At 32.5% G+C, this 60,948-nt stretch overlaps 3 protein-coding genes across 3 annotated transcripts; all 3 read left to right on the forward strand.

Annotated features, from left to right (window-relative positions):
• Positions 1–3,683: 3,683 nt before the first annotated feature.
• On the forward strand, positions 3,684–10,077 carry LOC127739128 (uncharacterized). Its single transcript, XM_052250714.1, has 4 exons — positions 3,684–4,052; positions 5,897–6,112; positions 7,110–7,316; positions 8,376–10,077. The coding sequence occupies exons 1-4, from the start codon at positions 3,771–3,773 to the stop codon at positions 8,565–8,567; spliced, it is 897 nt and encodes a 298-aa protein (XP_052106674.1). The 5' UTR covers positions 3,684–3,770; the 3' UTR covers positions 8,568–10,077.
• Positions 10,078–15,959: 5,882 nt separating this feature from the next.
• On the forward strand, positions 15,960–22,109 carry LOC127739129 (potassium channel subfamily K member 2-like). Its single transcript, XM_052250716.1, has 6 exons — positions 15,960–16,100; positions 17,070–17,218; positions 17,962–18,126; positions 18,500–18,829; positions 20,567–20,715; positions 21,501–22,109. The coding sequence occupies exons 2-6, from the start codon at positions 17,077–17,079 to the stop codon at positions 21,564–21,566; spliced, it is 852 nt and encodes a 283-aa protein (XP_052106676.1). The 5' UTR covers positions 15,960–16,100; positions 17,070–17,076; the 3' UTR covers positions 21,567–22,109.
• Positions 22,110–40,184: 18,075 nt separating this feature from the next.
• On the forward strand, positions 40,185–60,697 carry LOC127737184 (integrin alpha-4-like). The gene is made up of 4 exons (XM_052247716.1): positions 40,185–40,506; positions 52,254–52,387; positions 56,776–56,864; positions 60,485–60,697. Exons 1-4 carry the CDS (start codon positions 40,361–40,363, stop codon positions 60,695–60,697), a joined length of 582 nt encoding a protein of 193 aa, XP_052103676.1. The 5' UTR covers positions 40,185–40,360.
• Positions 60,698–60,948: the final 251 nt, after the last annotated feature.

Consider the following 60,948-nt stretch of genomic DNA (forward strand, 5'->3'; position numbering starts at 1 on the left):
AGGAGTGAACATTACAAAATAAATTTGGTATCGTTTGGACCACCATGAAATAACTTTGGTACATAATGAAATAGCTTGTGTACCTTTAGCACATCATGAAATGATAATGGTACAGCGTAAAGTAAATTTATAAAAACAGGAAGATGTGGTATGATTTCCAATGAGTCAATTCTCCACCAGAGATCAAATGACGTAGAAGTTCCATTATGAAGAAATTTTGGTACACTGTGAAGTAACTTATATCATGAAGTACTTTTGGTACACCATGAATAAATTGTGTTACATAATGAAAAAATGTCGGAAGATTTATTTATGTGAACCGATGCGATTTTTTCTCAAGGTGTGGCAACATTGTTAAAAAGGCAAACTATGGATTAAAGATTGACAATTTTTTATTCAATTCTTTCAAAAGTTCTTGCACTTTTCGACATTTAAATTTTCCAGGAGGGGATGCGAACTACAATGAGACGATTCTAAATGGTTTCACTTTTGATCATAGACATTTCATAATTATTCTATTTTATTCAAAACTGAAGCGTTTAATAAAAAATTGTGGGAGATTTATAAATCCTGGTTTGATTGAACATCTTAAATCTAGCTAGAGTTTCAAAAATAAACTATGATTGAATTTTAAATGTAATATGTTTTTGAAAGGGAAGGCTGTACCATTAACATAAGTTGATCTAACTCAGACCGACGTTATAAGTACTCTATAATAATAACGTGTGGGGCATTCATCACAAAACCGTTTAAGTTTAATTGAAAAATCCACTGAAAAACACATATAAAATTTAACAAAAACCCTGTCGCGTCACCTGTGTATTCAAGACATCTTAAATTATGCTTGACCACGCTAGTCTAGAGTGTATGATTAGTTATCGATTAAAGATGTCGTGGCCTTCATAGTTTCTATAACATTTGAACTCCATTTGACCTGAATTTGTTATCTACAAACGCAGAAGCGGTTTGCCAAAATAAAAAGAAAAGGAAAGGAAAATGACAAATTTATTGATTCCGACATTTCATCTCAGACTATATACTGTAGAACATACTCGAGAGAACATACTTTTAATTTGGCAGTATTCCAACCATACACATCAGTTGATTTTAAGTATAACTTACGTCGTTAACTTACATAAAAAAAAGCACAGAGTTTCGCCCGCTTCCTCATTTCGAAGAGTCACAAAGTGGGAGAGGATGTGGTTTGTTCCTCATTTAATAACCGGAGTGACACAGCAAGCATTTCGTACAACCGTTAATTGTGGAACCCCCCTTTTTTGACGATTAATGCATTTGAACCCCCACCCCCCCCCCCCCCTTTATCCTGGGTTAGGAACCCCCCCTGGATCTGTTTGGTCTCATTCCAGAAATTATACACAAAAAAAATTGAATCTTAACTCAAGGTATGGGACAATGCTTACTCTGTTGTTCCTCATAACATGACCCAAAAAACATATATTGGCAAGTTTTTGTGAAAATCTCATGATAAGTGGCACATTAAATGACCATTGACTGTCCTGATGGTTAGAAACCTGTAATTCAGTGGTTGTAGTTTTTTGCTGTTTATGATACATGTTTTTCGTTTATGGTTTTGTACATAGTCAGATTGTTAGTTTTTTGTTTGGATTGCTTTATATTAACATGTCATGGCCTCATTTTATAGCTTGCTAAGCAGTCACGGTGTGTTTATTGTTGATGGACATACGGTGGCTATAGTTACTAACTTCTTTGTAATATGGTCTCTGCCAGTATACAGTTATAACACATTAAACTGCTATACTTGTTGCAGGCACTTTAGAAAGAAAGCGCTGGTTGAAATAGGTTTTACAGGGCCAAAACTACTTATTGAATTACCGTAATGTCAGATTTATATCTTCGATTTAAACGTGGCTGTATAAATACCTCTCAAACTGCCAACATGCATGGCAATAGCTCTTGCTAGAGTTTTTGTGTGTCAGTTAGAGAGATTATCATACTCCTGCACGTGTATTTAATTTAACTTTCTGATTCAGACCGGACATGACTGCGCATTTATATCCCGTACACATGGTACAGCCATTGTCTCCCCTAGGCAAGCATAGTTTAAATTTATTGTTTTTTTTTAGATAAAATTAATTAACAAGCCAAAATAACTAGATTTGGCTAAATAACTTGACTATCATTTACCTATCTACTAACTTTTACCCAATAATGTATCGAATAATCAACTAACTTATAAACCCGAGACTCATGCCTAACTCGTTGTTAAAATATATAGTGTGTTATATTCCCACAAAGAAGCATTATAATTAGAAATCCGATCAGAGACGGATCCAGTGTATTTTAAAAGTTGCCGGGGCGTTATTCCAAAAAAAATTTCGTATACCAATTTTTTGGATCGATTTTATGCATAAAATGATATAATTTCCAATCAATGGGGGCGTATGCCCACTATGTCCCTCCTGAACCACCCACTGTCCACCCATTGAGAGCGCAGTATTGGGCCCTTTGCAATTTTAGATGTTAAATGCCCAAATACTTTAGTTTTGGTACCATATACCATTGGCTTCGAACGAATACAGTGGCGTATCTCTCTCAACACCACGGGTGCCACATGAGGAGCAGGGTCTGGTTACCCTTCCGGAACACCTGCAGTGGCGGATCCGAAAGGGGGGGGGGGTGTTCCTGGGGTTGGAACACCCCCCCCCCCCCTTTATCCTGGGTTGGGAACCCCCTTTTAAAAATGGCTGGATCCGCCCCTGACCTGAGATCACTCCCGGTTTTTGGTGGGGTACGTGATGCTCAGTCTTTAGTTTTCTATGTTGTGTTCTTTATACTGTTGATTGTCTTTTGGTCCTTTTCTTCTTTTGCCATGGCATTGTCAGTTTATATTCAACCTACGATTTGCGGAATTCCCGTTGGTATATTTTGCCTCTCTTTTATAAACTTCACTTTTTGATATAGATAAAAATGCGGATCCAGGATTTTGATGGGGGCAAACTAGACAACGTCGTTAGAAGATTGACAAGTAAAAAGTCTATGTATGTCGCTCCATAATTACTGAGGGGCCGGACCCCTGCCCCCTCTCCTAAATTCGCCTCTTTAGATTTTTGTTTCAATGTGCTGACCACTAGGCGTTAAGCAAACAAGCAATCATTGTTTCTGTCGACTGCACCAGTTTAGAATTACATGCACAGAATATTGCCAAGGTATCTGATATATCTATATTTTGTCTCATTTTGTCTCATCCGGGTATTTGAACAATTCAATTCACATGCTTATTGGCATATTACTTCAAACAGCAAGTTTTTGACAAGTACAAAATAATTACACAATATAAATAAAAATTCACACATATATACAGTAAATAGTCTGGAGTCCTCTGTTCTCAGGACTAATTACTTTTTAATGAGTTTAACACACACTGACGCACAAACCATGATTGGGTTTTCTATTTTAAGAAAATCGTTATCATTCTTTACCAAATATCCGAACTCTCAATTAAAACATAACAATTTTAAAGTTTAAAGAAAATTAAAGAAAATTAGAAACGCGGACCTGAAAGAGAACGTCCAAGGTGATGCGGCATGCTTTCTAAGACGGCCGCTTCAAATTAATGTGATAAATTCACTGTTATAGCGTGTTTCATTTTAATCTGGTACCAATGAACTATCAGAAAGAGAGAGCTAGAGGGCTGTTTCGTAAACCAGTCATAACAAACCGGTATCATTACACATGTGTACATGTATGTCCTGATTCTTGATTCTTGATTTTCCAACTCATACAACAGGATGCCGTTTACCATTTGTCCATTTGACCACAGAGTTATAGCTGCAGGGTCATTGTCTATTACTACTGGAATCGCAGTATTTACGACTTATAAATGGTTATCGGAAAGAAGACGGAGAGCTCAAAGTAACGTTTATGAATCGGAAAAATTAGTGAACGAATACCTTGCTTTTCATTTTGCAAATGAGAAGAACATTCGCCTAGATCTTATTCCTGCAAGTGCTCTCGACTTTCCTAAACGATGTGCAGATTTGTGTCTAAAACACTCAGAGACTCTTTTGAAGGTATGTATAGTTTGATGATCTTGTAAGCAGGCAAGATGATTATGTCCACAGGTTTGATGAAAGGGAGATTACTCAAAAATTTCAAAATCATCTTAGCCATCATATGTGCAATTTTCTCAAGTACATTGCAAGTAATAACATTTCAATTAAATTGGTTATTCTAAGGGTCTAGTTGGGGGACCTTAATTTCTGTATTCTTTAAATTTTTAAGGTATTTTTCTCTATATTTAATAATAACACTTATTCTTTAAAATTCTCTAATTATATGATTTCCTTATTCTGTACAACATACATTTCTGTAATCAGTATTTTATTGGCTAATTCTTTTACTTTTCACAGTTATTCTTTGAACTTTTGCACCCCTTATTCTCTATTCTTTAATTTTTGGCTCATTTTTTTCTATTCATTATTTTTTGGCTATGATTCTCTATTTTGTAAACTCCATCTAGAGGCTCTATTATGTGTTGAGTGAAGAAACAAATCTATATAATAAACTTTTCAAAATAAAAAAAAAACAAGACAAACAAATTATTAAAAACTGATTTTTTTTTTATCCTGAGGAAAAAGTTTTTAATTTATAACAAATAGTGGTAATTATCATGATTATAGGTAAAAAAGAATCTTGGTTATAAATATATATTTATATATTTTTAAGATTTAAAAAATATCTCTTATAGGAAATTGATATTTACTAATTTTTGGGATCAAGCAGAAAGTTGTGGCCATTTCCTAACAGCAAAATTGGCCATTGGTTTTATCAATGTTTTTGTTGCTAAATCCAAAACGAAACTGCATTTATTTAGAAGTAGAAAAGGATTTTTGTATTAGTTTAAAATGCAAAAAAATAAGCATGATAAGATTGTTATAAAATAACAAACAAAAAAATCAGGGGACCTAAGTGGACAAGTAGTATTAGAAGTTTATCTACAGTTATCACTAACCTACAATCAACATTAAAATTGTGTATTCAAACCCTGCCCATGGATAGATGTGTTCAATTCCTACATTATCTTAGTTGCCAGTTTTCCTTCCAAATTTATGAAATTAAAATTGACTTTACATTACAAAGAAGTTGAAAAATTGAATATCTTTTCTTTTAAAGAAAGAAAAAAAAAGCATTAATTATCCTCCATGTTGAGGACTGAGGACATTTGACTCATATAAATAGACTTTTTGTTTTCTTTGTGCCATGATGTTTTAATTTGCTGTAATTGCCACAAATCGCCAGCACAAATTTGTATTTGAAAAAAAAAATATCTGTTGTGTCGTCTACTGGTCGGAGGACACAGTTATCGTCCTTAGATTTTCGTTGTCTACAATTATAGTCCCTAGTGTGGACAGTGTATAACTTGCAAATTTTTTTCATACACATTCTAAATTTATTTCTTTATATTTTATGCATGAAATATTAAGTAAGGGGATGAAATTACATGTTAAAAAAATTTGGTTGCTGAATCTTTATGTTAAGTAGTGATTTGGTCCAGTTAAAAAAAGGTCAAAAACTAGTATGTCTGAAGCTGTCAAACTGAATTTTAGACCCCCTTAACATATAATTGTCAATATTTTGAGTTAGAGCTGGTAGACTTTTCTATAATTTTGATATTATTTGTCCCAATAGTAGTACACTACACTGTAAAAATCTTTTTGAGATAGAGCAGGCGTGAATTTTTTAAATTTACTTTATTGTCTAAAAGAAATGCACTACGGAATAACTGTGTTCTCGGGCCTACTATTGTGAGGTTTCTGTCAGTCACATTTATAAACATAACTAAGACAGTAACCCAATAACGCATTAAATAAAAAAAAGCAATTAGTTCTTATTTGTATCTTGTATTATTTTGCAGTTTAATTCTGTTTCACGAGCATTAGATATAGGTTGTGCAGTTGGTCGATCATCGTTTGAATTAGCCAGAAAGTTCCAGGAAGTGATCGGTATTGACTATAGTCAAGCTTTTGTTGATGCTTGTCAACAGTTAAAGGACCAAGATAGTAGAATTTACTTCATCACAGACGAGGGAGAGTTAACTACAGGCTGTTCTGCTAAAGTTTCAGAGGGCATTGTAAGTTTTAGTTTGATGACATTGGATGAAAAATCGTCAACTGAATTTTCATTCTTATTTGATTTACTGTAATTGTTTTAACGCAGAAAATTATTCTCACAATTTGAAAAAATTATCAGAAAATAAGTTATAAGAACTCTTTGTAAACATTGATATTATTCAAATTGTAGATATCAATTTTCAGTTCCAGTCATACACAAATAGAAAGACAATTCAATTGACACAGACGTAGCATAGCCTGACTTGGTACATACAATATGATATGAAAAGATTAATATTACTAAAAATGTCCTCCCTATCTTAAAATTATTTTGACAAATACAAATCAATTGCTGCTCTAACCTGGAACGGGCCAAAGGGAGATAGCTCTAATAACATTAGAACCACATTGATAGAAGTACCATTTTGTTAATTACTGTACTGTAAACCGACTAATTTTCGCAAGCCATTTATTTTCGTGACTTTCGCGAGTAGAAAAATATCTCGGAGATAAATCGTCACGAATATGTAAAACTTGGATTTTTCCCTATTTATCTCCATCAAGTAAATTTTAGAATCGTGAAATTAAACCACCCAGAATTGGGTTAGAAAGGGCTAAACGCGAAATAAAGTATCCACAAAAATAAGTTGGTTTACAGTATCAGTAATAATTGATAACACAGAATTAAAAGGGATCTAGAAAGGTGAAATTTAAGGACTATATAACTGTCTTATGTTTATGAGATATGAAATCAAAATCTATGTTTTGTCAATGTAACATGATGACTGCCAAAAGAATGAACTTATTTATTTTAGTACACCTAGAATAGATAATAAAGCAGCCATCAGAATAGAAGATTTGAGTCAACAAAAAAACATGACAAGTATTTTTTGAAAATTTTGTATTTATCATTTATTTTGAAAATTCTGCATTTATATTCAATATTTTTCATGACAATCAGATTTGATTTGTTAAAAATCTTCAGTTTTCTTTAAGTCAAGTTTTTATTTTTTCCAGGATAAAAGTAGATGTTCATTTCAACAAGGTGATGCTTGCGATCTTCCACATGACATTGGAAAGTTTGGATGTGTACTAGCAGCCAATCTAATTTGTAGACTCCATACTCCTTTAGACTTCCTCAATAGAATGGCTGATTTAGTTATTCCTGGTGGAATTCTAGTGATTACTTCTCCTTACACTTTCCTTGAAGAATTTACACCCAAGGTAACTACTTATTATTTTCATGCATGTACAAATAACAGATTTCTAATGTTTTTTATTTTGTGTATCTTTTTTTGTACATCTCATCTATTTGTTATTTCTTAATGAATTCTTCTGATTATATTCCTTTATATATAAGTTAAGGCCTAGGTGGTTGAATGGTCTAAGTTATAGAAAAGAAAAAAAATAGGGGTATCCATCCACGACACAATGTCAGTATGTGCACAACAAAAAACACAAAAAGCAGAGAAACAGCAACAAGTCCATATCTGTATAGCCTGTCAATAGTGAGGTTGTAAGTTCTAATCCTGCACGCCACAGGTGCATTCCATTCCAATCTTAATTGACTAATATTGTCAGTTTTCCTGCCGAAAGTCATGGTTCTCTCCACTAATAAAAACTGACTGCCATTATATAGCCGATAGTGCTGAAAATGGCATTAAACACCAACAATCAATCCTGTATGTTCCTATCAAGGTAACTTTACTATTACAATTCTAATGATTATAGAAATGGATCAGTGGAAAGTGGTACCATGGTTGTCTGTGGTGCAACAGGTAGTGGTTTTAATATGTGCTTTGGTAAACAAAGAATTAAGAATTTGTATTTGCTGCTACTTTGTAAAGCATGCAGTATTTACGAGTATGAATAAAAATTGGTTGGCTTTGAGTCAGAATCATGTGTCAGGGTACAGTGACATATCTTCACATGTACTGTTACTTTCTGAGTTAGCTTAATAAAAATATGACTCAGTCAATCTCGAACATAGATTTGTATATCCACCTCTTGTTTACATGTTGTTGTATTGAATGTACCTGTAATATATACACTTGAATGTAAAACAGTCATCAATCAATAAATGAATCTAGTGATTACCTCCCCTTACTGTTTACATGCAAAGTTTACTCCCATGGTCTCTTGATGAAGAGTTGTCTCATTGGCAGTTATACCACATCTTACTATTATTATATTAACTAACTCTTTCAGACTTTACTGATTTATCTTTAATCAGGGTATGTTTATTCCATTTATCATGTTTATATTGATTTGTTTAATTTTTAGAGTAATTGGTTGGGAGGATATATAGGTAAAGATAACAAGCCAGTGACAGGAAAGATGACCTTGAAAAAAGTTTTAGGACCATCATTTGACCTTGTAGATGAAGTAGATATGCCTTTCTCTATCAGAGAGACAGCAAGAAAAAATCAGTTAACTGTAGCTGAAGCCACTGTATGGAGGAGGAAAAATGTTTAATGTGGAAATAATATAGTCATTATTACTTTTTGAAGACTGATTAGAACAAAAATTCTTTCGAAAACTATCTTAACAGAAAAATTATCTTAATTGAGTAAAGGCATTGCAAACACTTCTTTAATTCATAGTATGCCTGCTAATAGTTCCTTCCTCAGATGATGTTTCTTTTTTGCAAGTTGCTGCTCAAAAGCCAAATATAATTTTTAAAATCAACTGAAAAATGAAAATCCTCTCATAAGAAAATTTATTTCTAAACTGTTAACATGTGACTGGTGATAACATTAGTTTTGTGCAATATGATTGGACAACTTACACAATTTTACAGGAGATATTTCAGAACATACCTATTTAAAAATTTTGTATAAAGGTAATGAGATGGAATGCAGCTGGTATGTGTCCTTTATAAAATGAGAAGAGTTATTGGTAGTTATCTCCCCCTGAACTACGATATTAAGGGGAGACAATAAGTAGCATCATGTAAGTCAAATTATCTCCCTGGATAGGGAAATAGCTTAATCATGTTTTTTTTGCCTTACACAAAGGAATATTTCCTTTGTATATTTTAGTTTGCAATGGATGAAAGTTCGATATTGAGACTTTGAAAATTTTGCTATCTTATGGTCAAAGTTGTGTAAAAATAAATTGGCTTGAATGTTTAATGTTCTATGTTTGTAATACATGTACATACATATATTCACTGTCAATTTTCATTGAGGACTTTTTACATTAAATCTGAACCAACCCAGGATAAAGGGAGGGTTCAACCATATGTCCCCATTCAAAAGCATTGATCATCAAAAAAAGGGGGGATTCCAACCCCAGGAAACCCCTCCCCCCTGGATCTGTGACTTATTGCAAAAACAATATTTGTGTACCTGCCAAACACTTTCCTTTTTCAAGATATAGTCTAACTTTTTTGTCAGAATTGATTTATTATTTTACTTGTCCTTGTCCTGAATAAACATGAAACATTTACTAGTACCAGGGCTTCCAAAATTATTTTTAGCCAGCCGGACATTTTATATATTATCCCGATTTTAATCCCTTAAGACTAAATAAACAAAAGGCAATTATGGTAATCAGTTGCCGAGTTGGCCATCCCAATGATTGACATTAAAAAAAAGATATCAAACTTTCTTTGATTCAAATTCGAAGTTCTGACGTAAACTGTTAAATTGGCAGTGCATCATTCGAAGTGTGCAACATCAGCGTACTTATATCTACTTAGGCTCTTTATTTGTGCAAAATAACGTTGTCAAAAACTACTTTCGTTTTTATACCGGATGTAATTTTGACAATGGTAAAACATGGACCAGAGACGGATAAATTACTACTTCTTGTTAAACAAACAAAAATTAATCAATCATATTTGTTGAAGATATTATATTGAAATATTTAATTGTTACTGTAGTTTTTATTTAAAACAGCAAAGCACAAACTATGTGAAATTACAAAGTATTTCTCTGAATTGTCGGTGTCAAATGGGACACATGATAAAAAATACTTTTAATTTTTCGTCTTTTATTTTATCTCAAATTTTGTGTTTTTCATCATTTTGGATAATTTTGTGTCAATGGTACTGATCTCTGTTATATGTATATAAACTTTTCTGTAGACTTGACATAGACAGTCTGTTGTTTAAGATTTTTGTTGACCTCCAGATGTCTTTTAAATGGAGAGGCAAAAGACAACAAAGGGACATTCAAATTCATAAATATGTTAAAGTTTGTTTCAATTATTGCAGTCCCATTGGCATATACCTTACATATCCTTTTCTTTGTATACTTGTATTGGATAAGAACAAGTGACACCATGATCAAATAGTCCTTCAAACTTACAATCTATCTATTAATACATAATATTACTTGAAAATAACATTGTGATAAATAATACATAATGTCACTTTAAAATAACATTGTCTTGAATAGTACATAATGTCACTTACATGAATAATACACAATAGAACTTAATGATAACATTGACATGTGGTTTGTTAATCCATGTGTTGTGTCAATTTTCATACATCTAACAAAGATGTCTGTTCAAATTAGTCAGTATGTTCAGTAAAAATTTGACATGTGTTAATATCACATCTACAGTCATTTGACACATGATATGATAATTCATCAAAAACAATTGGTAGGTGATGTGCCAATTATCCATATATCTAATAAATATGTCTTTCAAGTAAACATTTGACGTATGTTATGTCACTTCTTCAGTCATTTGACACATGGTATAACAATTCTTCTGATATTTGATATGTGGTGTGTCAATTCTCCATACATCTAGCAAATATGACTGTTCAGTAAACATTTGACATGTCCTAAGTCAGGAGCCTGATGTTCAGTGGTTGTCGTTTGTTGATGTGGTTCATATGTGTTTCTCGTTTCTCGTTTTTTATATAGATCAGACCGTTGGTTTTCCTGTTTGAATGGTTTTACACTAGTCATTTTTGGGGCCCTTTATAGATTGCTGTTCGGTGTGAGCCAAGGCTCCGTATTGAAGGCCGTACTTTGACCTATAATGGTTTACTTTTACAAATTGTGACTTGGATCGAGAGTTGTCTCATTGGCATTCATACCACATCTTCTTATATCTATGCGTTAACTTATGTCACATCTATAGTCATTTGACACATGATATTACAATCCATCGAACAATTGCTAGGTGATGTGCCAATTCTCGATATATCTAACAAATATGTCTCAGTAAACATTTGACATGTGTTATGTCACTTATAGTCATTTGACACATGGTATAATTATTCAACTGATATTTCATATGTTGTGTGTCAATTCTCCATATTCTACCAAATATGTGTGTTCAGTAAACAGTTTACATATGAAATGTCACTTTTACAGTCATTTAACACATGGTATAATAATCCATATGTCATATGACATGTGCTGTGTCAATTCTCGATATATCTAACAAAAAAATGTCTTTTCAACAAACAATTGACATGTGTATGTCTTCTACAGCTATTTACCACATGGTTCTATAATTCCACACCCATTTGACATGTGGAATGTCGATTCTCCTTATATCTTACAAAAATGTCATTTCAACAATCGACATGTTATGTCACTTGATAGGTCATTTGACACATGGTATAATAATTCATCTAACATTTGATGCTGTGTCAACTCTCGATATATCCAACAAAAATGTCTTTTCAACAAGCATTTGACCTGTTATGTCTTTTACAACAATTTACCACATGGTTTAATATTTTCACAGCCATTTGACATGTGGTATGTTGATTCTCGATATATCTTACAAAAATGTCTGTTCAACAATCTTTCGACATGTTATGTCACTTATGAGGTCATTTGACACATGGTTTAATAATTACACAGCCATTTGACATGTGATATGTCGATTCTCATTATATCTAACAAATTATCTGTTCAACAAGCGTTTGCCATGTTTTACTAGTATGTCACTTCTTCAGTCGTTTGACACTTGGTATAATAATTCATCGGACTTGGTCATAATCTATATCAGTTCCCACGAAATCTGATATGTTATGACCGTTCTTCAGACGTTTGATATGTCTAATATCAATTTTAAAGACTGGACACATGATACATGTATATGTCATTTGTATAAAAAAGATTACACGGTATGGGTTTTTCTCATCGGTGAAGTCCTTACGGTTGCCTATGATTGCTTACATCCACTTCATTTGAACTTTGGTGGATAGTTGTCTCATTGGCAATCATACCACATCTCCTTATTTTTGCCAATTCAATTAATATCTGGAGTCATATATAAATAAAGAGAAGCAATGGACTTACACCTGTGAGATAACAACCAAACAACACAGTTAAAATAAAAGGACGTTATTTGAACAAGTGGCATAACGTATAGCGTGTAATTTCTACAGACGTTTGACTTGTATATCGTTTTAGATAGTTCTGAAGGCATTCGAAGTGTGTTAAGTGAGATGTCATCAGTATTGCAGACATGTAAAGGATATATATATGTCAGTCATGAATATATGCAGGATGAAAACCAATAAATAAGTGATGTTAGGGTTACATTCCAAATGCAGCTGGTTACTTTTTTTGTCGAGATATCTGCTTGAAGAAAACAAGTCCTCGTTATATTAAGTTTTGCCGATATATATATCGGTTATTTGTTAGTCATTTCAAAGTAATCAGTTGCATGCATAAATATGATTAGGGAATAGTCAATGATATATTTAAAATAACGTCTTTTACAACGAGCCAAATCTCTTTCCTCGTTGACAGTCATGACACTATTGGAGTTTAAGGCCCGAACTCGGATGTAAGATAAGATAGATCAGAAAAAAATATTTTGATTCGGCATAAGTCAAATATACATCACAAGCTCTAAGGAGCTTTTGATCGAATATAAAATGTGACAGTGTATTTAAGCATCGCACACATCCATACATTATAAAACTATAGGCTCCCAAGAGCCTCCTGTGTCGCTCACCTGATTCTACTTTGGTTTTGGAAATCATGTAAAAATAGATTAAAATCATAACAGATACCCTAATAATGTTTGAGGCCAAATTTGGTTTAACATTGGCCCCGTAATTTAATCAAAAGCAGAAGACTTTTGTAAAGTTTACAGAAATTATCAATAAATTCATTAAAATTGTAGAAAATGACTTTATAAGGACAATGACAAATCAGTTACACAGTAACAACACTTGGTCAGCACCTCAAAAGAAACATTCATACCATGTCTGGTTTCAATCCATTAAACGGTTTTCTAGAAGAAGACATTTGTATATATTTCCCATAGGGTCCTTTGTTAAACTAAGTCCCCCGTTGGCAGCCATCTTTGTTGATGGATTTGCTACAAAGTAACAACACTTGGTCAGCCCCTCATTAGGAACATTCATGCCATGTTTGGTTTCATTCCATTCAGTGGTTTTTCAAAAGAAGACTTTTGTATGTATTTCACATAGGGTCCTTTGTTAAATTTAGTTCCCCGATTGGCAGCCATCTTGGATGATTGATTGACTACAAAGTAACCAAACTTGGCCAGCACCTCATTAGGAACATTTATGCCATGTTTAGTTTCATTCCATTCAGTGGTTCTCTAAAAGAAAACATTTGTATGTATTGTCCATAGGGTCCTATGTTAAACTAAATCCCCGCTGGCGGCCATCTTGGATGATTGATCGCCTACAAAGTTACAATACTTGGTCAGCACCTCATAAGGAATATTCATGCCATGTTTTATTTCATTCCATTTAGTGGTTCTCTAAAAGAAGACATTTGTATGTATTTCCCATAGGTTCCTATGTTAAACTAATTCCCTTTCTGGCGGCCATGTTGGATGATGTATCGGCTTCAGAGTAACAACAATTGGTCAGCACCTCATAAGAAACCTTCATGCCATGTTTGGTTTCATTCCATTCAGTGGTTCCCTTAAAGAAGACATTTGTATGTATTGTCCATAGGGTCCTATATTAAACGAAGTCCCCCGCTGGCGGCCATCTTGGATGATGGATCGCCTACAAAGTTACAACACTTGGTCAGCACCTCATAAGAAACATTAATGCCATGTTTTATTTCATTCCATTTAGTGGTTCTCTAAAAGAAGACATTTGTATGTATTTCCCATAGGGTCCTATATTAAACTAAGTCCTTCTCTGGCGGCCATCTTGGATGATGGATCGGCTTCAAAGTAACAACACTTGGTCAGCACCTCATAAGTAACATTCATGCCATGTTTGGTTTTATTCCATTCAGTGGTTCTCTAAAAGAAGACTTTTGTATGTATTGTCCATAGGGTCCTATGTTAAACGAAGTCCCCCGCTGGCGGCCATCTTGGATGATTGATCGCCTACAAAGTTACAACACTTGGTCAGCACCTCACAAAGAACATTCATGCCATGTTTTATTTCATTCCATTTAGTGGTAACATTTGTATGTATTTCCCATAGGGTCCTAAGTTAAACTAAGTCCCCCTCTGGTGGCCATCTTGGATGATGGATCGGCTTCAAAGTAACAACACTTGGTCAGCACCTCATAAGTAACATTCATGCTATGTTTGGTTTCATTCTATTCAGTGGTTCTCTGAAAGAAGACTTTTGTATGTATTGTCCATAGGGTCCTATGTTAAACGAAGTCCCCCGCTGGCGACCATCTTGGATGATGAATCGGATTCAAAGTAACAACACTTGGTCAGCACCTCATAAGTAACATTCATGCCATGTTTAGTTTCATTCCATTCAGTGGTTCTCTAAAAGAAGACATTTGTATGTATTGTCCATAGGGTCCTATGTTAAACGAAGTCCCCCGCTGGCGGCCATCTTGGATGATGAATCAGCTACAAAGTAACAACACTTGGTCAGCACCTCATAAGGAACATCCATGCCATGTTTGGTTTCATTCCATTCAGTGGTTCTCTAGAAGAATTTCAAAATGTAAAAAGGTAATGATGACGACGACGGACGACGGACGCCAAGTGATGAGAAAAGCTCCCTTGGCCCTTCGGGCCAGGTGAGCTAAAAAATAAAGAGATGTGGTATGATTGCCAATGAGACAACTATCCACCAAAGTTCAAATTAAGTGGATGTAAGCAATTATAGGCAACCGTAAGTCCTTCAACAATGATAAAAACCCAAACCGTACAATCGGCTTTAAAAGGCCCCGAAATGAAAAGTACGAAAAAATTCAATTGAAAAAAATAACGGCCTAATTTATAACAAAAACAATTTACGGAAAACAAATATGACAAACATCAACCATGACAACCACTGAACTACAGGCTCCTGACTTGGGACAGGCACATGATAAAGAATGTGACAGGGTTAAACTTGTTTGAAGGCGCCAACCCTCCCCCTAAGTTGGGACAATGGCATTTATACATCCCTAAAAAAGTCAGTTTGAAGATTTTGGATTAAAATCAATGTTAGTTTGTCCTGTTGCATTTCAAATGTTTTCCAATCATATTTCAATGTGTTGTGTTGGTCTTATTTGGAAAATAAATTAATTGTTATTCGAATAATCCTTCATGATTACGCTATTTGGATGAATGTGAAAGGTATTCTTATTGACTTTTTATGGCTAAGCTGTTTGGCTGCTTGTAATAAGTAGGAACGGCCTTTCATGGTTACGTTGTTTGACTGTTGGTGATGCATGGCTAATATGTTTGGCTGCTAGGGAAGAGTAGTGTATAAAGTAAAACATACAAGATTTGTTTGGTTTTGAAGAGTACTCCTAGTTTAAGGAAATGAAGGAGGAGTGGGCATTCATTTTAAATATTTTCCTATGCACTGAAGTTACTAATCGCAGTTCCCCATGGTTCAGTATGTAGAACTACAACATATTCTCATTATACAGTTATTCTTTACTACAATAACGAGAAAAAATAGTAATTTAAAAGGAAATGTATACGCTCGGTTAAACTTGAAGGAGTTGAATATAGAACTGTAAATATTTGTGTAGGTATATTTACAAACGGAAAACGGGTGTGACCTGCCATAAGACCATTTAATAGATCCATGGACAAACTTGGATCATTAAAGACATTAATGTAAAGGTAAGATACACTATTTGTATTTCTTTCTTGTTAAATGTCCCTAAGGTATGGGTTTGCTCATTGTTGAAGTCTGTACGGTGACCTGTATTTGCTACATTCTTGTCCTTTGGTCTTTGGTGGTTGATAGTTGTCTCGTTGGTAAACATACACCATCTTCTTAATTTCTATATATTATAGCATAGGCTGTACCTACATATATCTTAAATCTTTTTCCTAGATTAAAAGCATTGCCATCTAACGTAATGGAATACATGTTGCTTAAGGGTTTGAGAAAACGGGAAAACACCTATATAAATATAAATATTTATGTTTTTATTTATATACAAAAAACTTATTTTGAAACTTATTGTAATTATGTTCAGTTTTTATTTTCCCTGGCATGTACTTTCTTATACTCTTCAAACCGTTGATTATTTTGAAGTTATGTCTACGTTGCATACGACAAAATCTGCACAAGTTATGGATCAAAGGGAGATAACCAAAGTTTTTTTTCACAACTGTGAAAATTAAAATATATATTTGTTTCCATATTATCTACTGCATGCACTGTCATGTTCACTAATCTGTGTACTGTCATGTTCACTAATCTGTGTACTGTCATGTTCACTAATCTGTGTACTGTCATGTTCACTAATGAGTGTACTGTCATGTTCACTAATCTGTGTACTGTCATGTTCACTAATCGGTGTACGGTCATGTTCACTAATCGGTGTACGGCCATGTTCACCAATTGGTGTACTGCCATGTTCACCAATTGGTGTGCTGTCATGTTCACTAATGAGTGTACTGTCACGTTTGTAATCTTGCCCTCGATAGACCATTTATTAGTTTGATAACATTAGTGTATTAAACTTATTGATATACTACATCTCCTTATTAATTATTTGTCGATAGAAACTTGGATGTAGATTATTGATTGACACAGTATAGATACTAAATCCTGTACTATTGTCAATATATATAACGTAGGTAAGAAATGGAAAGAAGTACAGTTTGTTTGTTGATGGTTGTCAATCTGATGTATGTGTGTATTGGAGCTGCTATCTTTATGACATTAGAATCAGAAAATGAAACCACGACGTCATCAGAAATACTTTCCACTGTTAATACATTTCTTGGTAAGTGTAATTACCTAGCTTTACGTTATAATAAAGTGCAAACTAGCTTGAAATTCTGAACCCTGGAATTGCGTTTAGGTTTTTCATTTGTTTTGTCTTTTTGATATAGTATGATATAAGTATTATTAAAGCATCAGTTATTGGGCTCATCATTATATTTACATATATTTCCAAATAGCTCGTTATCTAGATGCCGTAAATCATTACAGAATCGAAGACTTAAGATTACCTTTCCGTCAGAATTAAGAATGTGTTATGTATTGATCAATCATAGTTATTAGATATGAATAACGTTTATCAAAGTGAAAAAAAAAATGATTGGGTTGATCTTCTGTAGTAAAATAACATGATGTCGGATTAAGTTGAACTTATCATTCATGCATACATTTACTGTGATTTTGTATTTTATTAATGAGAGATGAGACTTAAATCGAATATTAAATTGATAAAAAAAAACTAAAATTTGTATGTAAACACATTCATACGCTAAGTATACTTTTTGAACTCACTTTCCTGATGTTTGAGCAGTCGTAAGTTACTGATATTTTTATGTTCAGTAAACCATTTCTATCCATGAGCTACATATATACTAACAATTGATTATATTTAAGCCACGTATGATACACGTCGTTAAGTCTGTTTCAGACAACAAGTCATCTTGTTTGTAGAGTTGACATGAATAACTAAACAATTCATTTCATCTAAGTGCTCGTAACTCACAAATGCATGTGTTTGTTTTTCAGCTAATCATTCCACCTGTTTGAGTAACAAGGAGTTACAGAAATTTCTCCGTAAAGTGCTAACAGCGTATCAGAATGGAGTTTTTACAACAAACGAGACAAGAAGTGCAACACAGTGGGATTATCCCAGTTCTTGGTTTTTTGCCATGACCGTTACAACTACTATAGGTACTTACTGCAAAGGAAATAAAACCTTTCCCCAGAATCAGTTGGTGTTTACCGGGACATTTAATGTTTTGCATTTTTTGCATGAATTATTCTAAACGTACCAGTTAGAAAAATAACGAACACAGTCAAACGCAACATGAAAATGAAGTGAAGCAATATCTTAAGTAGTAAAATTTAGAAATTAGGCATTTATGTTAAACCAGTTATTGGCCCTTATCAGGCAAGCTATACAAAAACATTATTGTACAAGTGATTGCAAATAAATTTTATTATGAAGCATGCGTCAATAGAAAATTGAATTAGACTATTGGCAATATAGGACATTATGACAATATTACATGTATATATTTATATGATTTCTTGTATTTGACAGGATATGGGAACCAGTCTCCCGTCACAGATGGAGGAAGAACTTTCTGTATATTTTACGCATTGCTGGGGATTCCACTCACAGGGATAATGTTACTGGGTCTTGGAGAAAAACTGAAATTCATAGTTTATTCTATACAGAATAGGAAATGTACAAAATATGAGAAAACAGAAAGTTTCATAAAACATATAGTACTAAATGTATTTATAGTTGGATTGTTGACATTGTTACCGGCGCTGGTCTTCCATCTTATAGAAGACTGGACTTACGGGGAATCTGTATATTACTGTTTTATTACATTGTTTACCATAGGGTTTGGTGATTTTGTAGTAGGTAAGTGTTTGTGTTAGATGGGTTTTCAATGTATAAGAGCAATGATTTGTATAGTGCTCGTGTTAGAACAGGACCATACTTATACTTTGAAAGCTTAATGATATTGTTGTAAATGTAAGTATATAAATGTGTTAGGAGTTATTGTAGTTTTCTAGTAAGTATGCATGCATTTGTGTTGAAACAGTTCTATCGTATGAGGGAATAATCCGCGGTGGCTTTCTAATCACATACAAGCTCTCTTTTCTGGATATAAAAAAAATAAGGCGATGTGATATGATTACTATTGAGACAATTATCCACCAGACACAAAAATTTGCAACCATAGTGCACTGTTCAGCATTCAACAATTACTATATCGTAAAGAAAGGTATACATGTTTTCTTTCTCCTTTCTGTCCCCAGCTTTTCCTGGTCCCTCACTATCTTTTCCTCCATTCTATTCTATTTTTTTCTTCGTTTTTGAACTTTCAGTTTTCTTACATGTTCTCCCCATCGTCAGCGAGAACTTGGTTACAATAAGAACTAAAGATTTTCTCGTTTTATTATACCCCACGCAACGAGTTGCGGAGGGTATAATGTTTTTGACCCGTCCGTCCGTCTGTCCGTCTGTCCATCCGTCTGTCTGTCCGTCCGTCCGTCTGTCCGTCCGTCCGTCCGTCAGTCCGTCAGTCCTGTTTCTTGTCATCGCAACTCCTCTCAAACCACACAACAGAATTTCACGAAACCTTTTTAGATAATAAGGACATACTATGTAGTTGTGCATATCGACAGGAAATTACGATTCAATTCTTTTTCTAGGAGTTACGCCCCTTTGAACTTATTTGCCCAATATACTACTGCAACAGTTTGTCATCGCAACTCCTCTCAAACCACACAACAGAATTTCATGAAACTTTTTCAGATAATAAGGACATACTACGTAGATGTGCATATCGACAGGAAATTACGATTCAATTTTTTTCCAGGAGTTACGCCCCTTTGAACTTATTTGCCCAATATACTACTGCAACCTTTTGTCATCCCAACTCCTCTCAAACCATACAACAGAATTTCATGAAACTGTGTAGATAATAAGGACATACTATGTAGATGTGCATATTGACAGGAAATTATGATTCAATTTTTTTTTCTGATACAATTTTTTTTTCTTTTCTTACACTTATTTTATTTCTCCAATGACAATGTGGGGACGTGGGGTATGTGAGCGCGCTCACTAAGGTTCTTTCATTTGTTATAAATTTTGTCATGTAGGGTCTTTTGTAGATTGCTATGCGGCATGGGGTTTTCTCATTGTTGAAAACCGTACATGTAGTGACCTATAGTTGCTAACATCTACGTTATACGATCTCTGACGGATAGTTGTCTCATTGGCAATCATACAGCATCATACTGTTATATATTAGTTGATTCTAGTTGTACAGACAGAAGATGCATAAAACAAGGCGCATTTCATAAACGATGGAGTTAAAGACAGAGGAAAAACACTCACATTTCATAGCAGTTAAAATTAAGATGGCTCATCTGAAAGACATGTGGGCAGAGTATGATTACATTTTCTCAAAATAATGATATTTTTCTCTGTTGAGTATATAACTTAGAACTGAATATCTACTCTTCTTGTTGTTATTGGTAACATCAATGTACTAGTTATCTATTCTTTATATTTGATGTAGTTATTTCTTTCTGATGTCTGGTTTCATTATACTGAGAAAATATTCTTTTATTATTTTAATTGCAGCTTCAAACGCAGAACAAAATTACAAAACTTTATACAAGATTTTAGTAAATATTTGGATTTACATCGGTTTGGCGTGGTTCACCACAATCATCAGTTACATTAGTGACAAATATACTGAATCTATAACGGAAAGAGAAGATAAATATAAGGTAGGTCCAGATACAATCAGCTAGGGGATGGTGAGATGAAATATGATATATGGAAATTAATCATATTATTCTCTTTTCTTTATATTCCAGCACCCCATTATTCTATAATCTTTATTTTTTGTGCCTATTTGTCTGATATGAAAATGTGGATGGATTTAAGTGATACCTTTAATTGATTTTAGCTGACACATAAAATGGGCAAAACAATACAAGAAGAAAGAGCAAAACCAGACAAAATGTCGGATTTGGGACAGACACGTAAATATGTAGAAGCAATAAGCTTTTTGTGTTTCCTCTCTCTATTCAAAGTTAACATGTGCAATGAAAAATCAATCCACTAAAATCACATAATTTCACGGGGCTAGGAGGAAATTTGAAAAAAAAGCAGGACAGGATTTTTGAGTAAAAAAAAGGCAGGATGAGCAATTTGGCCACAAAAAAAAAGGCAGGATGACAATTTATGTAAAAAGTCAGGATAAACTAATAAAAAAAAAAAGGCAGGACCGAATAGAGTGAAAAATAAAAAGGCAGGACAGAATTACAACTAAAAAAAAAAAAAAATGCAGGACACAATTTTTCATCCTAGCCCCCCATAAAAATCAAATGGTAGCTCCCTTACTGAAAGCAAGCTCAGTGTATTTCAGATGTCATTGTGTTCTTTGTGTGTGAGTATGTGTTATTTACATATATCCAACATTTTCTTTTATTCATTTTTTTTAAAATGCTTTTATCAATAGTAAACTAAAACGTTTGACTGTAAAATAATATTTTTCAACATGTTGCAGATTTCCAATGATCTACCAATAGCTGAAAAGTCACAGAAAACTAGTATCAAACAGGCCGGAATGTGACTGTCAACTGTGACGTCATTGTAGACTATCAACTAGTAGATGGTTTAGTTCAAACAAATTAAGACGTGATTTGGACATTGAAGACAATTATACGGATATATTACAAAAAGAACCACATATGTTAAAATGTAAGGGAGCAACCATTTAACTTCAAGGGGGAGGGGGTTATGGTTTTTGCCTGAGTCAGATTTTTTTTCGCACTATAAGGTATGGGGAAAATCTGGATTCAGAATATTTTTTTTTGTCATCTGCTTAACCACAATATTTTTTTTCATCAAATTAGGGATCAGGATATTTGTTTTAGGAAAAAACCATACCCCTTCCCCCTTGAAGTTAAATGGTCGTTCCCTAACAGTTTAAGCACTCTTTCTTCAATTCTAAACACTGTTTGTTAAGGATATTTAATATCTCCGGGTGTTGATTGGTGCAGTCCTATAGATACCACGTGTATAAGAAGTACCAACGTTATGTAAAAGCTTTAAATGAACTAATGGATTATTGTTGGACATAAGAAATTAAAATAAAGATGGATAAAATCAATAATTTTTTAATAAATACATAATAAAATAATAAGGAGATGTGGTATGATTGCTAATGAGTTTACTATCCACCATAACAAAATTCAAATGAAGTGGGTGTAATCAATTTTAGGGAACATTACAGCCTTCAACAATGAGAAAAACCCATACCGTATATTCGGATATAAAGGCCCCGACATAAATAATGCAAAACAATTCAATTGAGAAAACTAAAGGCCTAGTATATAATAAAACAATTTACGAAAATCACAATTTGACAGACATGAACGACAACCATGCACTGTACTACTGGCACCTGACTTGGGGCAGGCACATTAATAATACCGCGGGTTAAACATGTTTGCTGGCGCCAAATCTCCCTCTAACCTGGGACAGTGATGTAACAGCACAACATAAGAACAAACAATTAAAATCACAGTTGAAAAGGGCTTAACTTATCAGATCGATACAAAACAGAAACACAACTAACAAATACACAGAACGAAAGTCGCAGGGAATTTATACATCCCCTAAAACAAACAAGACACAAAGTACTCGCAGTTACTGACAGCTAGTTCAAAGTTAAACAGATGTCGCTGATTTCATATAAAATTAGAAAACAAAATGGTTGTAAAATACTTACATCAGTATTAAATATATATCCATTTGAAGATGTATATACTTCTTAATCTATATACCTAGGATGTTATAAGAAAGAATATAATATATATCCCTTATAGTTAAATAAATGTCACCGCCCTTTCCTTGAAAAAAAACTTTAACCCCATAAAACAAGATATTTGACTAAAGTGATCTAAAACCTTAGTCAAATATCTTGTTTTAGAAAGTTATCTAAAGTCTTTGTCAAAGAACTTGTTTTAGAAAGGGAGTCCGTCATTTTTACATTAAACTGGTGGTATCATGGATTACATTGGAAGAATCATAAATTAAGGCATTCCACTAAAAAAACAATGTTTGGCAACCTCAGTGGCAAATATCCTAACGGAATAAAACATGATCACGAACAGAAACATATGTATAGCCATATTATATAGATATAAGAAGATGTGGTATGAGAGCCAATGAGACAACTCTCCATCCAAGTCACAATTTGTAAAAGCAAACCATTATAGGTCAAAGTACGGCCTTCAACACGGAGCCGTGGCTCACACCGAACACCAAGCTATAAAGGGCCTCAAAAATGACTAGTGTAAAACCATTCAAACAGGAAAACCAACGGTCTAATCTATATAAAAAACGAGAACGAGAAACACTTATGAACCACATCAACAAACGACAACCACTGAACATAAACTAAAACGGAAATTATCTCCAGTTTAATTACCCTTCTGAAAACACAACACTACGACAACTTAGGTCGGAATATATCTAAAGATTCAATAAACTTTGCTGAAAATTATCTGATTGATTGATTGTTGCTTACATAACACCTAGCAAACTGTTTACAATAATACAATAGGTAGTTTCTGCAAGGTAGAACGACAGGGATGAAAGGGGAATAATTTGGATTGATCGATCGATTGGTGATTGCTTTACACCTCATCAGCACAAAAAGGCTATATCGTGGCGAATGATAATTTTGACTGCCACTGTTGGAAAGGAGCAGACATTTTGCTTTGCAACAGGCCGCTAATAAGCTCCTAAAACTTGTTGTAAGGGTTATTTAAGGTCCACAGACCATGGAACTGTTTACATAAGGTTGAACATCATCTTTTAATGCCTTAGTCATACTGTTGACAAATATGAATTAATACAACCTTGGCAGAATCATTTGCAATACATTTTGTGTCATTGAAACAACATTAAACTAACTTGCTAATTTATGTGACATACAATTTGATCTCAAATGACCTTAGTTAAAGAATAACATATCACTTGTTTTTAATCAACTTCAACAATCTACAGCATTAGTCATCCTACTGTTAAACATTAATCTTAAACAACCTTGGTCAAATATATATATAAAGCCTCAGTTGTGATAAAGAAATTACACTGGCTGAATTTTGTTGTGCTTTGAGTTAATTTACCGTGACATACAACTTGGTCTTTATTTAAAAAGCTTGACAGGAAGTTTCTGAAACCTTAGTCATCAAACTTTCAAAAAAACGTAGTCATCAAACTCGCAAATCAGCCTTGCTTATCAAATTCATCATTGAACTCATCAAAAAGCCTTAGTCATCAAAAGTCACAAACACATCCTTAGTCACCAAACTCACCAAAAAGCCTTATTCATCATACTCACTAAAAAGCTTTAGTCAAATCGATCATAAAGACTTAGTCATCAATCTCATCAAAACTCACCAAAAAGCCTTAGTCACCAAACTCACCAAAAAGCCTTAAACACCAAACTAACCAAAAAGCCTGAAACATCAAACTCACCAAAAAGCCTTAGTAATCAAATTCATCAAAAAGACTGGGTCATCAATCTCATAGAAAAGTCTTGGTCATCAACACTCACCAAAAAGCATTGGTCATCAAATTATTAAAAATATTTGTCATCAAATTATTAAAAAAATTGGATCAAGATTTATGGACTGCTTCAGAAAATTTGCAAGAAACTAAGACACTTTTTGTATAAAACTATCTTAAACATTTAGAGACCCTAAGGTTCATGTGAAGGATTAAACATAATTCTTCTGCGATGTTTTGTAGATATTTGTTTTCCTACCATTTCAGTTACCCGTCCATGTACGTCCTTTACTTATGATTTTTACTTGTCACCTTGGTATCAACCAGATACCATACAAGAGGATAGGGGGGGGGTTGTCCTCCACGTCTGTATTCTTTCATTTTTTATGCCATTTTTCTCTATTCTCTATTTTTTACCCATAATTCTCTATTCTTTATTTGTTTTTGCTATTTTTGTACTATTATTAGTGGCCTCGGTGACCGATTGGTCTGAGTAGTCGAACTACTGTATCACTGAGGTTGTGAGTTCTAATCGCGCACGGGGCAGGTGCACTCGACTCCATTCTTAATTGACTAGGATTGTTAGTTTTCTTACCGAAGGTCGGTGGTTATCTCCGGGTACTTCGGCTTCCTCCACCAATAAAAACTGACCACCACGAAATAGCACAATAGTGTTGAAAGTGGCGTTAAACACCAATCAATCAAGCAATTTTTATTCTTTATATTTTTTGCTTTGATTCTGCACCTTTTGCTTATTCTTTATTCTGTAAACCCCATTCAGAAACTCATACCAAAGAAACTGTTCTAAGTTTCATTTTGGTGTGACCGCTATGATTTGTGCCATTTAAAAATGTTTTGATGCTTTTTAGTAAATAGATGCAGCTTAATCCTTGCTGTGTTCATTGTTTATTATTGCATTTTTGTTGCATAAAATTTAAGCAGAAAGTTAAATATTTGGCAAAAAGAAAATTTTAAGGTAAAATAACTACCATCTTCTTTGGTGTTAAACACCATCAATCAATCCTTTCAGTTATGTATAAACACATTTTAGTGTGGAGTTGTATCAAAGGATTTATAGAATAAGGCTATGGAAATGAACAAAACCACATTCCAAGGAGGGGTGGCTAAGTTTGTTTTTATTTCTGTGAACCGATTTTAAAAAGATCTTAAAAGATAAAATATGTATTGAGTTTAAAGGTAAAAAAACAATAATGTTATTCAAAATTCAAGATAATATTTGGTTGTTTAGTGCTGAGATTACTATAACACATTCGTTAAAGTAATCTCAGGTTTAATGCATCCCAAGAAGAGCTAATCTGACTTCTGTTTACTTTTGTTGTAAGTTTTTTTTCCTGACAAGTGATAAAGTTAAAAGTAAAATTGATTTTCAGTAAATCTTTTGTTAATCCTTGATATAGATTGCTGTACATGAAATATAATGTGTATATAAAAGAGTTTAAGAGAACTGAAGGGTACAGATTGCATTCATTTTTCAGTGGGAATTAAAAATTAAACACATTGCATTGTATAAAGTATCGGAAGGCAATACTATAAATTGGAGATATAATAACTATGATTATGGACAAAAGGAGGATAACTCAAATTTTAAATATTACTTGACACATTGACAGCATTGATATTTCTAGAACAGATATTAATTTCATGCACCATGTACAAGTTAAGTCAATGGTTAAGGGTTAAACACTTACAGATCATTTTGAAACTTGAATATCTGAGTACATATTTCATTGATTTCTTAAAATGTTCATTGATAGGATGTATAGACTTTTGTGCCTACTCAAATAATATAGTTGTTATATTTCGCTGATCTAGATATCTACATTAGCAATTAGGAGAGATCGATAATGGGGAGGGACTGAATTATTCGGGTAAGCTATATTCAAGATGTTGTGTGTATCTTAAAAGTAGTGATAAAGTCTGAAAAATTGATAACTATCAAGTCAGCCACATAAGGGGTTTGTATGCAATCTTTATCCCAACAAAAACAAAAGGGTCTGCATTTTGTATTGTATTTTGTGTAATGTAATTAAAAAACAAAAAAAAGCTGATTGTTAATTTAATAAAATCATAGATTCATTTGTACACAGTATAATATATGTACAACAATAAATTGCATTGCACTTTCATAATAAATAACACATTTAAATGTCTCACATTCTGCAGCCGGTTGTACGAACGTGTCATTAGTCTAATGAGTCATTAAGTCTTCATTAGCCTAATGCATCATAAAGGCTTAATGAGGATCTAATGACCAATTTGGCTAATGCCACGTTCGTCTAACCGGCTGCAGATCCTTAAAGGTTAAATACATATATGTAAAATATCTTTTAACTGCCCACAATTGGAAGATCGTTTTTCATTATTAACATGTTCAGAAAGGTGGAAATTACTCATTTTTCACATTCAAATGTTATACACATGTAATAGGATCATGAAAGGTTATAGAATTGATATATATACTGTATGAAATGTTTTTAAAATGTCTTTGACCATTACTGAACATGCTGAAGATGGTTTTTTGAAACTTATGACCTTTAAATATTATTTTCATCCTTGTATGCAGCCATATTTGGTTACACTGAACATGCTTCAAAAACATGTGACTTTAAGTTAGTTTTAAATTCTTAAAGAAGACAAATGAATAATTCATCAACCTCTTATTACTTAAAATCTCCCCTCCCCCCATAAAAAAAAAAATAAAAAAAAAATAAAAGTAAACCAAAAAATAGTTACCAAAAGGTTTCAATTTAAATTAAAAAAATGTAAATTTAAGGCCTATCACAATGAGGTTAAGTCATCTTCAAATTTATTTTCTGCCAACAAACAAAAACAAGGAAAATCATTTGTATAAATAGTGGTTTGCTTATGGTTAAACTGTAATTAAGTATAAGATAATAACATTAATTGTTACAAGTGATTAATAAATTGAGTTGTTACTCTTTTGTGTAATACTGTAGTTAATTTATTTCGCTTTTTAATACGACCGTTTACGGGACGAATTATGGTACACCGTCCGTCCGTCCGTCCGTCCGTCAGTCCGTCCGTCTGTCTGTCGTCAACATGTCGGACAATAACTAAAAAACGCTTTAACCAATCTGCATGAAACTTCGGTGAATTGTTTATATCTATTGACGTGAGCTCCCTTTCGTTTTTTTATAAATTTTAGATTTTAAGTTTCCGAGTTATGGGGTTTTATTCATTAAAAAAGGGGGATTTCCAGTTTTCAGATAATAACTCAAAAATTCTTTCAGCAGTTTTCATGAAAGTTTGGTGAATTGTTTATATCTATTGACATAAGCTCCCTTTCGATTTTTATAAATTTTAGATTTTACGTTTCCGATATATGGGATTTTATTCCTAAAAAGGGGGTGATTTTCCAGTTTTCGGACAATATCTTTAAAATGTTTTGAGCAGTTTTCCTGGTTTATATCTATTAAGCTAACCTCCCTTTAGTTTTTCATAAATTTCTGAAATTACATTTAGAAGTTATTGAACTTTATTTTTCAAAAAAGCGACGGGCTGTTTAATAACAGATATATTTGGCTAAAAATCTGGCCTTAAATCCTTAATTATCTTCTTAAAGCAAAAAGAAAATTAGTCAAACTTTTGAAAACTCTTTATCTTCTTTAAAAACTGAACAATATTTTAATATAATATAATAATGAAATAAAATATGATGACCTCCTTCTATATGGAAAAAGGGGCCTCGGTGGCCGAGTGGTCTAAGTAGTTACTACTGTAATCACTAGCCAGTCAACACTGAGGTTGTGAGTTCGAACGCCGCTCGTGCGGGTGCATTCGACTCCAATCTTAATTGACTAGGATTGTCAGTTTTCCTATCGAAGGTCGGTGGTTTTCTCCGGGCACTCCGGCTTCCTCCACCAATAAAAAGTGGCCGCCACGAAATAGCCCAAAAGCGGTGCTTAAAAGTGGCGTTAAAACACCAAAAATTAAAATCAAATCTATATGGAAAAATATAAATAGCCCCCCCAAAAAAAAATGGTTTAACAATTTATCAAGTACTATTTTCATCCTTTGCTTTAAAAAACTTCTGATAGTATTAAACTTGCACTCCATTAACCTTGAAGTGGCCATACATAATGTCATAGAAAGTCGAAATATTTATAACGCTGCAACTATATTTTTTTAATTAACCGTGTCTGAAGCTAATCTAAGTTAGCTTTGTCGGCCCAGACAATAAGTTTTGATAGAATAACTCTGCTGGCCTTGTGAGTTGCTGTGAAATTTTTTAGGAGTGAAACATTGCTAATTTGCTAACTGATATGAAACTCGATGTTGAAACAAATTGCCCTAATGTTTTCGAAAACTTTACTTATAAAACAAAGCATTGTAACTACTAATGAAAAGCACATTAAAATAAAAATTAAGCAAAAATTCGATTGTGTTCTGAATCACAAAGAAAGCCCTGTACGGACATTGGTTACTCATCAGATTATAGATAAACAATTTTCACATTGGTTAACAATAAAATCATTTTTCTTTTAAGATCCTTTAGTTTGTATTTTGTTAAATTCAAAATCGTTATTTAAAATTACTTCCTGAAGACTTTAAGTTCTTTAATGTCTTTCTGTGGGCAAAATTTGAGTTGTCTCCCATTTTAAGAGTTGTCATTCTTTGGTTGGTATCAATAAGGGTAGTGTTTTACAAAATTTTTGGTAAAATAGAAATCAGCAAAAGGTAAAAAAAACTTATATACAAGTCTTATTGTCATGAACTTCAGAGGTAACTATAATTGAAAACAAAGATTTTGGCTATTAGAAAATACCTTTCCACATGAGAGACATATCTTTAATTAGACTATTTACCGGATTTGTAATAACATGAGCAACACGACGGGTGCCACATGTGGAGCAGGATCTACTTACCCTTCCGGAGCACCTGAGATCACCCCCAGTTTTTGGTGGGGTTCGTGTTGCTTAGTCTTTAGTTTTCTATGTTGTGTCTTGTGTACTATTATTTATCTGTTTGTCTTTTTATTTTTTAGCCATGGCGTTGTCAGTTATTTTCGATCTATGAGTTTGACTGTCCCTCTGGTATCTTTGGCCCCTCCTTTAAAGAAATAACCTGTTCAAGGTGTACATTTATTAGCTGTTACGGCAGAAATTATTTAAATGCTAGCCAATTTGTTTTTACCAGAGGTCAATTCTATTTAGATTGTTGCTTGCCAGAGGTCAATTTCTATTCAGATTGTTGCTTGCTAGAGGTCAATTTTAATTCAGATTGTAGCGTCCTAGAGGTAAATTTTTATTAAGATTGTTGCTTGCCAGAGGTCAATTTCTGTTCAGATTGTTGCTTGCCAGAGGTCAATTTCTATTCAGATTGTTGCTTGCCAGAGGTAACTTTAATTCAGATTGTTGCTTCCCAGAGGTAAATATTCATTAAGATTCTTGTTGCCAGAGGTCAATTTCTATTCAGATTGTTGCTTGCCAGAGGTCAATTTCTATTCAGATTGTTGCGGGCAAGAGATCAATTTTAATTTAGATTGTTGCCTGCCAGTAGTAAATTCTATTCAGATTGTTACAAGAGCTATTTTATACAGAATAGCTGAAACAGTTAGGGCAATACCAATTTTGGGCTACCTTAATAAAATGATACAAAAAAAAACAATTACAGGTGTGCATTATACGCATCCTCTTTACCAACTTCAATTTTTGGGGTAAAAAGTGCGTATTATATATACAAAATACGGTAAGCATTTATGATCCTGAGTTACATCAGTGTCACTTTTTTCACACCTGACGCGACGCTACATTTATGGAAGTGCTGAATCGATCTTTTTAAAATAAAATCAGCATCAAACTTTTGCTTTATAATTACATAACAAACATTTAACACTTGAAAAACAAAAATACCCAAGTGTAAACGACTGGTGACGTGATAGATAGTACTTTGGTAGCAATGTCCTGTTAAAACTCCGTCAGCTAACGGCATTTAACTACAAAAAAATCAAATATCAACAGAGAAATGATTATCACTAGAAACAAGCGTTGACATTGTCAGCAATAATAATCTGAAGGTCACTGGGGGTTATGTCGAACTGTTTTTAAAATAAGTCAGTAAACAGGGGATGACTCAAGATTTATGAAAGGGGGCTTAATTTCAGAAAACTACGGGAGAATAATTTTAGACGATTTTATTCTAAAAAACATATAAATCATGAGAAAAATGAGATTTCATTTTTTTGGGGATCAAAACTGCTTTTCATTATTAAAACCTTGAATCTATATGAAAAAAAAAAATCAGAAGACATAAATATTAACATTTGGTTACTGATCATCTCTAAAGTAAAATAGAAATCAGCAATGAGAACAACACAAATATTGCACTAAAATATTTAAGACATCTTGGTTTCTGTAAACATTTACAACTGTAAACATGATAAACAAAAAGAAACAGAAGAAATAAAAAAAAAATTCAAACTAAAAAAATGGTCAATCAACTCATATCAATCTCTTGTATCCATAGGATCCATAGTGCAAATATATTGTACATTGTACAGTTATTAAATTCATTTTTTGTCAAAATATATTTTTCTCAAAAAACCTTTCTTTTGAAACTTCTTATTTGTATCAAAAAGTATATGTATATTCTTTCATATTAAATTATTATAAAAACTAGATTTGATTTTGCTTCTATAACAAATGTGTAATGTAAAAAAGTCAACACTAATTTTTAAAATCAACGGAGCACTATAACTAATCACAAGCATGGGGAAAGGACCTTTACATACATTAGTGTAAAATAAACTATTTCATAAAAATGTTACCATGCCTACAAATCAATTCTTTGATTGTTGAAATTTATCAATAAACTGTTTTACCCAACCTCTCATAACAATCAGATTATTTAAATCAATGTTCAGTTGGTCCAGGCTACTAGTAACACGGTCGTAGACATCTCATCACTGTAACGATTGACTGACGGAAGACGATATGTCGTATCCGACATCTCCCAACGTAGAAATAGTCGGTCAAATTCAGGCAATCGGGGAGTTTACTATTTAACAACACTAACACTTCTAGCTTGTCTTTCTTCACTTGAAGGACGACTAGATATTCGTAATTCTCTTTCAACACTTGAAGGTCTGCTATAGAATCTGAGTTCTCGTTCAACACTGGATGGACGACTTCTTGTCTTAAAACAATTTGTTTGCAGACTTAACAACATCTGATTCAAAAATTTAATAACACTTCTAGATATTTACATGATATATTGGCTCTAAATAATGACGACTTCAGTATGTACACTAAAGAGATTTATCCTGCCGAACTGATTTAAGATAAAGCTAATACTTACAATGAACACTGCCCTTTCCTGGGTCTTGATATCTTTATCTTTAACGGGAAACTTAATACCAAAATTTATGATAAAAGAGATGATTTTTCATTTCCTATTGTTAATTATCCATTTTTAGATGGTGACGTTCCCTTGTCGCCATCTTATGGTGCTTATATATCTCAACTTGTTCGATTCGCTCGTGTATGTAACAACGTATTTGATTTCAACGAAAGAAATCTCTGTATTAGTGAAAAATTATTACACCAGGGTTTTCGATATCACAAACTAGTCAAAACATTTACTAAATTTTATCATCGGTACAAGGACATCATTCGTAAATATAAATCAACATGCAGACATCTTATACGTTCAGGTATTTCACATCCAATATTTTCTGGTTATATTCTTTACAAAGCACAAAAATGTCGGCATTCACCTCAAAAGCTAACCGAACCTTTAAACAGACTTATTCGGAAAGGATATAGTTACGATACTGTTGTCAAGTCATTAAAGATTGCATATTTTGGTATTAATATTGATACACTCAAAGGGTCTTTGCATCGGAAATAAACACATTTATTCTAAAACCAGTTGTTGGCATGATACGGGTTATGTTCTTTTCATATATTTTATGATGGTATGATACTAAACCCCACGAGAGGGATTGTACTTGATTTTCCTATGATGAAGACATAATCTTTCAATCAGTTTAATTGAGATTTGGAGCTGGCATGTCAGTAACTGCTAGTAGTCCTTTGTTTATTTATGTATCATTGTCATTTTGCTTAGTTTCTTTTGTTACCTATTTTGACATCGGACTCGGACTTCTTTTAAACTGAGTTTTACTGTGCGTATTGCTATGTGTTTCTTTTTTCTACATTGGCTAGAGGTATAAGAGGGGGGTTGAGATCTCACAAAACATGTTTAACCCCGCCGCATTTTTGCGCCTGTCCCAAGTCAGGAGCCTCTGGCCTTTGTTAGTCTTGTATGTTTTTTAATATTAGTTCATTTATATGTTTTGGAGTTTAGTGTGACGTCCATTTTCACTGAACTAGTACACACTTTTATTTAGGGGCCAGCTGAGGACCACCTCAGAGTGCTGGATTTTCTCGCTGCATTGAAGACCCATTGGTGGCCTTCGGCTGTTGTCTGTTCTTTGGTCGGGTTGTTGTCTCTTTGAAATATTCCCAATTTCCATTCTCAATTTTATTTCCAGTCTTTTTTAATAATAGCACAACGTTCTCTCTGTTTAACCTTAGTTAAAGGAATCTGAATAGGTTGAGTTTTCTCCTCAATTTTTTGTACATATGATTTGATAGGAACACGAGCGGGCTATTTTAAGTCTGAATTTGTTGCATTTTGATCTGGGTCCATTTTACAATACACGGCAGAGTCACGGAAAGGTTCCCCGTCATCGAAAACAATAGAAAATTGTGTAAATACTGTCCGTTGACGACAATGATCCTACTCTTTTGATTTCAGATTCATCATTGCTACTCTGACTCCGAGGTGAGTCGTCAATATTATTGCCGAAAGCCATATCACCTTGTATGGAGAAGGTGGAGTCACAGTTTTGAAGATGCAAGTTTTCGGAAGCCTCAAAGTCTCCAATTTGAACAAAATGGCCAATGAAAAATAACAGCACCCAAGTTCATGCATTTATGGAACAATCATAAAAATTCAAATAGTGAAAATATAATTTAACTGGTTATTTCTTTTTTTTTTTAATACCAAAATTAGCTATGATCATCATGCTTATGAAATGATAATGTTTTGAAGGTAAAGTAAGCCACAAGCCTGTTGAAAAATATTATGATAGAAATGGACGGAATTAAACAACAGATAGGCCAACAGTGGATAAATCATTTTAACAATCATTACATTGAAGAAACTTTCATGTTAAATAATGCTGACTTGTTATCACCATCAATCAAACAACTGTAACAAGTCCGAGAACAAATCAATATCTGAAACCTTCAAAATTTTCATATCAGTATAGGGGAGATAACTCAAATAATTTTCTGACAAAATTTAGAATTATACAAATTGCTTTTTTAATGTTCTTGCAGTAAATAGTTCTTTATGAATCTGACAGCATATAATTTTTAGCACATGTATTGATAAAAATATTTAAATTGAGTGTAAAACCATAAAGTTGATAAAAACCACTGAAAACTATTTATAGATAATGTAAGAAGAAGAAATACTTAATCTAGTACTGGGCGTGGAAGGTGAGTGAGACAATGCTTTCCTTTCTAGTGGTGGACTCTGTAATGACAAAATGTATCTGTAAAATATGCCCAGGGACATTTAAAACTCATAACAACGACAAGGCAAAAAAACAAAAACGACTAAAAAGACGACCAAGTCCACACAACTCTTTATAGAAAACTTTAGATTGTCGACACATACTCAACCAAACACAAGGGTGAACACAGGTACTCCAGAAGGGTAAGCAGTTCCTGCTCCGCATGTGACACATGTCATGTTGCTTATTCATGTACAAACCTGGTGGAAAGACTCATTCGTTTATTTGCTAACTTTTGCAAATATCACTGTTATACTTGTGCAGGATTTAACTGAATTTATATTATATAATTTGGGAAGACCTGCGATTATTCTCCGAACAATTAGTTTGTTATCCCATATATTATTATGTTAAACACTCTTTTTATATGACAATTTTGTATGTGTGAACTATTGTATGTCTTGTGTTGTACTTTTGTGTTTGCACGCACTGTATATAATATGGATGTCTTTATTTTTTTATGTATGTCGGTTAAAAAGCTTGTACAGAGCTTTTTTTGTATTGTTATTTAACTTGCCAACTTAAAATAAAACTCATTTGATTTCATTTCATTTGAATGTGTTTTGTAGATCTGTATTTTATTAGATAAAAATAAACATGTCTTCCACAAACGACGAAATAATTATAACAACGGGGTTGACATTTCTTCCACAAATGAAGAAATAACTTTAACATCAAGGTTCACATATGAAAACAAAACAAAGAAACTTATATGCGGACGTAGAAGGCCACGACGCAGATTAACTGCTTTGTGTAACCTTCTGAAATTAAAATAAAAAAATTATTAAAAAAAAGCTATAACGACTTCTTTAGATAGTGCGACGACACGTCTACCTCAAACGATGAAACAAGCCCTAACAACTTCCTTAGAAAGTAACACGACATTTTGTCTTCTACAAACGATGAAAAAACTATAACAACTTCCTTAGCAAGTGAGACGACACGTCTTGCACAAACGATGAAAAAAATCTATATAAACAAGTTTTTGTCTATGTAAAATCTGATTGCCCTTGTTAAGAGAGTGAGACACCAACTACACATGAAAGACACTTGAAAATATCTATAAGATTCGTAGGTTAATTATTTCGAAGCATTTTAGCATGTCTCCTCCTCTCACCAAAGTCTCTCTGTCCTGTCTTCAATCTCTCTTCTCCTTGATAGACTGCATAGAAAAATAAAAATGAAGCACCATAAACTCCGCTTAAACCTGGTTTTATACACCGAAAGGGTAAGAACAACTGGTACTTTTCCTGTTGCTTATCACATGCGAAAATTAAGTAAGTCGACTTACTGGTCATTCATAAACAAGACGTCGGACGGGCGTTTTCCATTCGTTTCCATTATTGGTATATTTTTGTATTCTTGTCTTTCGTTTTTGCTGATGTGCTTTGTCTTTATGCCTTTTTGTTTTTCTTTGTTGATATATTTCTTTGTTTTTATAGTAATTAAGAAAATGCCTGTACAAAGTCAGCAATATGGCAGTTTGATGTGTTTGAGCTTTTGATTTTGCCATTTGATAAGGGACTTTCCGATTTGAATTTTCCTCGGAGTTCCCTTTTTTTTTGGTTATTTTACTTTTTAATGTGTTTGATTTTGCCACAGGGACTTTCCAATTTCAATTTTCCTTGGATTTCGGTATTTTTGTTAATTTACTTTTTTTGTAACTACGATAAATAAAATAACTACAATCAAACGTGACAAAGACATTTTTCGGCAAATAAAAAGTCTCTATTGTCATCTATGAAGCATACTTGCTGTAATCAATGTCCAAACCAAATAATGATCCCACCCATAAAACCTTTGAGGAAAATGACTTTTACTTTTACATTGTTTACATTAAGAGTCTTTGTTTGTTTGTCAACAGATCCCTTATGAACAGTAAGCATGCCCCTCTTCCAAATTAATTACGTATGGAAGTATTTTGTGCTGCTTAGACATGACCTCTTTAATCTATAGTTTCTTTTGAACAATAGTATACAAATATTCATACTGCTACAAGAATAAATAATGAAGAAAATATTACAAAAAATCAATCTCTGAATTATTCACAACATTTAAATTGTAATGAAAAAAAGCGGCCTTTACAATTGAGAACAACAATACATTAGATAAAAACAGCTGGGGAACCATACTTTCAAGAAAATCAAATAAATGTAAATCAGGTAAGAAATTTTATCAAGTAGGGAATTGAAAACAACACGTTTAATAATTTCATGCGTCCGAAGCGCTTTTCTGGATTTACCTTCATCAGGAAAGCTCACAGCCAAACATTTGAAATCCGAGGATGTATAAGTACCGAAACCGTTGAAGAGCTATATGACAAAAAAATACCTAAAATAAATAGCCAAATTCATCTAAAGTCAACTTTGCCTAGAGACTAGTAGACAAATCAACTTGCACCCTTAAAATTGTGAATATGTAATATTATTGGTCACACAATTGATTGAAATGTGTTTTTATATAAAATTTCAGAGTGGTGAAACATTGTAGTAAAATGTTGTAGCAAAGTAAAATTGATATATATATATATATATAAACGCCTAAAACGTGTACACAACAACACCAATAACAAAAAAAGGAACTATAAATGTAATTATTTATAAATATTTCGGATAACAGATATCCTTCATCAGTAAATATGATTGTGATGAAGGATATCTGTTATCCGAAATATTTATAAATAATTACATTTATAGTTCCTTTTTTTGTCATTGGTGTTGTTGTGTACACGTTTTAGGCGTTTATATAATTTATTTATTGTGTACATGTATCGTTACTCGTAACGATCCAGCGCTCTCGTGGGAATAATCGTTGACTATTATTCAGACGTTATATATATATATATATATATATATATATATATATGCGGGTTTTATCCAACGCAATCATAGGTTTGAACGTTGTTTTCAATTTAGACTTGTTTATATTTTTTCGTTTGAGCTTGTATTATATTTGCCTTAGGGTTTATATGATCCGTTCATCCTACTTTGACTCCTCAAAATTCAAGAGTCTATCCTAAAATGAGGTAAATTGTTGGACTTTTCAAATACCGTTTCGATTCCTAACATCACTGAAGAAACATTATTTGTCGAAATCTGGATATGGTGTACAAAAACCTTTGCACCTTTTGTTTGCGGTATATCATCTTTTCCGCAAGTTTACTGTTTTCTGTTTAGTATTAAATTTAAAATTAAGATGCATTTATTACATCGGTGATCCGTTTATTTGGCAATCGCCAATGGCAGTCAGCAGGGTTTAAGAACATTTTTTGTTCGACCTGTTAGTCAAATGCGTTTTGTTAAAATATACTTTTTCACTTTTTTGGTCTTTTGGAAAATGTTGTTTGTGCTGTATTTAGACCCCTCTAACAAGAATTTGTTTTGCATGCACACGTATAAAAATTGCGGTTTTTATCCAACGCAATCATAGGTTTGAACGTTGTTTTCAATTTAGACTTGTATATATATATATATATATATATTAAGTATTAGCTTTCAGATATAAATTACATACAATGAATTAACAAAAGTAGACCCTTTCCAAACCCTCAAATGTATATACTGCTAACGAATTTACGTAACACTATTACAGTTATAACAGGCATAATATATTTTATGGAGTGGAGTGTTGGAGTACACTTTTGGAGTGAGATTTTGGAGTGAAATCTTTGAAATGAGATTTTGGAGTGAACATTTTGGAGTGAGATTTTGGAGTAAAACTTTGAAGTAAATTTTTCTTGTGAATATTGCACTTTACCTGCAAATATTACAGCAATGGAAATAAAAAATATGCATGCAGTGAAACTTATACTTAATATTTATTAACCAAGTCATTTACAAACAATTTTAATGCATACTGATACTTTATAATCACTTTTACAGACAGAATTGTGATTTCCCAGTTCCAGTGAAGAATGCATCTTCACCATGATGGGGAGTTTGACATACTCGTGTATCATGTGTATCATGTTTGTAGTATTTTGTAAGATGAAAAATTAGCGTTTACATTATCATTTAGGTATCAAAATAATTGTTTTTGCATTATTGTTCTCAGCTATTTTCATTGAATTACAAATTAACACACCAGACGTTTGCTTGAGTCACTCTTCTGTTTAAAAAAAATATGTTAAAATGTTATTTAAAAATCTTGAAAGTATTTCCATTTTCTGATTTTTTTGGGATGAATTTTGGGTTTATGGAAATATTAGTTATAAATCCTTGTTACCTAAACATAAAACTGTCAACAGTCAGTTAATACAACTGAGTTGTGTTGGCATTTTAGAAATGATCTCAAATGCAATATTTAAGATGAATGTGATTTTATAACCTTGACTTCCCCGTTTATGTTTGAATGCTAGGAAGTTTTCATATTGCTGGCTGTTTGTACATATATTGAAGGTGTGCATGTGTTCAGGGTTTGATTTTTATTAATATTTGCTCTTTTAGGAGATTTTCTTTGTCAATTTTTTGGAGTATTTACTTGCATAAAGAGGTGCATCGTGATTATGCCCGCGCAACTGAAAGTTGGGAGGCATATTGTTTTAATCCTGTCTGTCCGTCCTTTCTTCTGTTTGTCCGTCCGTCAATCTGTTCGTCCCATTAAGGGTATATAGTTATTCCAGGTATCTCCTCCTACAGTTTGAAAGCTAGGAAGTTTTCACATTTTTGTCTGTTTGTACATATAATGAAGGTGTTCATGTGGTCAGGGTTTTGAATTCTAGTAATATTTTCTCTCTTGGCATAAAGTTGACATTTGTCAATTTTTTGGAGTATTCACTTTTTTTAAGAGGTGCATAGCGTTTCCGGGTAACTCCTCCTACAGTGAACCATAGACATATGTGCTCCTATGCTCAACTTTGTGTATTTTAGAATAACACTTTGCATTTACGGGGGCATCATTTGTGCCTCCCAAACACATAAGTTTCTCAAAGAATGTCATACATTTACTTTGTTATGATACAGCTACTTCAGAGCAGAGTGCAGGGGCATCACTTTGACTAGGTCAATTTTGTGTTTTACTCCTTGCATAAAGACGTGCACATTAGTATGATATCCAGGTCCATTGATTTTTTTTTAGACTTATGCCCCTTTGGACTTCCCCTGAATTTGACAGTTGTAGGAAGCTAACCCTGCATTTCATTGCAGAAGGATTTTTTTTAAGTTATAAACATATATCTTGAGAGTTTTAAAGCATCATTTTATTTTTATTTAGTCTTTGGAATTTTATACAATTCAGTATGCACTTTGTCATCACAACTCCTCCGATCCTAATATGAAGATGTGCATATTAGTTTAACATCCTTTTCAGTTGACATAAAAGTTAGGTTCCAAATATGCTTTTGGCTCATTTAAGATTGAGGGAAGCGGGGGATCAAATATAATCATGTATGAAAGCAGGGACTGCTGTGACAAACAGGGCCTCATAAACTTTTCATATCAAGTCGGTAATAGCGGCAATGTAGGTAAATATATGTAGGAAAAGAGAATAGAATTTTCAGACACCCTAAGGATGATTATGGCCAATTTTGGTTTTGATTGGCTTGGTGGTTTTGGAGATTAAGATTTTTATAATGATTATTAATTTTTAAAGCATGCATCATTTGGTCTATTGCTGTTAGAGGAAAACATTTTTTTGATAAAAATTATGGAAATCAGATGACGGATGGCAAGTGATGACAAAATGTCAATTGGTACTTCCGGCAAGGTGAGCTAATGATAGGAGCATATTTTGTAATTTTCAAAATAAACACGAACAAATGATTATTTATGATCATCTGTGACCAATATATATATTCATATTCAGAGCTGTAGATTTTAGATTTCTAATTAATACTTTTTCAAATTTAAACAAAACATTCATCTCCCTAACCTTCTACAAGTGCTCGAATAGTATACTTTATACTCCAAAATTTCTCTCCGAAATATAACTCCAAAGATTCACTCCAAAATCTCACTCCAAAATTTCACTCCAACACTCCATTCCAAAACACCACTCCAATACTCCACTCCATAAAATACATTATGCCGTTATAACATAACGATTCAAATTTCAAACCTGATTATGTATAAGAGTTTACGAGATAAAAATATAAAGTATTTAAAGACAATTGAAGGTACAAATTAAATCACAATACTTTCTACGTGACTACGTGCCTAACCCAAATTAAATCTGTATTAAGTATTTGCTCAGGATAATTATAAAAACTGTGCAGGATAACAATGAACGTGATGACATTTATGATGCTGTTAATTGGAATAGATTGCTTCAATATTGATACAAACAATGTAGTCAATATTCTCGGACCAGAAGGAACACATTTTGGATATTCTGCTGTAATGTTTAGCAACGAGGACAGTCAGAAATGGTCAGTATGTCTAAAACTATAATATGAAGTTATACATACACAAATCATAGAAATTAAAAGGGAAAACAAACAGCATATCTGTAATATTGGAACTTTCATTCAATCATGAATAATCATAGGGTTCATAGTTCACGCACGTGTTGTGTTGATAGACATATCAGATAAGGACGCGTCGTGTTGCAAAATGCATAATTGTTGATTATTAGCTCTAGCATTTTATTAAAGTATGTTATGAATCAAGTTGACTGCTATCTCACAATTCCGTTTTTATAAATGTTTAAAACAAATGAATTTGGATTTTAATTTTTTGTCAAAATCGGAGCTCATACCCCACCCTTTATTTCTTATATAAATTTTTGAGCGTTTTAGATGGAGGTTAATTCAGAAAAGCGCTTCGGACGCTATCATGAAGAAGAAGAAGATTTTATTTCCAATTATGGGCCCCAAAGGGCATACACATTACAACGTCAATAATTTTCATAATACAATACAAACAATGAGATAAAAAAAAAACAAAATGAGAACAATTTAAGTTCTTAAAGTAATATGTAGATAAAGAATCTATAATTTTGTAAATATCTAATGCATTATAATGAAAGTGTGGTTGATAAAGATAACAAACAAACAGCCAAAAATAGATATCAATATATGTATAGTACACCATCAGTTTAGATAAATATATAATAACTAGCCAAAAAGATAAAAAAAAGAAGGTTAAACATGTCTACGAGTCATCCTGTGTCAGCGTCAGCAGCAAATAGGAAAGCATTATGGTTTTCTAAAGGCAGCTGACACCAGCGGGTGATACCTTATGAACCATAGGCATGTAAAATATGAGTAAATGTCTCGTTCCTACCTGTATCAAAAGCAAACAAGGTAGTAACATAGGTTAATTAAATGTAGTTGATACCAGGGGACGATGCTTTAAGGATATAAGAGAATATTTGAACAAATATTTTCTTTAAAAATTGGCTAGTATGTTTGTGATATTCAGATCAATATATATTTCTAAGATGTCCAATTAAATGTACATACACACATAGATTCCCATTAAATAATCATCACTAAGGAAGATGTTTGTATATAAATTACATATTATTTTAAGTAAATCAACATTTTCTACACTAACTAACCAGATGATTATTTTGACTGCTCATATGATTAAAATAAGAAGTACATTTTGCAATGCTAGCTAACATACAATTTCTATCACCCCCAAATTTGTTGCAATCAAAACGAAAATGAGCCTCGTCTTCGACGGTATTGGAAGAACATTTATTACATATTCTGTTAATTCGGGGAATACCCTGATATAAACCTAGTTATATTTCTAACTTCTGAGAAGATACACGTAACTTTGTAAAACTTCTTCTTAGCTCAAAATTCTTGGTCAATATTAGATATTTTTCAAAACCAAAGTTTGTTTTATATAAATGGTAGGTTTTCAGTTTACTATCTGAAAATTTATCTAGTTGTTTTTTCCAATAGCTATTATGAGTTTGATAAAGACAGTCTGCCAGCATGAAATACTTATCTCTATTACTTTGTAAATGTAAGTTAAATACTCATTAATAAATAACTTTGCTCTGAGAACCACTACACAGTATCTATAGATAAGGTGTGTTGCATTCTTAATAACAAATATCGTTTCGTAAATCAGATGTCATAACACAGTATCTTGAAGTAATTGCTTATTGCATTTAACATTTTAAGTGATTTATCTTGACACCTTATACCATTTCCCCTACAACTGCAGATTATTGGTGACAGCTGTAAAATAGGTCATTAAGCAAGTTAAGTAAATTAAGTGCATCTGGCGTGACCTCATAGTAGATATAGTATAAATATCAATTGAGATGAAAAAAAGTAATTGTTATGATTATTAAGAGTCGTTCCCTGAAAGCATCAAGATCAAGTGGAAATGACATGTCAAAGAATTGGTTCGAAATTTGTGAAAATGATCTAACTATTGAGATATACCGAAATATACATCAAGTTCGACATCAAATTTAGATGTTGCTATGGCAACTGCTTGAACACTTTTTGGTCCATTTTTGTAAGTAAAGAGTATAAATTACAATTGTATGTACATGACCTTTAAGAGAATCAAAAAGAAAATTGCGTTTGTAGTTATGAATAAGTATGGTAATGACAGATTTAAGAAATGCATTTAGAAAATATATTATTTAGCAGTTATGTCAAAAACTTATCCCTAAAAAATGTCAAATTCCTTGTAAATTGGGATACCAGGTCACCAATTTTACTCTGTTAGTTTTTTAATAGTTTAATCATTGATAAATCAAAATACAAATGATTGTTGTTGTTGGTGGGGGTGGGGGTTGGGGGGTTGGGTGATATTAAAATTTTTGTCTTATTCCATTTTTCTGAAACCATTGTTTGTGATATTACTGAACCTAATATTGCTACAAACAGAATATTGAAATTAATCCAAGTGATTTATTTGTCTTGAAATACTTATATTTGCTCTCAGAAAACATAAATGTTCCCAAATTAAGTAAAACAACTGCTGAATTCGTATATCTCTATTAAAAAACCCTTGTGGTAGCTTCCCCTGAATTACTCTTTAGACAAGAAGACACAAATGATTTATGTATGTCTACAGAAAACTATTCCACATATGATGATGACAAAATGTATTTTCAGTTTCTATATGTATGTAAAGTAAAGATAATTGATCAGCTATTTCATTTATATGATTTTTAGTTTAAAGCAACTTTATGCACAGGATGTTTTTGTTTATATACAGTTTTGTATAGAAGCAAAATCGACATGGTAAGAAAATACAAATAAGAACAACATAAGAAACACAATTCCATTTTAATATTCTTGTCATGGTTAGAAAATACATAAAATAACAAGATTACAAACTCAATCCCAATTTTATATTCTTGTACGTGTCTACAATAAAATAAATCTATTCTATTTTTAGAAATTTACTTGTGATGATATAAACGTTACCAAAAATAATTCACTTTGTGTTGCGTTGATACATTCGTGTGACGCACAGTTTATAATTCGTTTGTAGTGTCCTGGTGTACTGTCGTAAATTCATGGGAGGTGTCCGTTGTAATTCAGTGGTTTACATGTTGTAATGTACTATTATAATTTATTTATGTGTTTCTCTGTTCTGAGTGTTCTTGTGTTTATTTGTACTGTATTCCTGTCACGTAATGTTGTCATTTTAGCGGTATTTTTAACATTGCCATATAAGCGGGAGGTTTGGCTAGCCATAAAACCAGGTTCAACCCACTATTTTTCTTACAATTTTAAGAACATGGCAGTTGTTATCAAATAGTCCGTTTCTATGTATGTTGGCGTTGGTTTTTGTTGCTGTTCAGTGTTTCTGTTGTTCCGTTGTTTTCCTCTTATAGTTGATGCGTTTCCCTTGGTTGTTGCTTTGTGACCCGGATTTGTTTTCGCTTAATCGACTTACGACTATTGAACAGCAGTATACTACTGTTGACTTTATTTTGAACTCGGTAAGTAAAAGATATTTCATGAAGTTATTGATGTGGGGCGGGGACAGATACGGGGACGATTCCAATTTTCTGTATTAGCGCTTAGTGTATAAACAGTGTCGAAACTTGAGTGTATGTATATTATGTATTGGACAGATACTCACATGTTTATTGAAATCAAATGTGTTTATGTTACAGTACATGTCACTCTAGTCGAAGCTTCAAATTTGATATTGAATTACATTCATAGCGACTAAAGCGCTGTGAGTTGCGAAGTAATCTCACATGTGAAATATCAGTGTTTATTTTACTCTAGGAAGTAGCACAACAATTCTGTTGTCAAATTTGTCAAGCAATACAAACAGCTGTTCCTGGTAACATATAAACATCATTCGGTGTGGTTTATTGACTATCTTAATTTAAATCAATATAATACATGCATTAACAGAATAACTACATGTAACTATTGAATTCTAATACTGAAAATTTATATCTTGTAACTTAAAATGTTATTTGGACATTCGTTATATATTATTTGTTTTCGAATTCCAAATATAGTTATTCTACATGCATATTTACTTATTTGACAGGGACTTTGAATGTATCTCTCAACACGATGTCATAAAAATCAGTAAAAATGAAGCTTTTCCTACATATACATGTATGCTTGTTTAACATGTCAGGTAAATTCATAAAATGATTTGAAATTATTCGTGATTAACAATCATGACAATGTTATAGATCTAAATTATACTCGGCATTTCTAAATATCAATCAATCAAATATTGTTGAATAAACAATGTACATGTGCACTTTTTACTGCATGCATGGTAACAAATCATTTGATTTTCTTTCTACCAACTCCTTGAATATCACGAAGAGTCAAAAGTAAAGATATGGATGAGATACCTTATATATGTAGACCTGCATTGGCAGGTATATATAATATTAATGTTTTGCTTCTTATCTTACATATTTGACCCCATTTTACGATTTTGATGATCAGCAATTTGGAATTGTATAATAATAATTAGCTACATGTAGTTTCACATGAAACATTTGCTGTGAAGTCTTTTCATATTTTATTTTCAAATTGGATGACATTGTTTTAAAGAATCAATACAATCCTGTTGCAGTTACGAAAAAAAAGAACACTGTTACTGATAATACACTGAAAGTTAAATGTATAAAAGACACACTGTTTTTTTTCTGAAAGGTCTGAAAGATCAGTTTATCAGAACATTATAAAATGAACTAAGTTAAGATTGATTGATTGATTGTATTATTGTTGTTTAACGCCACTAGCGTTATGAGATGCAATTAGGTGCCAAAAATATCAGATGTCAACCAATACAGTGGATTATCTTGTATTAGAATGTGAATATTTTTTCAGGAAACGTAGTCTAGAAGACTAATGATTTTACTGTGCATGTTCCCTGTTTGCAACATCACGTAGTTGAACATTCATAATATTATGTCACTTTCACAGTGTAACCAGACCGACAAACAAATTTTGAGTAAAGATGTTTTTGTTTGCTCTGGACAACGATCATTGCATGACTATGGATAACAGTCTGAAGCTATCGACCTTTCTGTTGATATAATGAAGAAAACAGATTGCAATTGCCTCAATTAGTGCACTATTTGTTTTATCAACATATTACAAATGGACTTGGAATAGAAGGGAGGTAGACAAAATTGTGAGATTCACTTACAAACAAAAGTAATTTCTTATTTCCAAATTTAACAATGGAAAATTGTGTAGGTACCAAGAGGACAATTAAAGTGTATGACAGTATTTGATATTTTCGACAAAGCCTGATGGCAATTGAATGTTTGAAATGGATGAATTTTTCACATCTCAACAAATAGTAATCCTTTTTTCCATCATGCAAGAAAACGTTGTGCAGCTAGAGAGAAATTCATTGCAGAACTTCAGCAAAATTTGCAATGCCAATTTTTATAAACATTTTATAGAATGTTGCTTATGTTATTCTCTCCATATAAACTCCAAAATAATTATACAGTCATATCAAAGTTGTTATAAAGAATCAAATAGTTTTAAGAAAAGAAACCAATGGTGTCGATATTCTTTTCTGTGCCGGAAATACTTGTTATCTTATTATAATCATTGCTGCAACAAACATTTGTAGAACTTCAAATATGTTTTTACATTAAAACTGCTATCTCTTAATCCTACTATGTTGGATTTAAGCCTAGTATAGTATTTGGATCGACAAATGTATGCATTTTTCGACAGAAATCATTGGTCAATAGCTCATTTAATAGGTTACTACTACACTGAAATTAGAAATGCAACAGTTAGCATATTGCCGGATTCTAAACCAAAACTAACATGTATATTTACATAATATAATGTTTTGAAAATTTTGTGTTCCGATTTTATTTTTTGTAAACTTCCATCAAGTCAAGTTATTAAAACATAATTTTTGATAACAATGGTTACTATGCTTACGAAAACAATTTCGACACCTACATAAGAAGAAAAGGCAATTATTTGGAACCTTGAAATCAAGTCTTTAACTATAATGCAACCAGATTCCAACACCTTGCATGCGAATTGTATGTTTGAGTTGGCTAATCAAGGAAAATATGGAAAAAGTCAACCGACCAAGCTCATTTGAAGGAGAAATGTCCCATTTTTCGTACTTATATATGATATTTGCATTTAATTATAATTGACTATGTAAGGTATCAAAATGTGTATAGTTTACTTTCTTATTACTGCTTGAACATAACTGATCATTTAATATGAAATGATTGCATGAATAATGTTTATGTCTGGAAATTATTTTTTTTATAATTTTTTTTATTTTAGCCATGGTGTTGTCAGTTTATTTTTCGGTTTATGAGTTTGAATGTCCTTCTGGTATCTTTCGTCCCTCTTTTATAACATTAAAAAATAAAGAAAATGGAAAAACCTCAAAAATTACATTTTTTCAAAATAAAAAAAAAAAATACATATATACTCTAAGATTTTTTTGTCAAGAATACACCTGATGCAATTGTTTTAATGATGATGTTCGTTTATGTCACAAAATCTGGGATGAAAAATTTGCAGCCATAAAAATGGGTTATTTTGTGAATTTTTACAAATCGTGATTTTTGGAAAAACTATAAATTTTAAAATTCAAAATTTTTACTTAACATGAAAGAATTTTCCAAACTTTTAAATATCATTTTGAAACACTTATATATTATATCTTAATAGCAAAAGAAAAAGTTGAAATACATGTTTCCATTTTGTAACAATAAAGTAATAAAAAAACAGGAAAAATGGACTTCTCATCGAGCATTAACGACGTTTTTCAAGCAAATTCAAAGTAACTTGTTTCCATGGCAACCAACACTTCGATTATTATTTTTGTTGTCAGTGCACCATGACAAACCCATGATATAAAAATAAAGGAAATCCCGGAGTATGCATTTCTTTGATTTTTTTTGAAATTCTTTGATGCTTACAGAAAATGACTCTTTATGGTTTTTGATACGGAAATTTTGGTTTCAGCTTCTTCAGAAACGAGTATGTAACTTAAGTTTATATAATGAATATATAATTTAAAGAATCTATTTTGAATTATATACATGATATGATAACAAAGTTTACATTGTTATATATGTCTTTAATAAGACTTCGTAATGTTAAAAAAAATTTATGAAACATACTTTTTATTTTCAAAACTTAGAAACGTAACAGATTTATGTTTAAATTGAATCAATTAATTGCAGTAATATCATTATTTCGTCGTTTTTGTTTTTTCTTCTTGTAGAAATGTTATTATAGTTAAGAGATCAAAATTCATGATTCAATTTCTATAATTTACAAATTAAGTATCCAAATAATATTTTAAACATACAAAACTTCAAGCAATTTTTTTTTATTCAAAACAAAATGTGTTTGAATTGTATAAAAGATAATATAAGTGTGCATAAAAAATTAAAAACTAAGACAAAAACGAAATTTCACCTCATAATATACGAAAACATTCAGAGATTTCTTTAAAATGTATTACTTTTACATAAACACCAATTTTAAAGATATGCACGACTTACAGATATTTGGCTATTTTGTCTAGGTTCCTAATTTCTATTTATTCAAACATGCATGACAGTCAAATGTTTAGCGCTTCGAATACATGAATTCACAAAATGTATATAATACTTATTTCATATACATTTGAGAATGTTAAGACGAAAACATTTGTTTTTATTTCAACATACACTTTTCAAGCTGAGAATTTTTATTCATTTCAAAATTATGATTATCATTATGAAAAGATCAGAATTATGCAGTTTCTGTGCGAAACATCAATAGAAGACAATAAAATGGCTGAAAATGGTATACTGGAGATTTTATAAGACTAGGATCACATATTCGTCAAATATAAATGTTATGACCCGATTCGTAAAGATGACAGTTACAGAAAACCCTAAATAAGGTCGTCCATCAATTTGATGGAGGTACTGGCCAAGATAATGCAAAGCTAAACAGATAGTACCAGCTGCTATGAAGAAGAAAGATTTATTTTTTACTCAAGTCGTTATTCCAAAACAGTACCTTAGGTTCTACAGAGGATTATTATCTGACCACAAAACACTAGACCTACTCCCTGATCCAGTTTTTGTGGATGACAAAATTGACTCCGAAAACGTAAAATGATTTAGGAATAAAACTACATCAGTTGAAATTGTAAAAACAAAATCTAACAATGTTCATGCATACAAGGATCATCAGATATAATAAAACCTTAAGTTACAATGAGAAATGCTCGTTTAAAAGCATAACCGAAATACCTCATTACATATTTGTATTTTATTATCCTTTTTGGGGAAATTTAAACATTTCTGCAATGTTATAGTCTCATTCAATTACATCGTGCGTTATTCGTGTAAAAAAAGTATTATAAAGACAATGAAAGATCTTGCATTTCTGAAATATTCCATCTCCCTATTGCTTGAAGAAATTGAGAATTGAATAATATTTTCAAATTGACAAAAATAAATTATAAGAGTTGTCAAATATGTGTATGTATTTTTTGCATTCTTAATTCACTTTTCATTATTACTTTATTTACTGAATTGCTTTACATCATTTTTATTTCACTTATCAATGTTTTATTACATTGTGTGTATGTATATAATTATTAAATCCATATATCATTCATAGTAAATAAAATGCATCCAGTTATATTTATTCTTATTTCAAATTTCACAATCTGTTATCGATTGCAAATGCGATGATGCTTAACAAACAAAATTACAAATATAAAATACCTCAGGGCGTATACCTTTTATCACAGATACGACCTTACGGCAAAAGAATCTGCATTACATTTAACCATTATGGAACGCCTATATTCGTTAAACATTTCAAGTGCAGTTTTATCTGTTATTTGTCGTCCAATTAGCATCAAGTTATTAAATTATAATCATTACGAGTATTTGTGGAATCATAATTAATTTGATACATTTTTGAAGTAAAATAAAATTCATATTGACATTCAAACTTTGTACATCAATTTTTGAAAAGTCACACATTTCAAGTTTATACTTTATATGCTGATGATATTGTATTACTATCAGAAAGCAAAACTGGTTTACAAACCAGTCTCAATATTCTTGGTACATATTGCTCGAATTAGAAACTGAAGGTTAACGTACAAAAATCAAAGGTATAATATTTAATTTTAATGGTAAAACACATACAAACCGTCTCAAAATATTGTTACTTGGGAATAATGTTAAAGTGTAATGGTAACTTCAACTTAGCTGTATCCTTACTTATGGAAAAACCTAGAAAACCTGTTTTAAGATTAAGAAAACAATTGGATTGGATAATCCTTGTAAACTTTTAGAAAAATATTTGATTCATTAAAAAGTCCGATCTTGCTGTATTGTAGTGAGGTTTTGGGTGTTTTTGAGACTTTAGGAGACAATTCCATTTTGGAAAAAAATCATATGAAGTTCATTAAAGAAATTTTAAGTGTTCATTGCAAAGGAATTAATGCTGCTTGTAGAGCTGAACTTGGCAGGCTACCATTGTGGTCAAAAATCTCATTTTCTTGTATTAAATTTTTTGAATATATTTTAGGGTCTGAAAACACCCTTGTATCCAAAATTTTTTTGGCAACTGAAAAAAATAACCCCTGGGCAAAGAAACTTTATTCTATTTTAAACAATCTAGGGTTTTCAAACCTAGCTGGGAGAAAAGTGTCTATTAAACAATATCTACCAAGTATTAAACAACGAGTGATTGGTCAGTGCACGCAGGATCAATCATCAAAAATGTACAATTCATCCAAACTAAAATTTTATCAACAATTTAATAATTCAAAGCAGCGTAGTTCTTATGTTGATGTTCTATTATAAGTAACAAATTAGAAAAGTCATCTCTGTGTAAAATAAGATTGAGTGCACACAATCTTGCTATAGAAAAAGGGCGACACTTAGGTTTACCCACCAATAAACGAGTTTATAATGTATGTAAATCGTGTGAGGTAGATGATGAAAATCACTTTTTACTGAACTGTGAAAACTACAGAATAAACTTTAAAACTATTATATTAAATATACTTCCTAAAGTAGTAGTGAGAACCAGGTAAATATGAAATGTTGCATTAATAGAAATTCTTTATAAGTCCTGAAATTGACTAGTTCTTATATACGTAAATGTCTGGATTATAGAAACGAGATTTTAGCTCTCTATTTATAACATATTATTTCATTATGCTGTATTCATTAATGTACTGAAATATGGGCCTTTGCCAATTATAGTAATTTGGTTGTGCCAATAAAATGTTTGTCTTTGTATTTGTATGTGTATGTATCAGTCTTAGTGATGGAATTACACATGCATCGTATCATACATTATATATATCATTCTCATGCAGTTATTTTGTATCAATGGTTCTGATTGGATGACAGTAAGCGTAAACTTCTCTATCTCCTTGTCTGTAACTAAGGAAGCCGACATTTTGAATTGCAGAATGTATTGACATTTCTACAATAATAAGCAAAAAACTCACATGTTGCACCTAGAAATCTCCTTTTTATCAAATTTCATTACATTCTGAAGCGGTCAAGAAGCCAGAAAACGCCCGGTGTGTACGTTTGACGCCGGAAGCATACCTATGACGCCACCTAGTTTAGTACATTTTATATATCAATCTAAGTGATGGAATTGGAGGTCATATATGGTCCCTCACTGCATTGTATCGAAAAACCAAAAGATGAATTGTCCCAAAACGGCCCCTATATATAAAAAAGAAGATGTGGTATGATTGCCAATGAGACAACTCTCCACAAGAGAAAATGACACAGAAATTAACAACTATAGGTCACCGTACGGCCTTCAACAATGAGCAAAGCTCATACCGCACAGTCAGCTATAAAAGGCCCCGAAATGAAAATGAGAAAACTAACGGCCTAATTTATGTACAAAAAATTAACGAAAAACAAATATGTAACACATAAACAAACGACAACCACTGAATTACAGGCTCCTGACTTGGGACACGCACATACATACAGAATGTGGCGGGGTTAAACATGTTAGCGGGATCCCAACCCTCCCCTTACCTGGGACAGTGGTGTAACAGTACAACATAAGAACGAACTATAAAAATCAGTTGAAAGAGGCTTAACTCATCAGATGGATAAAAATACAAATACTACAAATACAAGTGGACGTAGCCGGGTACTTATACATTCAAACAACAAAAAGACACAGATCTATACACTACTAATGAAACAAACTTGATTATAGGTGTGTAATCAACACTAGAACACTTGTTTATGCTGTAGGCAATTTATTCTCGAGAAGAAAAAGAACGAAATCATATCTGGAGTTATCTAGTGTATAGTAAAATACTAAAACGACAGGAAGTTTGAACTATAAATCTTTGCATATGAACAGCAGGAGTTAGAATTTTCATTTGAATCGTCTCCAGATATTCTATTCAAAAAATAAGGAATAGGAAAAAAAATTCAAAATTATATCTCCTGCTTTTCAATAAATACCATTTGGACAACATTGGCGCAGAGATATACAGAGTTGCCGCTTTTATATGATTTATGATAGGATAAAAGGACAGAAATGCCTTAATGATTATAATTCTAATAACAAATGTATTGTATGATATTAAATATTTTCGGACTGGCATACATTTTTCCATCGTAGATGTACTTGTATCAAAATAAATATAGTTTGCTTAATGTTTTTTTTAATTCTTGTTTTAATCATTACAGGGTTGTAATAGGAGCTATAAAGGCAAACTTTACGAACGACCAAATAATAACGACACCAGGCAATATATTTAAGTGTAAACTGAACTTTACCAAACCCACACAAGATTGTGAACCAATGAACATCAGAACTAATGGTAAGTAAGCAATGACACAAGACGTTAGTGTGAGTGAACCAATCAACATCAGAACTAATGGTAAGTAAGCAATGACACAGGACGTTAGTGTGAGTGAACCTATGAACATCAGAACAAATGGTAAGTAAGCAATGACACAGGACGTTAGTGTGAGTGAACCAATGAACATCAAAACTAATGGTAAGCAAGCAATGACACAGGACCTTAGTGTGAGTGAACCAATGAACATCAGAACTAATTGTAAGTAAGCAATGACACAGGACGTTAGTATGAGTGAACCTATGAACATAAAAACCAATGGTAAGTAAGCAATGACACAAGACGTGAGTGTGAGTGAATCTATGCTTATCAAAACTAATGGTTAACATAAGCAATGACACGAGACGTGAGTGTGAGTGAACCAATGAACATCAGAACTAATGGTTAACATAAGCAATGACACAAGACGTGGGTGTGAGTGAACCTATGATTATCAAAACTAGTGGTTAGTAAGCAATGGCACAAGACGTTTGTGTGAGTGAAGTAATGAACATCAGAAAAATTGAATATAAGCAATGACACAGGAGATGAGTGTGAATACACCAATGAACATCAGAACTGATGGCAAATTAGCAAAACTCACACAGGGGTGGGTGTCAGTCAACCAATGGATGTAAGCAATGACTCAGGAGGGGAGTTTGAGAGAACCAATGAACATCAGAACTAATGGTAAGTAAGCAAAGCTCACATAGAACGTGAGTGTGAGTGAACCAATGAACATCAGAATTTATCGAAGGTCAATTAAAATCCTTTCCTGGTGGACTAGAACTAATGTATAGGTAGGTAAAAAATCCATTCGAGTGTGAACCAATGAAAATTAGAATAAATGGTATGTCAATAAAATCTATACGGGTCAAGCGTGCACCAATGAAACCAGAACAAATGATAGGTAAATAGAATGCATACATGATGATTTTGACCCAACGAACAACAGAACAAATGGTCGGTAAATAAAATCCATGTCAGGCGTGTCTGATACAATGAAAATCAGATCGAATGTTTGGTAAATGAAATCATACAGAAAAGTGTGAATCAATTAACAGCAGAACAAATGGATTGTAAATCAAATTCACGCAGGACAAACGTGAACCAAATACCATTAGAAAGGATGGTAAATAAATATATTCCATACCGAAAATTTGTGTGACATAGAAATTATTCAGGATGACTGTGAACTAATGAATATCAGAACAAATGGTAGGGAAATACAATGGCTTTATTATGAGTCTGAACCAATTAACATCAAAACAAATGGTAGGTACATTTGTAAAAACAATCAATGCAGGACGATTGTGCGGATATAAACATCAAAACAAAGAAACTACACAGGATGAGTATGAATAACTAACAGGAGCACAAATTGTAGGTTAATAAGATTGACTGATTGAATGATTGGTGTTTAACACCACTTGCAACACTATAGGGCTATTTCGTGGGTCATTTTTGTTGGTTAAGGAAGCCGGAGTGCCAGGAAAGAACCACCGACCTTCGGTAGTAAAAATTGTAATCGTAGTCAATTAAGATTGAAGTCTAGTCACCTGCCACGTGGTCAATAGGATCCATAAAGGCTAAGGGTGAACCAATTAACATTAGCACAAATGGTAGGTAAATAGGATCCGTACAGACTAAGTGTGATGCATTTAACATGAGCAAAAATGGCAGATAAATAGGAACCATACAGGCTAAGTGTGAATCAATAAACATGAGCACGAATGGTAGGCAAATAGGGTCCATACAGACTAAGTGTGAACCAATTAATATAAGTACAAATGGTAGGTAAAAAGGATCCGTACAGGCTAAGTGTTAACCAATTAACATGAGTACAAATGGTAGGCAAATAGGATCGTTGCAGGCTAAGTGTGAAGCAATCAACATGTGCATAAATGGAAGGCAAAAATGATCCATACAGGCTAAGTGTGAACCAATTTAAAACATGAGCACAAATTGTTGCAAATAGGATCCATACAGGCTAAGTGTGAACAAATTAGCTTGAGCACAAATGGTAAGTTAATAGAACACATACAGGCTAAGCGTGAACCAATTGACATGAGGACAAATGGTAGGCAAAAAGGACCTTTACAGGCTAAATGTGAACCAATTTACATAAGTAAAAATGGTAGGTTGATAAGATCCATACAGGCTAAGGGAGGGCGTTCAGTTTATCTATGGTAGGGGGTTCAAACTTCCAAGGCTTAGTAAAAATAAAAAAAAAAGTTTTATTCTTTTCGAGTACTTATTAATGCATTAAAACTACATAACATAGCTGGAATATCTATGACAATAAAAAATCTGAGGTCTATATTGGATGGAGTTCAGTTTTCCATGGTATGGGGTTCAATTTTCAATGGCTGGGTAGAAAAAATATAAAATTTTCATACATGTTTTATTCCTACCAAGTACTTATCTATGCATTATAAGTACATAACAAAGCTGGAATATTATCTTTATTACCAAAGTCTATATAAACTATAGGTATGATTATTTAAAAATCTGGGGTCAATAGGGATGTCAGTTTTCTCTGGTAGGGGGTTCAATTTTTCATGGATGAGACATGACAAGTACTTAGTTATGTTTTATAACTTCATAACATAGATATAAAAAGATGTGGTATGAGTGCCAATGAGACAACTCTCCATCCAAGTCACAATGTGTAAAAAGTAAACAATTATAGGTCAAAGTACGGCCAGCAACACGGAGCCTTGGTTTACACCGAACAGCAAGCTATAAAGGGCCCCAAAAATGATTAGTGTAAAACCATTCAAACAGGAAAACCAACGGTCTAATCTATATAAAAAACGAGAAACGAGAAACACTTATGAACCACATCAACAAACGACAACCACTGAACATCAGGTTCCTGACTTAGGACAGGTGCAAAGAAATGCATCGGATTTAAACGTTTGAATAGGCGCTAACTTTCATCCTACCTGAAACAATAGTGTAACATCACAACATAGAAAGACACACTATAAAATATCAATTTATATGGCTTAACTCAATCAAAAGACATATTTATAAAAACAAGTGAACATACACTGAACGAATAAATTTGATCTATGACACAATGTAAATACAAAATTAATATTGTTAAAATATAAATTAAATATAACTTGTTTTATTCCTACCAAGAACTAGTTAATGCATTATTGCTATATAAAAAAGATCGAATAGATATAACAATTTGAAAATCTGCGGTCTATAGTGGTGTGGGTGCAGTTTTCCATGGTCAATTTTTCATTGCTGAGTAAAAAATTTAAAAATATTTTCAATTCATATAGTAATAATGTAGTTATAAGTACTTGGCAGGAATAAAACATTTTACGAAATTTTTTGTAAAAGTTTTACTCGGCCGTGGAAAATTGAACACCCTAACATGGAAAACTGAAACCCTTCCTATAGACCTCAGAATTTCAATTTGTCTTAGCTATTTAAGCTATGTTAGAAAGTAAAAATGCATTTATAAGTACTTCGTACGAATAAAATATCTTAGAAAATATTTTTATTTTTTTTACTCACCCATGGAAAATTGAACCCCCTACAAAGGAAACTGAACTACTTAAATAGACCACATATTTTCAAATTGTCATAGCTATTCCAGCGTTGTTATACAGTAACAATGCATTAATCATTACTTGATGAGATTTTTCAATATTCTTACTCAGCCATTGAAAATTGAATCCTCTCCTATAGACCTCAGATTTTCAAATTGTCATAACTATTTCATCTATGTTATATAGTAATAATGGATTCATAGTGTTTGGTAAGCATACACATCTTAGAAATGATGTTGAAATATTTCTACTTAGCCATTGAAAATTGAACTGTTTGCCATAAATCATGTCAGAACCGGAGCCAAACTTGTCCATACAATCCTTGGTTAGAACAAGTGGCTGACCTACGTTATGATATCCTCATGATATATTGCGAGACAACACTGTTTTATTAGCTTTCCTCGGCAACCGACTGGCTTACTTAATCATATCACAACCGACTGTGACTCAAACATATCTTTCTAGCTTAATAAACCCTCTACTAAGACTATTATATAATTACAAGCTACGTTAACAATTTAAAATGAAACGTTGGCAGTCATTTTTAGAAGTACAACACCTACCTAAATAAAACATCATCTCATCATAACATATTACATGTACAAATTTATATAATTAACGCTCATATTCCCCCCAGTTTTTAAGGTTCATTCGTGAAATATGTGAGAGTAATACTGCGATAAAAAGTATAACAAAAAACTCCAAGGTAAATTAAAAAATGCATGTCAATAAAAAACAGACAAAATCATTCGTTATCAACTAATTTAGTTCACTTCCAGCAAAATATATACTTTACAGATAATATAAGATGGCCAGACCTCCCTGGATACGAGGAAGATAACGAATTACTTGGAGCAGCAATGTCTATTTTTGATGACACCATAATTGTAAGTAAACCGCAGTTACCAAACATTGTCTTAAGAAAGTAGCATTTTTTTTAACCTCGATTGGCTTTTTATTTGACTCTGTTGTTGTATATATGGCACTATTAGACAGCATTGTAAATAGCATAAACATCAAACCATAAACTCACTCCAAAATTTAACTCGAACACTCCACTCTAATACTCCACTCCATTCCATAAAATACATTATGCCAATACTCCACTCCAGTACGCCACTCCATAAAATACATTTTACCATTATATAAATCCAATTTACTATTTCAAGAAGTACAACACTCTTCCTTTATTGATTTAAATTCTGCTAAATTTAGAATGATTGAAATAGTTATGGACATCGATTAAAACAGACTATTTATCTATGACAACTTCTTCTAATCTGGAAAAATCCTGAACAGGATATAACATAAAAAGGAGGATATAATATCCCGTCGCAAATCAGTTTAGGTCGATTTAAGTCGTTCTTCTTCACAACTATGTTCGAGAAGGTTTTGTGTAAGGAGCATATTCCCGCTTATGGATGCCATACAGTGTAAACATGGAAGTTTTAATTGGGATATTAAAAGGCAACACGATGGGGAAGAGGGGATATAACTGCTGGTAACGGCAATAGCACTTTTTAGATTTCGATTGACGATGACCCTTTCTGTATTTATCTTCAAAAGTAACGCTTATAACTAATTATTTGAAGGTCAAGGATATGTAAATACTTTAACTTGAACTTTTTATTTCAATGTAGCAACATTCCAGCATCGCACGAATAAGTATATATTTCCCAGTTGATACGATATTCCCGGGCTTGCGTTTCTTATCATGATTTCCTTGATAGAGTATTGCTGCTCACAAAGAAGCTATTAAACCAATAGTTCCAATTGGTAATGTTCATCCCTTCGAAAATTTTAAGACGCCATCAACACAATTTACATTAAAAGTTCTATTGAAGTTGCAATGTACGTATTAGATTGAATGATAAGAACCTCAAATTAATATCCATGCATAATTCATTAGTTATAACCAGTCAAACTCAAACAATTAAATTTCAATATTACTTTTGCAAATTATATCGAGGCTTTATCAAACATTGATTGTGTACTATTAAGTTGCTCTTGTAAATTTCATTTATATAGGTGTTCTCATTTATGTAGGTGTTATATGGTAATTTTTATAAATTTACCGTTTGCAAAAGTATGAATTATTCGAAATACTAAGGATTTGCTTATCCCAGGCATAGATCACCTTAGCCGTATTTGGCACAACTTTTTGGAATTTTGGGTCATAAATGCTCTTCAACTTTGTACTTGTTTGGCTTTCTAACTATTTTGATCTCAGCGTCACTAATGAGTTTTATGTAGACGAAACGCGCGTCTGGCGTATTAAATTATAAGCCCGGTACTTTGATAACTATCCTTACAAATTGTTTAAGACATGTGGTTATTTTTCCTATCGTGTATAAAAATGATCCTCATGAAACAATAATAACCTTTTAGACGCACTTACACTTCTGACACTTCTGGGTCATATATTGGTCTTTTGGAACTATAATGATTGATTGTTGGTTGCTTAACGTCCAAAGGCAAATATTTCATGCATGTTCAGGACGATAACAAATTACCAATATATGCAGTAGGTAGGTCCTGTAATAGATACCTTCTGGGATGAAGGTTGGGAAAATTTGGACTGCCACTGGAAAATGAAAGTAAATTGGATAGGGACAGTAATTTGGACTTGCAACAGGTCACCTAAGAGTCCCTCAAAGAGTTGCCGCAAGGATTCTTAACGTGGCACTCTCTCTGCACGAGGCATCAGATTTAAACTTCTCCATTCCGACCATAAGTGACTGCGTAGTTGTACACCAAGCACAAGCAAACGACTTTTTGCAAGGGATTTACTGTCAGTCGGATGAAAAACTAAGAGTGACCGTATTTCTATTCCCCAGTACCCTTTAGGATTTTTTTTGGACTATACAAATATAGACGGAAACCTGTAATTTAATTGAGACTTGAAAGTTATTCATAATTTGATCCCGAAGCATATATTCCACATATTATTATTTTAAATATGCACGGTATCATTTTTATTACAGTAATGTTTTAGTAATGTATGCAATATTCATAAAAGCTTAAATAGTCCTTGCGTCTTTTCAAATGTATCAAAATAACTTGTATAAGTAACTCTCGAGACGGATAACAGAACATGCACAAGACAAAAGAGTTTAAAAAAAACTAAATACACAATACATAAACACCCTTAAAGGGACACTATCTACGAGATATAAAAGAAAGGAGTAGGTCCGGTAAGGGCCGATTTTGGCCTCAAAATTCAGGTTCATCTGAAGAAAGATTTTGGACACTTTTTAAACACTTAAGTGTCTACTTCAGTCGATTCAATTAGTTTATGTGAAAGATTTGAACTAATTTAATCATTAAAGTCGCTCAAATTCAAGCTTAAATATGAAAAATCTATCAAATATGCCATAATATGTCACATTTCGGATGGTTTTTGTCAAAAATGAAAGTGGCCGCATCCGTGTTCATTCTCAACCTTTATATATGTTATGTATTATCATCAAATACAACTTACATTTAAATATTAAGAATGAACACAAATGCGGCCACATCCATTTCAGACGGAAACCGTCTAAAAATTAACCAAAATGCTAAACTTTCGAAGATTTCAGTAATTTAGCATGACTTAATGATGCTAGTACCAGATACATGTGCATTGTATTGTCAAAAACTGCCCATATCTATGTAACAGAAGTATTCTTCTTTCCAATAAATAGCTAAAAATTTACATTTTAACAATTTTGTAAAACTGCTATATTTTGGGGCCAAAAAGGGGTCTTACTGGGCCTACTCCTTTAAAATTTATATATATATTTTTTTCCAATCATTTATTAAAGTGAAATAGTGAAATAATAATGCTCTGTTAGCAGCTAGTATGTTTCAATTTTGTTAGAATAAGCTAAGAAACATCGAAGATGAATTATTCACTTGCAAGTGAATAATTCGACCCATTGAATCCGTATTCATGTGAACTTCAATTTGACCCCTTAGCTAGAGATGGATTACGCATGAACTATGCGTGTTTAGTTATTAAAAGGAAAATAGTGGCAACATTGAAAGTGAAACAAAGGTAAATCATTTGATTGACTGATTCGATCCACAAAAATCATTCTTATACAGGTAACCACGATGATTAACATATATTTTTAAGCTATTATATGAAATTAAACAGACCTAGAAAAATCAAATTGAACGAGTTTGCTACCTATTTATATCTTAATTTATGTTTATAGTTTATATCGCTTATATGACCGTCGGCAGTCTTCGCAGGTCAACTCGATAGTTAATTAGATGGCATCTAGACTAAAATACACACGAAACGATGATACATATTATCAAGCCCATGCCTAGTAAATTTTTTATTTTAGACTTTTTATAATTTGGATGAACGTTTTAGTATGTTATATCTCAAATATGAGAATTTGAGCCCAACACATAAATTTGACAGCTCCCTTTAATTATTGGATTTGTTTTGTGCGATTAACTATCATTGTACTACTTAAACTGATGTACTGTTTTGTATTGTTTATTTTTTTTGTAGACTTGTGCTCCTCTCTGGAAAAATATGATTCCTCTGAGACAAACCAAGTTTGTCCATCCTATTGGAAGGTGTTTTAACATAGATAGAAATTTGCAATCGTATACAACGAAACAATTCAGTTACAGAGTCTTCAGAAACAACTTTGCAAATCAATCAGATTTCGAATTAGCTCAGATTGGACTTTCAATATCAAACAAAAAGGTAATAACATAGACGACAATAAAGCTATATATTTCAAACTATTGTAACCTTCGAATTTTGCCTTTAGATAAATGAACTACCGGTATAATTATCACCAGATTTGTACTTGTCACCACAACGGTTAACATTTAATTTAGTTTATCAGAATTGCTTGGCCCTCTGAAGTACATGGAATATCATTTAGCAGATATAAGAAGATGTGGTATGAGTGACAATAAGACAACTCTCCATCCAAGTCACAATTTGTAAAAGTAAACCATTAT

The sequence above is a fragment of the Mytilus californianus genome, unplaced genomic scaffold, assembly GCF_021869535.1.
Source record: "Mytilus californianus isolate M0D057914Y unplaced genomic scaffold, xbMytCali1.0.p SCAF_4, whole genome shotgun sequence".
Lineage (NCBI taxonomy): Eukaryota > Metazoa > Mollusca > Bivalvia > Mytilida > Mytilidae > Mytilus > Mytilus californianus.

Coding starts and splice junctions, on each gene's coding strand:
- LOC127739129 (XM_052250716.1), top strand. CDS start 17,077: ATGGAAAGAAGTACAGTTTGTTTGTTGATGGTTGTCAATCTGATGTAT. Junction 17,219..17,961: donor CACTGTTAATACATTTCTTG/GTAAGTGTAATT, acceptor TTTGTTTTTCAG/CTAATCATTCCACCTGTTTG. Junction 20,716..21,500: donor AAAGAGAAGATAAATATAAG/GTAGGTCCAGAT, acceptor AACATGTTGCAG/ATTTCCAATGATCTACCAAT.
- LOC127737184 (XM_052247716.1), top strand. CDS start 40,361: ATGAACGTGATGACATTTATGATGCTGTTAATTGGAATAGATTGCTTC. Junction 40,507..52,253: donor AACGAGGACAGTCAGAAATG/GTCAGTATGTCT, acceptor TAATCATTACAG/GGTTGTAATAGGAGCTATAA. Junction 52,388..56,775: donor AATGAACATCAGAACTAATG/GTAAGTAAGCAA, acceptor TATACTTTACAG/ATAATATAAGATGGCCAGAC.
- LOC127739128 (XM_052250714.1), top strand. CDS start 3,771: ATGCCGTTTACCATTTGTCCATTTGACCACAGAGTTATAGCTGCAGGG. Junction 4,053..5,896: donor ACTCAGAGACTCTTTTGAAG/GTATGTATAGTT, acceptor ATTATTTTGCAG/TTTAATTCTGTTTCACGAGC. Junction 6,113..7,109: donor CTAAAGTTTCAGAGGGCATT/GTAAGTTTTAGT, acceptor TATTTTTTCCAG/GATAAAAGTAGATGTTCATT.